General features: G+C 41.9%; 4 protein-coding genes across 8 annotated transcripts in view; 2 read left to right on the forward strand and 2 right to left on the reverse strand.

Moving 5' to 3' along the window:
* Window positions 1-528: 528 nt before the first annotated feature.
* Window positions 529-2685, reverse strand: LOC139420683 (neuronal differentiation 6a). Its single transcript, XM_071170903.1, has one exon. The coding sequence runs from the start codon at window positions 2683-2685 to the stop codon at window positions 1621-1623; it is 1065 nt and encodes a 354-aa protein (XP_071027004.1). The 3' UTR covers window positions 529-1620.
* Window positions 2686-26256: 23571 nt separating this feature from the next.
* On the forward strand, window positions 26257-47421 carry LOC139420684 (ITPR interacting domain containing 1). Of its 3 annotated transcripts, XM_071170905.1 has the most exons (17): window positions 26257-26335; window positions 26431-26604; window positions 31514-31559; window positions 31837-31877; window positions 33989-34042; window positions 35816-35864; window positions 36906-36983; window positions 37248-37450; window positions 37854-38362; window positions 38556-38616; window positions 42157-42269; window positions 42495-44255; window positions 45152-45279; window positions 45563-45674; window positions 45961-46263; window positions 46419-46473; window positions 46778-47421. In XM_071170905.1, the coding sequence occupies exons 2-16, from the start codon at window positions 26484-26486 to the stop codon at window positions 46464-46466; spliced, it is 3627 nt and encodes a 1208-aa protein (XP_071027006.1). In that variant the 5' UTR covers window positions 26257-26335; window positions 26431-26483; the 3' UTR covers window positions 46467-46473; window positions 46778-47421. The 3 variants fall into 3 exon arrangements, with proteins under 3 accessions (XP_071027006.1, XP_071027005.1, XP_071027007.1); XM_071170904.1 differs by having other exon boundaries at window positions 46419-47421; XM_071170906.1 differs by lacking the exon at window positions 26257-26335 and having other exon boundaries at window positions 26359-26604.
* Window positions 47422-61294: 13873 nt separating this feature from the next.
* On the forward strand, window positions 61295-62431 carry LOC139420685 (protein phosphatase 1 regulatory subunit 17). The gene is made up of 3 exons (XM_071170908.1): window positions 61295-61442; window positions 61894-62070; window positions 62333-62431. The coding sequence occupies exons 1-3, from the start codon at window positions 61364-61366 to the stop codon at window positions 62401-62403; spliced, it is 327 nt and encodes a 108-aa protein (XP_071027009.1). The 5' UTR covers window positions 61295-61363; the 3' UTR covers window positions 62404-62431.
* A 3541-nt stretch (window positions 62432-65972) lies between these two features.
* Window positions 65973-72089, reverse strand: part of LOC139420397 (phosphodiesterase 1C, calmodulin-dependent a) — a 120323-nt gene continuing 114206 nt past the window's right edge. For 2 of the 3 annotated variants that reach the window (XM_071170453.1, XM_071170452.1), the window contains exon 18: window positions 65973-66337. In XM_071170453.1, coding sequence (XP_071026554.1) covers window positions 66156-66337 — 182 coding nt within the window. In that variant the 3' untranslated portion in view covers window positions 65973-66155. Of the gene's footprint in view, window positions 66338-69509 lie in introns of those variants that run through there. The other variant, XM_071170454.1, reaches the window with a different exon arrangement.

Here is a 72089-nt window from a genome sequence, read left to right on the forward strand (position 1 = left end):
AAAAAACAGAAGCGCACTATACCCCCACGAACACTTCATTGAATAATACAATAATTAGATAATTGGTGTGTGCCAAATATACATTTCAAATTAAGGCAGCCTGTTCAAATAAACGAAATTATTACGTGAGAATTTTCCATAAAGAGATGTTAATAATTTGCCTAACATTATTGTTACAAAAGTATTCAATTTCTAAAGAGCTAAAATAAGCTTTATGCCAATAGGCCAATATTTCTAAGATGAGAATTTAGGAAATAAAGTAAAATTCTCTCCATAGTTGCATATGAATAGACAAAATATTAACATGTAAACAATAGTCCTCGGTAACAAATCGAATGTGCCCACTATATACAAAAATGTGCATTGATTTGTTGCAAGAAATAAGAAAGATAGCGTGTTCAGTTCCAATATCAGAAATGTGTGTAGGCCTACATTGATTAATTTGTCACAAGGCATAGGCTATAACTTGAACAACGAGATAGGCTATAACCTGAATAACGAGATAGGCTATAACCTGAATAACGAGATAGGCTATAACCTGAATAACGAGATTCATTAACCATGTTATAAATACAAAGGGTTATGTTCCCCCTTTCAAACATCTATTCAGTGACACGTGTATTTCATATTTTATAAATAGGATAACTGTACATTCTTCGATTCATATTTCACTTGATAATTAACACAACGTTTGACACTGTAGAAAACACACAATATGTGAACATTTATTTACATATGTCTACCATCCATAGACAAATGATATCTAGATAAATAAATCCAGATTAAATAACTTACAAATAAATACAAGCCTGGCTTGGAACAATTTCTGCAACACTTGAGGCAATGAAAACGTATAGGAATTGTCTGAAGCGTCTTCTAATAGCTCATTTGTTCCAGCTGACTGGTGCCCTACTGACCTGCACGTTTAGTGGGTAATAATAGAGTTGTCTCAGACTGCATGGAGTTCTTTATTGCATACTGTAGTTCCCTTCGCCTTTTATTGCTGTCTTATTTAAGACGTTGCATCACTAGGCCGAACTCCACCATGTCACATTACCCTTTGGATTAATACAATTAGGAATAGAGTATATTCAGCATAAGTATAGTTTGGTAAACTACTTTAATGTGTAAGGGCATCAACAAATTATTTCCAAAAAGAATGTTCTTGCATAACAATTTGTGAATAAACATAGCCTATCCTACTTCTTGACTCCTACAGGAGATGCAGTGGGCCTATTAACTGAACGCTATTTGACAATCTCCCAGACCTCTGTTTGTTTCCGTTGCCTGCATGGTGTGTTTTCCCTAAAATGATCCCACTACAAAACGTATTTACCCTCAGGACAATTAACATTCAATTACAATGAATAAGTGACTATACATCAGATGGCCCACACCACAACCAACCCTCTGGGCACAGACGTCAATTCAACTTCTAATCCACGTTGGTTCAACGTAATTTCGTTGAAATTACATGGAAACAACGTTGATTCAACCAGTGTGTGCCCAGTGGGAAGTGCCAAAAATGGGCCAAGTTGTCAATAATACATGTGTGGGTTCTGTATTTTAGCCTAATTAGGCTACTCCGCTATAAACTGGTCACATTTGACTTTTCTCTTATCAATTATGAAAAGGCGTGTTTAGTTCCTCCTGCATTGGGTAGAACTGGCTGCGGAGGTGGATGTCATAGGGGACATGGATATCCCGGATGTCAGAGGACCCCCGTGACATTGAGTTCTGACCGAGGGAGTTGCGACCCGCCACCGCCGCGCAGTACCGCATACCGTAATGACAGCTCTTTCCATAGTCCGCTGGCTCCTCGTGCTTTAGGGAGAATATCCCGTTAAAGTTGATTGGAGGGCTCAGAGCACCACTGTCGAATTGAGGGCTCGAACATTCTGGGGACGTGCTCTCGTAGAAGGACTCGTAGGCACTGCAGTAGGAGCTAAATGGTCTGAAAGGTTTGGCGCTGTCCATGGTGCTATTGCCGTGGCCTGAAGACGCCACAGCCTCGGTGGAACTGTGATAAGGCGCAGGGTACATAGCGTCGAATGGGGACCTACCAGTGAAAGATGTCTCTCCGTTGTGGTCCGTGATGACATTTCTGGCATTGAGCTGGAGACAGCCCGCCACTAAGTTGGTGGTTGGCTGAGACAGTCCCTTGCAGAGCGCCTGGACAAATGCCAATAGGTCGGGTCTCTTGCCGGTGCTGAGGATCTCCGACAGCGCCCAGATGTAGTTCTTGGCCAGTCGGAGAGTCTCAATCTTGGACAGCTTCTGCGTCTTGGAGTAGCAGGGCACGACTTTGCGCAGGCAATCCAGCGCGTCGTTCAGCCCGTGCATCCTGCTCCGCTCGCGCGCGTTGGCCTCCTGGCGCCGAATCTTCACCCTGTCCACGCGCCCCTTGGTCATCTTCTTTTTACGTGGGCCTCTCCTCCTTCCTGGTAAACCGTCCACGTCCTCGTCTTCTTGGCCTAGCTCCTCTCTCTCGTCCTCATCCCTCTCCGACTCTAACTCATCCTCCGTGGTTTTGATGTGGGTCTGGGAGATGGTATCGGCTGCTTTTAGGAAAGGTTCTTGTTTACTGACCTTGATCTCGCGCACGCAGTCTAGAGGGAAGTTGGCCCCAAACTGGGTCCCGGTCCCTGGCCTCATTGCTGGCTCATCAAACGGTAAGGTCAACATCGTTCTTCAGCGTGACAGAGGGAAGATACGGCTGATTAGTCCGATGTTATCCGTGATTTTATAATTAGACATTTATTAACATTCTTAGCATTATATTTTACCCATGGCCTTATCTGGACAAATTGACATCCAACCGAATTGAATATTATAGGCTAAAATCATTCAATTTTCTTGAAATATATCTATAAAGGTCTGTCATATAGATGGTATGCATCTGTATGACTTTAGTATACATCTTTACATGATTAGCCTATTACTGATAATAATCCAATGATAAGGACAGTAGCCTAGACACCATACCATTAATTAATTAATTCATTCATTCAACTGAGCATCCTTTTAAACCCTAATTATAAACTATCCTTTTGTTAGATACTTTGATTTCAATTCAATTTCCATCCCACAACATGACACCACTGCATTCTTTTTTTCCCCACACTCAGTCTACATGCATGTTTTCCCTCACCTGGATCCTGTGTCAAACAGTGCACATCTTCTCAATAGCCTTCCAGGTAGCTTTACGCGCCAGCACCTTTTTGTTATCGCGATGGGAGATAGCACCAGAGTGGTCCTACTCTCCTTCTTCTCCTTGTCTTTTTTCTCTCTCTCTGTCTGTCTGTCTCTCTCTCTCTCCCTCTCTCTCTCTCTCTCTCTCTCCCCCCCTCTCTCTCTCTCTCTTTGAGAAATGACACCGATGCCAACTGCCAGAGCTGGTACCCATGCCATCTGCTGATGACGTCACCTGGCAGCGTTGGCCACGTGGTGTGGTCTCGAGGGACTGTTGAATTTCTCCCTGATCATCTGGCATGCTTCTTGCTTCTGGGAAACATCGTAAAGCTTCCCTATAGCTTCTTTAGGAACGGGAGGAAACCAGTAGGGACCTCACACAAAGAACAGATAATACAACAGATGCATGTAAATTCCAAAGAATAGATGTATTCAATGTGAATATCCATGTTCTGTCTCAGGGCATGGTAATGTGTGGATTTTAAATGATAAAAGCAAGGCAATTACGGGGGAATTAAGGATGTAGTTTTAAGCAATTGTATTGAATTCTAAGTTGATGACATGCTATGTTGAAGGTACATAAAACATTACATCAAATGCATGTAATGCATACAAGCCAGAAATACCCACTTCAGAAGTTGCTTAGGTTACACAAATGAGTGACAGCTAGAGTGACATGATTGATAGCTCCTGTCTTTTGGGTCATGTTGTCAAGGGCGTTTGCCAATTGGCTGAGTTTGCACCGATCAGGAGATTCCCAAGGCCTCTCCTAAATGTAGACTTTTTGGGAGAGGAGTGTCATAAAAATAATAACCTGCGATTAGCTAGCATTAATATGCACTAACACCGGTTATGGATGTGTTGAGTAATGCAGCTTCCTACCAATAGGCCCCCAGAGGCCAATCATACTAGTGTGCCTCATTCCATAGTTGCACACAACATCTTTCAATATGAACCGTTTATTGTTACCGTAGAGTAAACTCAATTGTTGTACGATAACTGAGAATGGAGGGTTGATTGAGATCAAAGGTTTTTTGAGTTTAGTTTAGTTTATTAATTTAGACCGTTTAACAAAAACAAGCACACATAACACTTGAAAAAGCCATACATGAATAAAATCATCGAGGATAATCCACAATAACCTCTTGAACTTATTTCCACTGTGGTCCTCGAGACAAGTATTTACATTCACTAGTATTTACATTCACAAGTATTTACATTCACTAGTATTTACATTCTGGATTTAGGGGAAACATTAACATTTGAGTGGTGGCATCTCTGAATCTCTGGTTGGTGGTTGACTAGATGTTTCATGCTTGATTGGTATGTATCAGTCCATGCTTATGTATATGAGTTGACAATATGAATAGCATGTCTTTATTGAACCAGATGACCAAGCATTAACACTTTTGTTCCTTGTCTGGTGATTTGGGGTTAATCTGGGAGGTGGCTTGTATATCTGCCTGTATTCTTCTGTTAATTTGAAGGACATGACTCCCATGCATTCAAATACCATTTAGGGGACTGGGCTGCCTCCATAGCTGCTTTAGTCCTATCAGATATGATGAACAAGCCACTCATTCGCTAATCTCTTGTGAAAGATGAAAACATTAAAATGATACGTCTGTTGGTGGTCTGTGGAAAATGAGGGTTATGAGGACAAATTTCACTGGTGCCAATCAACTCAGAGACACCAAGAAAGCCACATGCTTCTACCTAATAACATTTTTATACTCGTTAAAGAGCATCGTAGATTCACTAGTATTTACATTCGGGATTTAGGGGAAAAAAATAACATTTGAGTGGGTGGCATCTCTGGTTGGTGGTTGACTAGATGTTTCATGCTTGATTGGTATGTATCAGCCCATGCTCATGTTTATGAGTCTGCACGCACGCACGCACGCACGCACAAACACACACACACACACACACACACACACACACACACACACACACACACACACACACACACACACACACACACACACACACACACACACACACACACACACACACACACACACACCTCCATCTCAGCCTGCCCACCTCGCCCCCCTCTATAGATGCCTCAGCTGGCGACAAGCTTTCCGGTCCAGTACACACACCAACATCTGATGAGTCAAACTTCCCATTTCAGACTAATCACTTGACTGCACTAATTGCAAATGCAAATATGCAAATTTATATTAATTAATTACTCTGTTAATTAGTTCTCTGGTCTTTTTGGGCCATAAATCATTGTGCAGTAGAAGGGAGAGAGACTAGACCCATCCCATTTCACATAAAACATTTAATACACACCCCTGCTCCGAAATAGTGCACGTGCTTACTTAAACATTTTTTTAAAATTAAAAATATAAAAAGACGCCTGCTCACTACTGTTGTAAAGAAGAAGAATTAAATGAAGGGGTTGTGATTAAAAAACATTTTATAAAAAGGGAACATATCATCCTTTGTATTTATACCATGCTTGGTGTAGAATGTCATCCAGCGTTTTAATTATTACATATTTCAGACTGACAGGGTGCAAACAAAGAATGTCATTGAGATCTCTAATAGCATCAAAGGTATTCTTGGTGTCTCTCTTACTGACTGTCTGTTTTATGTTGATATCAATACTTTAAATATTTAAACGATCAATTGCAATAGAATACAAAAAGCTTGGATACCAAAAGGCCCAGCCCTGGAAAAGTGAAGACTTTTCACACTTTCATTTCAGAGCTGTAGTTCGCTTAAAGAGTTTGTTTCTATATCCCCTGTGTGAAAATATTAATTTACTTCTGTCTCAGGTTGAAAAGTTGGATAAAAAATAAACAGAAGTGTTGACATACAAAGGTACCCAGGTGTAAGACACATAGCCTGTTAATGGTATGGAAATATGGAGCTGTGAATAATTCATTAATGTTTTAGAAATCAGAATGCTAATTGGTTACCTTGGTGGGAAGCTCTGGTGCAATGGGAACTGTTTCAAAGAAATGAGTGTTTTACTCTATTTGACCAACATTTTTAACATTGTAACCTAATAGTTTGCTGATTATTTGTTGTTAATCTTAATAGTAAGGGGTGGAATTGGTGAAGTACTACGATCATAATCTAACATTCTACTTTGGGCTTTTATAGAATGAGCTAATTTCCTGTCTACTGAGGTATTTTTATAAATTCATACTCTATTTGACCCCATGTCATTTAGTGTGCAAACAACATTTGATGCATATTCTGGCCACAATATAACATTTATTTTTCATCATAACCTTTCCGTGTTATGCCAGATATTAGGAGGGATTCAGAGGTTTGACTTCCAATAATTTATGAAAATGAAGTATTGTTCAGTTCCAGCAGGGTTGATGTGTCAAATTATTTTACATTTTGTTGTTGAATTCAGCCAACGATGTCACCAAGGGATTGAGACCGGGGAGGAGCAGAGGGTGAGTGGATGCCAGCTATGTTGATTTGAGTGTTGTTAATATCTTTGCCGTGCCAGATTTGGAGATCAGGCCAGGGTTTTCTTCGCTCCAGCCCTTTGGCTGTTAGTTCACCTGAGTTCCTGCAGGATGCATGTTGTGTGAACATCCCTGAGCCACCCTACATCTTACCTCTGGTGGTTATTGCTGTGGGGAGACTGGCTGGCAGAGACTGAGTCTGGGGACTCGGGGAGGGGGAGGGGGGTTTGGCAAGGGATCTGGCTACCTCCATTGCCTCCTACAGTCTCCATACCACTTAACTCCCCTGCCTCCCCTGTCTCCTCTTGCCTCCCCTGCCTCCCCTGTCCCCCTCTATTTCCTCCTGTCTCCCCCTGCCTCCAGTACCTTCCCCTTTTATAACTCTATACTGAAATTCTACACTTTTTGCCATGGGGCAGGGATTAATTTTTTGCTGTTTTATAGCTAATTTCCTGAAATTCTACAAATGTTGCTATCTAGAGCCTTCCAGACTTCCAGGCGGGGCCCAACCCTGGAGTTCGGGGGGCCCAGGACACATGCGCTGCGTGCCTGTTCGGTAATCCGGTCCTGCCTACATGCAGCCCCCTGCCACTCCCTGTCTCCCCCTGCCACCCTTCCCATCACCATCTACCCCAGTTTACCTCCCCTTGTCACCCTACCCACCTCCCCCTGTCTCCCCTGCCTCCTCCAGGTCTCTCTTGACTAACCTGGTAAAATGAAGTTTAAATAAATAATCTCCCCACCTGCCTGAGGCAGCTCTCTAGCCAATTGTTCCCTGCAGGCGATGCCCAGTCCAGATTAGGGAACCTTGCCTCCTCGGGCTCTGGCTCTGGAGCTTGGAAGGTTTGTTCTTAGTTAAGCTGCTTGACTATTCATGAAGACAGGACAGCTTCTGAATATGAGTCTATCACTGGCACAGGTATACCAGTGGACTTTCTCACAACAAATAAACAACAATAGATGGATAGACTTGGTTCTTGGTGCCAAGATTAGATAGACTAATACTTTATTGATCCCTAAAGGAAAATCAATATTCATAAGTGGAGGTAAAGACAGGTTTATATTATTGACAGCATCCTCAGAGGTGAGTCACATCACCTGCCATTATTATTCATAATATGAGGTGGGTGGTTGGTTGGTGGAAAGGGCATCACAATGAAGGTTGTTATTTTGTGGCGTGAAACTTGGACTTCTGCCCAGTTTCTCAGATGATGAAAATCACCTTCATGTGTCCCCGCTGGCAGGTGTAAACAAATGAACAAATTGCAACCTTTGAAATAGAAAGTGAATATAGTTTGAGCCTAGTGATTACCTCTCCAACGGAGGTGTTGGCTTCCTCTGTGTAAGACATGTGCCAGGATTCAGGAATGACACTTCTTATTTCACAAATCTGTCACTCACCGTGCAACACCTTTGACATTTGAAATGTAATTTCTATTCATTTAATGAGTGTTAAGTACATGTTCTGTCACTGACAATTAGATACACGTTTGATTGGAGGAGAAGAAGCATTTAAATTGTACTCAAAGTAAGCATAGATATTACCAGATATGAACTATTTCAGCACATTTAGTTTAATAAATCAAATAGAGCGCTGACAGTACTAGGTTGCTTGTACAGTTTCGGGTGGTATCAGGCCAAGTCCAATATTTACTGGATACTATAGTTAAAATACAGTAATATGACTTACATGTTGTTGTGGCATTTCAGTAATGTTAGAGGAAGGTTATGGCTTAGTTAGTGGGGCCCCAGCTGGTTGTGGGAATGTCATTTTTATCACGTGCCATCAAACCTCTGTTCCAAAGCCAATCTAATTGTCTAAACTGGAATGGAACAGCACCCTATTGTACAGTGAGGCACTAAGGCAAATATTGTTTTGGATGCTTTCCTGGAAATCCTTTACAAAAAATTACATCAAGATCACATTAATACATGAATAGATGGATGGACATGATAGTTGATGGATATGGATGGAAATGCATAGGCACATGCATACGAACCACTTCTGCCATTTCTATAACCCGAACAGAAACCATCTCGGTGGCATCTGCATGTGTTCTTCAATGGAAGTGTATCATATCGCTGAACACTTTAACACTAATAGAACTCTTACATTCTAATAGGGGTTGCTAATGACCCGTGTGAAAACAGAGGAGCTTCGGCAGAGAAGAGAGAGATCAGATGCAAATGACACAGCTTGCTACGACGCTAATGGCCGTCGAGACGTTGTACTGAACGCACACATACTGTTTACTCATGTTGCTCTTCCTGTAAAGAAAGATTGGTGTGCCATGGGAAAAGGAAAATGGAGTTGGGTTGTAAAATGTACACATACATACGCGCAGAGATATGTACGTAGCTATGTACAGTATGTCATGAACACAAACAAAGAGTGAAACATGCTCAAACACATAACTCATAATAACACCAACACACCTTTCAACGTTACAGAAAGTTAATGCACATGTCAAATAAAAGCACAAATACCATCTGGTTGGTTTGTACTAATGAGTTGCTTGATTTAACTCATTTCACCTCTGTTGAATGGTACCAGTGCTAGGAGACTTGATGCTTGGAGTGGGGTTGGTTAGAGAGGCGTGCTGGTCTAGTTGGGTCTCTGGACCCTCAGGACATGGTTAAATGTCCTTGGTTTCAACAGACAGCTGTCCCTACTTAGACTCTAATTTCATATTCTCCTCCCTCCCCTCCTCTCCCTCCAGTCTGGTGGATAAGATGCATTCATAGACTGGAAACAAGGGCCTGGCACCACGTCCACTCCCCCGCCTTGTTGACTAAACTAATCTACCCAGCCATAGTGCTGCTACCGAGGGAACTCGGACCACTACTTGACTCTGTGATCTGGGATGGTTGTGGAGATTAATTTCCTGAGCCATTAAAGGATGGGCCGTGTGTTAGAGACTGGGGAGGAGAAATATGTACAGTGCATTCGTAAAATATTCAGACCCCTTGACTTTTTCCACATTTTGTTACATTACAGCCTTATTCTAAAATTGATTACATTTTTTTTTTCCAACCACCAATCCAATCTACACACAATATCCCATAATGACAAAGCAAAACCAGGTTTCTATATATATTTTTTACAAATGTATTACAAATAAAATGAAAATATAACATTTACGTGAGTATTCAGACTGTTTGCTCAGTACTTTGTTGAAGCACCTTAGTCAGCGATTACAACCTTGATTCTTCTTGGGTATGATGCTATAAGTTTGGCACACCTGTATTTGGGGAGTTTCTCCCATTCTTCTCTGCAGATCCTCTCAAGCACTGTCAGGTTGGATGGAGAGCGTTGCTGCAGAGGGCTTTCCAGAGATGTTGATTGTGTTCAAGTCCCGGCTCTGGCTGGGCCACTCAAGGACATTCAGAGACTTGTCCCAAAGGCACTCCTGCATTGTCTTGGCTGTGTGCTTAGGATCGTTGTCCTGTTGGAAGGTGAACCTTCGCCCCCAGACTGAGGTCCTGAGGTCTCTGGAGCAGGTTTTCATCAAGGATCTCTTTGTACTTTGCTCCGTTCATCTTTCCCTCAATCCTGACTAGTCTCCCAGTCTCTGAAAAACATCCCCACAGCATGATGCTGCCACCACCATGCTTCACCGTAGGGATGGTACCAGGTTTCCTCCAGACGTGACGTTTGGCAATCAGACAAAATAGTTCAATCTTGGTTTCATCAGACCAGAGAATCTTGTTTCTCATGGTCTGAGAGTCTTTAGGTGCCTTTCGGCAAACAAGTGGGCTGTCATGTGACTTTTACTGAGGAGTGGCTTCCTTCTGGACACTCTACCAGAAAGCCCTGATTGGTAGAGTGTTGCAGAGATGGTTGTCCTTCTGGAAGGTTCTCCCATCTCCACAGAGGAACTCTGGAGATCTGTCAGATTGTCCACCGGGTTCTTGGTCACCTCCCTGACCGATGCCCTTCTCCCCCAATTGCTCAGTTTGGCCGACAGGTCAGCTCTAGGAAGAGTCTTGGTGGTTGCAAACTTGGGGACCTTCAATGCTGCAGAAATTTTTTTGGTACCTTTCCCCAGTTCTGTGCCTCAACACAATCCTGTCTCACAGCTCTACAGACAATTTCTTCGACCTTATGGCTTGGATTTTGCTCTGACATGCACTGTCAACTATGGGACCTTATATAGACAGGTGTGTGCCTTTTCAAATCATGTCCATTCAAGTGAATTTGCCACAAGTTGACTACAATCAAGTTGTAGAAACATCTCAAGGATGATCAATGGAAACATGATGAACCTGAGCTCAATTTTGAATATCATAGCAAAGGGTCTGAATAATTATGTAAATAAGGTATTTTTTTTATTAGATTTTTTATTAGCAAAAACATCTAAAAACCTGCTTACACTTTGTCATTATGGGGTATTGTGTGTAGATTGGTGCGGGAAATAGTTTTATTTCTCGCATTTTAGAATAAGGCTGTAACTAAACAAAATATGGAAAAAGTCAAGTGTTCTGAACACTTTCTGAATGCACTATTTATCTCAGTGATGGTCTGTGCTGTTTAAGATGAGGAGGACGATACATTTTCTTATGAGCATGGCCTTATTTCTATTACAAGATATTGGATGACTGTCATTCATATTCCATTCACCCAGCTCAATGTAACATTGATAGATTTAGGCTACTACATGATACTCACATTTTCCTATACTCATCATGACGATGCTACAACCTAGCCTAAGAATGAATGTTTACAACGTAGGTGCACAGTTCAAGAATTTTTTTTGTAACCAAGGTGACAGACAGTAACACATTCAATATCGTCTTGCACACTCTTGCCTGCATCTAGCTGATCTAGGGTGTAATCATTAGTCCAGCAGTTGCAAACGAGAGTTTCTATTGGACAAATTCAGGTGAGTTTATCCCCATTTCGCTCCATTTGCTTCCATTTAAGAATATGTTTTTTAACAGAATCGACAGAACTAACACAACCCTGATCATACACAAACACATGTTCATTTTCATAGCAGCCACATACAAACAGCATGATCACTTTTCTCTATGTAATTCCTTCGCACATCTACCAGCTCTCCTCCTCTCTCACCTTTTCCCTTCGCTTATGGTCTTCAGTGCACAACACATCAGCTGTCTATGACCAGCCCAAAAAAACTTTCTAAGCCAAACCTTCATATCATAACCACTAAACGCTACACACAGCCTACGTTATTGTAACCATATTATTGTAACCATACAGTGTACAGTCAGCAAGCAGTTTAGCAGTTGCACCGGCGGGCCCCTCTGGCAATAAATGAATAAAACCAAAAGCTTACCTTGACTTGGAAGAGTTCCAGTGTTGGATACCCACAGCCTGCTAGCTAACATAACAAACAGTCCTCTCTGTTCGAGCCAGGTGTTTGAGTAGGCTAAACTAGCGAGCTAGCTAAGTAAATGAAAGTGAAAAAAATACTACAAAATATAGATAGCTCTCCCTCTCTCTCTTGCTTCTTCCTTTTTGAAGAAATGTATTTGTTTAAGAACTGTTCAACTATTGTCTTTCTCTCTCTTTGAGTCAACTAATCACAACGTTTTATGCACAGCAGTGCTAGCTAGCTGTAGCTTAGGCTTTCAGTACTAGATTCATTCTCTGATCCTTTGATTGGGTGGACAAATTGTCCTCCGGAATTTGCCATAATTAATGTGTAAGTCTATGGAAGGGGATAAGAACCATGAGCCTCCTAGGTTTTGTATTGAAATCAATGTATCCAGAAGAGGAAGGAAACTAACTGTCCTCCTCTAAAACATACTGCAAAACAGTGTGTTTTAATCAATATTTAGTGAGATTTAAATATATTTTAATATAGTTTAATATAACTTTTTTAATGTTTCACTATTTTAATTTTTATGAAATTCACTGAGGAGGATGGTCCTCCCCTTCCTCCTCTGAGGAGCCTCCACTGGTATAACTACACTACGCATCTGAAACAAGCAACAGCATAGTTTTAAAAGTTACAGGTTCATCTACTTGTGTCTACTTATCTACACATTGTCTCAAAATAAAAACACCATGAATTAAAGCTGACTGTATAATTTCAGAGTATCCCTTCATCGTTATCACAGATGCTTCCTGGCAAAATGCTAATATAGTCTCCATTAATCCCCTAATAAATGCTGCTCACTTTGTGAGTAAATACATGATGTAACACTAAGCAGCCAGTGAACTGCATGGGTTTGTTATTGTCGTGCCCATTGGAACGTTATCTCTCTCTCTCTCTTCTCTCTGTTCACAGCCGATCTGATATCTGATAGGCCCATCTGGTCAGCCTGCTCTGGGGCTGCTGCTGCGTTAGTCATGGCCTGGCCTGGCCGTGTCCACTTCTGCCCACTGCCCACCCTCCAGCCTGTCTCTCTGGGGTCTGTCCAGTGGGCAGTGTTCATGCCACCCACAGACAGGCTGCTGTGCCCACTGCCCGGCCTTTTCCAGTTGAGCTAGGCCTGAGCGGCCGGACGGATGGAGGGATGTACTGTGTGGCTGTGAAGGAACACCGTGAACCACCATGGAATATGGAATAACAGCAAGAAGTTGAACAACAATAAGTCACATATGGCCCTTCACTTTTAAAAGCATTCAGTGCCATGAGGCTAATGAATATGGATGGAAGAATGGTGTTGAAGGAGATGAACTACCCTATGAGCTATAGAACGCTGTTTGGGTCTTTGCATGCAAAAAAGGTACAAGTCAAATACACTTTAAATTTGCACAAGCAAGCCAGGTGTCACCACTACGATCAGTAGCACTGTCAAAAATGTACAAAAAAACAAGTCTGCAAACAAGCACACACACCGTCTGTGTGAGCATTTTAAATAAGATCAAGATCAAATGAGCAGGATAAAAAAATTGTGCAAATATCTATGTTATTAGAAACTTTGGGGTAGCTAGCTAGCTTTAGCTTGGTACCATCCTAGCTAGCACCAATGCAACCAGCCTGAAAACAATGACCAGCAGAAACTGCAGTCATTTTCAATATTCTCAGAAATGATTTAGGGATCCATGTGAGTAAGTATTAGCTAGGTAGCCACTTGTTGTACTCCTATTAAACTCGAACTTCAGTTTTTGAAAATACCTAGCTAGCCTGCTACGTAACCCTGTTGCCCAAAGTAACATTATAAGCATCCAGCTAACTTCATCTGGCGAGTGAGTCTTGACTGGACCGGGTTATGTGTTGTGAAGCTAGCCACAATAAGGATTAACCACCATAGTGGAATTAGCGTTTGACCTTCAAAATAAGTCCCTCTTTGAAAGTGATGCAAATGGTTACAATTGGTGGAATCATGCCATATTTAGACTAGATAATGGTCATCTCTACGGGATCGGTGTCCCCCCGCAAGACAGTTGAGTTAACTTGTGCTAATGTGATTAGCATGAGGCAGTAAGTAAGAAGAACATTTCCCAGGACAGAAAGCTTAAATTCTTGTTAATCTAACTGCACTGTCCAATTTACAGTAGCTATTACAGTGAAATAATACCATGCTATTGTTTGAGGAGAGTGCACAGTTATGAACTTGAAAATGTATTAATAAACCAATTAGGCCATTTGGGCAGACTTGATACAATATTTTGAACAGAAATGCAATGGTTCATTGGATCAGTCTAAAACGTTGCACATACACTACTGTCATCTAGTGGCCAAAATATAAATTGTGCTTAATACATTGTGGCCTTTCTCTAGCATTTCAAAGATGATGGAACCAAAAACAAAACAAAAAAAATACATGTATTATTTGTATTATCTTGTACCAGATCTAATGTGTTATATTCTCCTACATTAATTTTGCATTTCCACAAACGTTAAAGTGTTTCCTTTCAAATGGTATCAAGAATATGCATTTCCTTGCTTCAGGTCCTGAGCTACAGGCAGTTCGATTTGGGTATGTAATTTTAGGCGAAAATTGAAAAAAAGGGTCTGATCCTTAAGAGGTACACGGTTGGAGTGTTGGAATGTTGAGCAATGAAATGGGGTATCAGTCTATTCGGTGACACCCACAGAACACAACTGTGAAGAGTTTTTGCAAATATTAGCATAGTAGCTCATTGCAGGACTTTGGCGGTGGGACTTTGCCTCCCCAGTCAGCCTATTGTGCATATATTGACATTCATATTGCACTGTACACTCTTACTTAAGGATTTGTGATCAATGAAATATGGCATCAGTCTACTCAGTACCCAAGTGCTTTTTTTACCAAAGTCCTCCTCGGAGTTATCAGACTCCAAAACACCACGTTGTATTGTTTTTCCTCTAGAAAAGTGTTCAAATCAAATGTTATTTTATTTGTCACAAGTGCCGAATACAATCTTACCGTGAAATGCTTATTTACAAGCCAACAATACAGATTTAAGAAAACAGTTAAGAAAAGTTTTACTGATTAAAATAAAGTAAAAAATAAATAAGTAACACAATAAAATAATGATAGTGAGGCTATATACAGAGGGTGCAGGTACCAAGTGAATGTGCAAGGGTACAGGTTAGTCGAGGTAATTTGCACATGCAGGTAGGAGTAAAGTGACTATGCATAGATAATAAACAGTGAGTAGCAGCAGTGGAAAAACAAAGGGGGGGGGGGTCAATGCAAATTGTCCAGGTGGCCATTTGATTAATTGTTCAGCTCATGGCTTGTGGATGGCAGGAAACTTGGCCCCTGTGATGTACTGGGCCGTACTCACTACCCTCTGTAGCGCCTTACGGTCGGATGCCGAGCAGTTGCCATACCAGGCGGTGATGCAGCTGGTCAGGATGCTCTCGATGGTGCAGCTGTAGAGGATAAATTTTGGAGGATAAATACACATAAACTCAGCAAAAAATGTCCTCTCACTGGCAACTGTTTATTTTCAGCAAACTTAACATGTGTAAATATTTGTATGAACATAACAAGATTCAACAACTGAGACATAAACTGAACAAGTTCCACAGACATGTGGCTAACAGAAATGGAATAATGTGTCCCTGAACAAAGAGGGGGTCAAAATCAAAAATAACAGTCAGTATCTGGTGTGGCCACCAGTTGCATTGAGTACTGCAGTGTTTCTCCTCCTCATGGGCTGCACCAGATTTGCCAGTTCTTGCTGTGAGATGTTACCTCACTCTTCCACCAAGACACCTGCAAGTTCCTGGACATTTCTGGGGGGAATGGCCATAGCCCTCACCCTCCGATTCAACAGGTCTTAGACATGCTCAATGGGATTGAGATCCGGGCCATTGCAGAACACTGACATTCCTGTCTTGCAAGAAATCATGCACAGATCAAGCAGTATGGCTGGTGGCATTGTCATGCTGGAGGGTCATGTCAGGATGAGCCTGCAGGAAGGGTACCACATGAGGGAGGACAGCGTTGAGATTGCCTGCAATGACAACAAGCTCAGTCCGATGATGCTGTGACACACTGTCCCAGACCATGACAGACCCTCCACCTCCAAATTGATCCCGCTCCAGAATACAAGCCTCGGTGTAACGCTCATTCCTTCGATGATAAACGCGAATCCGACCATCACCCCTGGTGAGACAAAACCGCGACTCGTCAATGAAGAGCACTTTTTGCCAGTCCTGTCTGGTCCAGCGACGGTGGATTTGTGCCTAAAGGCAACATTGTTGCCGGTGATGTCTGGTGAGGACCTGCCTTACAACAGGCCTACAAGCCCTCAGTCCAACCTCTCTCAGCCTATTGCGGACAGTCTGAGCACTGATGGAGGGATTGTGCGTTCCTGGTGTAACTCGGCATTTGTTGTTGCCATCCTGTACCTGTCCCGCAGGTGTGATGTTCGGATGTACCGATCCTGTGCAGGTTTTGTTACACCTGGTCTGCCACTGTGAGGATGATCAGCTGTCCATCCTGTCTCCCTGTAGCACTGTCTTAGGCGTCTCACTGTACGTACATTGCAATTTATTGCCCTGGCCACATCTGCAGTCCTCATGCCTCCTTGCAGCATGCCTAAGGCACGTTCACGCAGATGAGCAGGGACCCTGTGCATCTTTCTTTTGGTGTTTTTCAGAGTCAGTAGAAAGGCCTCTTTAGTGTCCTAAGTTTTCATAACTGTGACCTTAATTGCCTACCGTCTTTAAGCTGTTGGTGTCTTAACGACCGTTCCACAGGTGCATGTTCAGTAATTGTTTATGGTTCATTGAACAAGCATGGGAAACAGTGTTTAAACACTTTACAATGAAGATCTGTGAAGTTATTTTGATTTTTACAAATTATTTTTGAATGACAGGGTCCTGAAAAAGGGGCGTTTCTTTTTTTGCTGAGTTTAGTAGGTTGATTGGTACAATACATGTGGCTAATTTCACAGTGGTTTCATAGTCCTGCAATGAGAGCTAATGTTCTGTGGGTGTCACTGAGTAGACTGACACCCCATGTCATTGATCCATAATCCATAGGTAAGGCTGTAGACTTAGATAAGTATGCCCCCAATGCAATTCTAAATTCTAATACATCCACATTGTTATTAACAGATTTTTGTTAAATTAACCAATTATTGTCTTTTGTTGAATTTATATAACATTCCAATCTCGTTTAGAATGAGCTATTCAATTACGGCACTATTTGTGTTAATTTGCAACACTTTCAATGAGAGACTTTTATTTTGAATGCGAACTGCAAATTCCTTTATTGTAACTAATCCTTATTGTATCTAGCTTCACATAGGTGGGTCTGACCGTCATTAATCAAATAACTGTTTTATAAATGAGGGGTATTTTAGATTATGACACCTAGCTATATTGTTAGCTAGCTAACTATAGCTACTGAAACAGATTATGTCGACACAAGTATTGTTTGTCGAGGGCCGTCAAACCGTGCCAATATATCCTTCAAACACCGGCTTCTCGGGCATTATAACTTTTATACAACAGGGTTACCAACATATTCAAATAATGATTGACATATTTTCATTAAAAACGTTATTTTTATAAATGTATTCATACTTTCATCCATCCACAATATATAGTCCCTACACAAATCTAGGGTTGCTACCCAAGCCGGCTAGTTGTTCTTTAATCGGTTCGGTTGCTAGAGAAGCGACCCAGTCCTTCAGTCTTTTTGTTCTGTATCTATGGATGGACCCAGTCGTTAGTTCTAAATGTTCCGTTGCCAGCTCTTATCCCTTGCTTGCTAGCTAGCCAACTACAGCTAGCTTAGTCACATAAAAAAAGTGCAGCCAGGGGCCTCCCAAGTGGTGCAGAGGTCTAAGGCACTGCATCGCAGGGTTAGAGGCGTCACGACAGACCTGGGTTTGATCCTGAGCTGTATCACAACTAGCCGTGATCGGGGGTGTCCTCTGACACATTGGTTGCGGCTGGCTTTCGGGTTAAAATGGTATATGTTAAGAAGCACAGTTTGACTGGTCATGTTTTCGGAGAATGCATGACTCGACCTTTGCCTCCCGAGTCCGTTGTAAAGTTACAGCGATGAGACAAGATCGGGAAAAAAAATATATATATATATTATTTAAGTGCAGCAAAAATTACAGCAAAGTAGCCGCATTTGCGTTTGTTTAAGCTGTATTCTAGTGAAATTTATTTGGAGACATCCATAGCAATGAGATAATGAGGCATGATTTCACCTGGCATAGAAAATGTGCTCACTAACCAACAACACAGCTAACACAATTATTTCAAATTGAAGCTGGAAAGACTGCAAACTAGCTGCACTTAATTTCGTTTAAACTTTTTTCAATTGATATTTCTTTGTATATATTCATAAAATTATGCCATCTGATTCAGTATTTTGACTGGCTGAGAAACGTTGTCTGCCTGTCTGCTGTCTGTCTTGTCCCGACTCCCCACTCTTTCATAACTACGGGACAGCTGTTGATGAAATTTGAACATTGAAACAACGTTGCAAAAGTTGGAGAGACAGACAGGTTTATACAAATCTCCACTGTTGAAAATGAAATGTTAGTCCAAAAGAAATGTGAGATTATGTCTAGATGCTCTTTATAGTGAGATCAAGTGTATAAATTGCCTGGCTGGGCTGATGAGACAGTGGATTGCGCAGTCAGATGGAACCGAGTATATAGGCATTTTAACATCATAGATTTAGCTGGTAGTAACTTCTGGAATAGACACTGACTGGAATGCGGTTTTAGCCAATCAGTATTCAGGATTTGACTCACCCCTTGTATAATGTGTATTATATACAACGTGTGGGTCTAATCCTGAATGCTGATTGGTTAAAACAGCATTCCAGCCGGTGTCTATTCCACAAGTTACCACCAATTAATAAACTTGATCTCCACAAAAAAAGTATGACAAAACATTTATTTTTACTGCTCTAATTACATTGGTAACCAGTTTCCAATAACAATAAGGCACCTAGGGTTTTGTGGTAACAGTCATATTCAAGTCCTGATTGGTCAACAAGCTTATTTGACGCATTAAATAGCGTTATTTGACGTGTATCTTTTTTGACACGCAAAGACCCAAAATGGCATTCCCTAATGAGCCGTTGAGACAAATAACTAGTTGGTATTCGGTTGTTATTACTGGATACCGACTGCAGGTATCATAAAGCGTCTCAGAGTAGGGATGTTGATCAGGGATCAGGTTTCACATGTCCATATTGTTATGATCTAAAAAGCTAAACTGATCCTACTCTGAGACGCTTTATGAATACAGGCCCAGGTCTCAGAGAATTGAGCATTGATGTTTAAAAAGTAAAAGAAAGAAAAGGCCAACTTGGCCTGTAAAAGATACATATTATTTCTCAGCTGTATTATGTCTTCATACAAATAGTTAACTGAACATCCTACACCTATCCTAAGCAAAATCCCTCGTTCTTATAGGCTTACTGCTGATGTAGATTAACAGCTACAGTGGTATGTCTAAAAGGATGTGTTTTTAAGCCCTAACAAACCGCGCCAGATGTTGCGTGATTAGACTGGCAGGTTGCTAGCTGCTTAGATATTCATCGTGGAGAATGTATACCATTAAACGTAAACCTAATATAATGCCGCTTAATTAGGGTATAGGTAATATATGCTGTTTTTATCTGCACATATAGGCCCATTTCAGGGTAACAGCATGCCAGGTATCTGATTGGTCGATAGGTGTTAGTTATTCACAATTAATGTAAGTGTTAATCTAGCTGCTTTTAAGAAACTGTACCATCACCGTTACAAATAGACTTGATACAAACAGGGGATTTTATATACATTCGCACGTCCTCTGCACTACGCCTTTTATGGTTAGCATCTCAGCACTGGGGATATTTCAATGAGATTAGTCTGTCAGTGACACCTAACGGTGTAAAGGGAATGGTGCAACCATATTAATAGAATCGTTCTAGTTCTGTGGGTGCAACTTTGCTCAGTGTGGCGTGGTGTATACAGTTCCTGATAACTGTACGCAATAGTGGTGCGCGGGTCAGCTGTATGTTCACCCGCACCCACCCGCAATCGCTAATAACCCATTCGGAACCGCCCAGCTATATGTGATAAGGTTAAAATCGCCCAAACTATAATCCGTAATTATAGAAAATGCGCTATAGGCTACAGTCAAAGTCAGCAGAATGATTTTTTGTTGTTGCCTGATGTAAATATGTTTCTGCTTAGAATTTCCGACATTTTGGTAGGCTATTTGTTAGTCAATTGTCTATAATTAGATACATGTAGCTTCTCTTTTGACATTATATGTTGCCCTGCAAAACTAAACAAACTCTTGCTCAACAGAATAATGTAATAGATCGATATAATTCATTATTCAATCTAGTTGACATAGGTAAAGTTTTCTCTGTCATCTTTCGGGAGCAAAGAAGTTTAGGGAATAGGGAGAAAATAAGATAACGCAGAAAAAAGAAAGGTGTGAAAACCACCCAACTGTTTCTGTTAAGTGTTCAGTTCGGCTTCGATGCATATTTTATGTTGTTGAAATAGACCTAATATTGGGTTTTATGATGTTTTTATGATAAAGACAGCACATATACAAATGGTATCTAGCTAGCATTCCATTCTCTCAAGATGCAAAAATAAATAAATCATATTTTTCCACTCCTGTTCCCAAGTCCAAATTTTGCCTACATTTGGTGGATAATTTTACTGCAGGAAATGCTTAATTCTGCATGCGTTATTATTAAGGGTATAGCCCTATTCGCACCGGACTAGTATTACCAGAGAACCTTCTCTCTTTTTTTTCTATAATTCGACAGCTATTACGGAAGCCTGGAGTTTGTTTTCTAGACTTGAAGATATTCCAGGCGATAACAAACTACACTGATAACTCGAGTTTGGTTCCCAAGAATTCAAATCCATACCAAAACAACTTTGGTATAATGTCGCCATAATATTTAAATTGAGGAAGTGTGTTGATAATAATTAGGATATGTCAGCGATCTGCAGTAGAAGACGTCCTAAATGCCCCCAGCCTTCAGCTAACTTGCCGATGTTATCCGTTTTTAGGATATGGATGAGAAAGTGAATTTGTTCCAAATGTTTACTACGGTTGTATGCTGCTTTGGGATCTATTAATAAGGGTTGCATTAAATAGGCGCAATGTTTTAATGATGCGTTTGGCGATGTTCAATTCATTCACACAAAACGCATTAAACAAAAGCATTTACTGTGAAAGTTGATACGTGCACTGTAGGCACTTCATATATACAGTTAAAGTCGGAAGTTTGCACACACTTAGGTTGGAGTCATTAAAACTCGTTTTTCAACCACCACAAATGTCCTGTTAACAAACTATAGTTTTGGCAAGTCGGTTAGGACATCTACTTTGTGCATGACACAAGTCATTTTTCCAACGATTGTTTACAGACATATTATTTCACTTATAATTCACACAACTAATTTTTCCAACAATTGTTTACAGACAGATTATTTCACTTATAATTCACTGTATCACAATTCCAGTGGGTCTGAAGTTTACATACACTACATTGACAATGCCTTTAAACAGCTTGGAAAATTCCAGAAAATGATGTCATGGCTTTAGAAGCTTCTGGTCGGCCAATTGACATAATTTGAGTCAATTGGAGGTGTACCTATGGATGTACTTCAAAGCCTACCTTCAAACTCAGTGCCTCTTTGCTTGACATCATGGGAAAATCAAAAGAAATCAGCCAAGACCTCAGAAAAAAAAATCATAGACTTCCACAAGTTTGGTTCATCCTTGGGAGCAATTTTCAAATGCCTGAACGTACCACGTTCATCTGTACAAACAATAGTATACAAATATAAACACCATGGGGCCATGCAGCCATCATACCGCTCATGAAGGAGACGCCTATTTAGGTCCGGAGCTGCTTAGTGTATACACTGAAAACAAAATTGTCCAATCAATGTTGCTAAGAATAAAATCAGTCCATGGTACTGATTTCTTTCTTTCTGTGTGTGTATGTGCGCAGGTATATATATATATATTTTTTAACTCAACCTACTTGTAGGCTAGTTGAATGTCAATGCCATCCTCCTCTCGTTCATGTTGGCAAAACGGTCTATGGCTCTGTCATACAGTACACTTTAAGTTTTGGTTTTCATAGCCCACATAGGTAAAATGCTTGCTAGCTTTCTCTCATGAACCAGTTAAGTTTGCTAGCTAGTTAACATGAGTCTACTAGGCTACATATTGAACTTCAATCATCTCAGGCCAGTGACACAATACAATCATTTAGGGTTAGATCAGAATTGGTGTCATAATCATTGGCCTGTACCACAGGAGGGGAGAATGGCTCATGATACTGGCCGGAGCGGAGCACATGGAATGGCATCAAACACCTGGAAACCATGTGTTTGATGAATTTGATACCATTCCTCTTATTCTACTCCAGTCACTACCATGTTCTCCCCAATTCAGGTGCCACCAACTTCCTGTGGCCTGTGAAGGGAATTAAGTCAAACCACAAGTCCAAATCCACATATCAATCCATGGCTTAGGAAATGGCCGATTTAGCAAGCTAGCTACTGCAGGAAATCAACACTAGCAGACCTGTTATTCTGACAATGATGACGTTTTGCTTAGGATGTGATGTGATTGGTATGAAGCTAAATCCAACCTGGTCTCCTTTGGGGGGCGTTTTGCTGCGCCAGGACAACCCACAGTTGAGCTCAGCTCAATGCTGATTGGCTAATTATTTTTTAAAACATTATCAAGGGAGGCCAAATGCTTACTGGCATCAATGAAATGCTACGGTAGCAACATATCATACTCTTTTGTTCCAGACAGCATCAGAGACATGGGCTACACATACCGAGACAGAGGGGCTGCTGTTTCCCTCGTTCGGAAGACTTCTCCGGTGAGATTCAGCCACTTGCAAATTGACGGAACAAGATGAAAACACAGAGACATTAAATACATTTATTTTTTAATTTTAACATTTTTTTCAAATATTTAGTGAAGCCTGGATTCTCTTGGCATCCATGAACACACACCACTGTTGCATTCATTACTGAAATGGTTGTTCCAGCTTACATAGTTTGAACTTTAAGTAGTTTCATATCTTAATCTTCCCAACCTGGCAGTCATTCTGAATGCAGGATGCAGGTGAATAAATATTCCAAATGATGGATATCCCCACTCTGGCTGGATTCTAATAGGAATTACTCATTGCTTTGCAAGACATCATAATGCGACTTACAAGTCTGACAACCTTGACTTTCAGGCCACTGTATTAGGGTTAAACTAGGCCCTCAAAATAAGGCATTATTTAATACTTGTTGTATTTTGTTAAATCATTTAATTTGAATGATAACATTTTCACTTAGGATCTCACTTTGTGAAGGCCACAGGACTGAAAATCGATGAATGCAACAGCCTGTCACGACAATGTCTCTGTTTCTAACAAATACAGTCATGAGTGGTATCTCTAAAATTCACTCGAAAGGCAAGGCACTCTGGGAAATATGCAAATAAGGCAGGGAGTTCTATTACGCTGGTCCGTGTTGTACAGGACAATGGCCCATCACGTCATCGGGCGAAAGCGGAGTGGGAGAAGAGCCCTCAAATCAAACAGTAATCTGCACCGCTCTGTCATATTGTTAAGAAGGCAACATGATGCATCATCCAGAAATATACAGTATATTTATTTTACATAAAGTAAATGTTTGAATATTCAAACTAGTTTTCATTGGGAAGGCAGATAAAGCATTTTTTAACTTAAAGCAATCACTTTTACATGTGAAAACACATAATCCTACTCATCATTCCCAGTGCTTAATTATGTTCCAAAACAAATATGATCACTTTTAAACCTGGTTCAAACTCCTCCCACCGGGGCAAGGTGGGCTAGATAAACAAACCCCCTCAGTGTGTTAATTCAACACTGAAAAGTGTTGACCTGTTCAGACACTGGACCAGCGTTAAATTTAACACTAGCTAGGTTTCCGTCCAATTGGCAACAGATTTTCATGCCAATATTCTAAAATCTGCATAAAAACAAAACGTGCATTTTCCCATCAGAGATGTTTCCATCAAATTGGCTTGTTGCAGATAAAAGCGAGTGTACCCACTCCAATTTTGGCATGTGCTCTTTAGTCAACAGCGCTCAGATACAGTATATGTATCCAGTTACTGTGTCTGGTTGCTGTTGGCTATCTGGTTGCTGTCTGGTTGCTGTTGGCTATCCAGTTACTGTGTCTGGTTGCTGTTGGCTGGACACTGTGTAGTGTCCAGAATACTGACCCAGTTACAGTAAGACAAACCACCATATGGTATTTGAACCATGCGATAAAAAGGAAATCATTGAAATTGTCATATAAATTGATAACATACATATTTTCTTTCTTCTAAAAAAAATATTATTTTTATTTGTCAAACTGCAGCAAAGCATCGATGATCATGTCACCAGAATAAGACCTTCGATATGTATTGGAAAGGAGCATCAAGCTCATCACCTTGCACTTTCACCACCCTGTGGCGTTTATCATCATTTGTTTAATCTGTAGCCTAATAAACTGCATGCTTTCCTGACCAGTCATAGTGGGAGGACCACACAACATGTCATGGCATGACTCCAAGTTATTATATCAACATTTGCGCATAAAAGCGTTTCCACCTACATTTCTCGGATAATTCATTTTACCGACACAAAAAGATCACACCTTGTCTAGTATATTTTGTTTTATCAACATTTGGAAAGTTTACAGAAAAATGTTGTGTTTCTATCAGGCATGTCATGAAAGTTTTTATCCGACAGATAAAGGTTGGATGGAAACCTGGTTAGTGTCAGTGTTGATTTAACCCTGGATAATATGCTGTGCACACACACTGAATCCAACACACTGAAACCAACAAGGGGTTCACTTTGGTGTTTTATTCTAGGCCTTAGTTTTTCCTTGTCGGGCCAGTATGCAGCAAATATCAATTTCTTCTTTAATGATTTTCAGTGTCACGTAGGTCCTAAGATGTGCCTTGTCAGAAAATGTACCGAGGATTAAATCGAGTTCCTATTTGCATGTGACTTTTATTTGAGAAACCAAATTGAACTGTAGCTTGTAATGTATAGCATACAATTATGCAAAGTACAAACTGCGGACAACAGGGACTGTTGTCATCGGGTGCACTGAGTGCAGCAAATATCAATTTCTTCTTTAATGATTTTCAGTGTCACGTAGGTCCTAAGATGTGCCTTGTCAGAAAATGTACCGAGGATTAAATCGAGTTCCTATTTGCATGTGACTTTTATTTGAGAAACCAAATTGAACTGTAGCTTGTAATGTATAGCATACAATTATGCAAAGTACAAACTGCGGACAACAGGGACTGTTGTCATCGGGTGCACTGAGTTTGAATGCAGTGATGGCCACGGATGCATCATGTAAGTCTTTTCATTCAAAGGTGAGTCCTTTCATTCCAATGAACCACGATGTGCAGTTTTGTTCTTCACCGTTTTACTAATCTATGTTGACTGTCACAGTTTGAATGAAATTGAGCTATCATTTTTATAGGTACTATAAACGTTATGAAGACATAGGGTATATTTAGTATTCTGTTAACCATAGTAGGGACTTAGCCAACACTGTGTCAGCCAATTTATGTGTCTTGGTTGAAGGATGTGAGTCTAGCCTACGTTATGAATGTCAGCTGTGTTTTGGACATTTTTGCAAGTGTTGGATTTCAAATATAATCTCCTCTTAGTAACTAAAATGTTTAAAAAGTGTATTGAAACATGATAATCCACCTGTAGTATAAATTACTTTAAGTGGAAGTGACTGGCATTATAAAAGCCCCAAATCCTCCTGGAATATGTCTTGAAATGAGTCTGTTTCATGTATCAAGTATTTGCCAATGCAGTTTACAGTTCACAGTGTCCAGAATACTGACCCAGTTACAGTAAGACAAACCACCATATGGTATTTGAACCATGCAATAAAAAGGAAATCATTGAAATTGTCATATAAATTGATAACATACATATAATATGATTTTCTTTTTTCTATAGAAGTGACTGAGGCTTTTGACTATCACCTATAGCTTATGCCAGAAAATAGACCATCCAGTTGGACTGATTGACTTCTACTTCCTGCTGGGAATAGAAGGGGGAGGTTGAACTTGAGATAGAGTTCCTGAAAAAGCACATCCCTTTGGCAGGAGCTGCTCGTAACCGATAAACACTGGGACAGGAAACGGTGAAAGCATTTAAATAAGCCAGCAGGAAACAATATTTCTGTGTGTGTCAGAGAAGCAGGGGTGAGCTGTGATGTGTTCGCTGTTGAAGTTTTGACATCATTTGCATCTCTTCCATGACTGGTATGTTTACTAGTGTAGATAGTGTAGCCTGGATGCCTGGGTGCAACCCAATCCTGTGGTGTTTGCTTGAGCCTCATGTTGCAGTGGATTTTCAGGTTGACTGACGGACGGTGTTGTGTGGTTCTGATCTTAAGAGAGAGACACCAGGATGGCAGCTGAAGGGGCCACAGAGAAGAGAGCCAACTTGGTGGCATCTAAAGTCATGTGGAGTAACAGGGATGACGTACCTATGTCAGCACCAGAACGGTCACATGGCAGTGACAGAGCTGGTAAGACCTCTTTCCTATAGTCTATTGTTCTGTAGATTGCAGATTTTCAATTTGAGGAATATGACACTGTTAAGAAAACTGTGCGATATTAGAGACTGTAGATTACATTTTTGGAACTGTCTAGAATCTCTATATCTATGTATTTGACTCAGACCTCGGCAAAAAATACCAGCTTTTTAAATACTAAATGTAGTCGAATATATTTTATATAGAGTTTCAACTAAAATGCAACTATTTTCTTTGATATTCAAATAAATGTCTCAAAAAAACAAATAATATTTGAAGGTAAACAAAAAAAGTATTTATTTGATGGCTGACAAATATTTCAAGAAGAACCAAACAGTACAATAGTTAGTTGAATTAGTCTAAATATATGATCATAACCACATGTTTTGGAGGGCTCTTAGATAGGAATCGTAATATAGCCTATAGTCTAAAGCCTAGAATTAAATTAATGAGGGAGATGGAATCACCTCAACATTAGAGTAGACCATTTTTACAGCTTCAAAATGACAAACAAATATATTTTCATAATGAGTGAGACATAAGGTAATTCAATAACACTTGCCATAAAATTCTTATAAAAGTAAAGTATCTTTGCGATCAGGGCCTGCCACACTGCAGCCTAGGATTGTCCAGGAATGGTTCCACGAACATGACAGTGAATTCAGCTTCCTGCAGTGGCCTGCCCAGTCACCAGATCTCAATCCAATTAGAGCTTGTGCGGGATGAAATGGAATGAGCTATTCTGAGTAGAGATCCACTACCAGCCAACTTGATACAACAGTGGGAAACATTGAAGTCAACATGGGCTAGCATCCCTGTGGAACGCTTTCGACACCTTGTAGAGTCCATGCCCAGACAAATTGAGGCTGTTTTGAGGGCAAAATATTTGGAAGGTGTTCCTAATGTTTTGTACAACCAGTGAAGACAAAGAACCTTGAGGGTTCTATCCCTACCCCAGAGTTGAATGGGAATTTTTGAAAACAATCACTAACAAGAGCTAACCCAGTCACATCAAACTCTGAAATGACAGCTAACATTCACTTTTAATTTGTTTCAGCTATTTCGCATTGATATTTATATCCATATGAATGACGTTGCTGTATGATTTCACCTGGTCAGAACAATGGCTAGCTGACATCCGACACCGCTCTCTTTGGTGGGGGAAGATCAAATTCATATTTTATTAACATTGTTGTTGAGGTCTGAGTGGCAAACAGCAAGGTTCATACAAACCCGTACTGTTGCAAACTAAATGCTGTCTGGAAGAAAGAGGAAATGCTGTGTTTAATAAAAGCATACACTCTTAGATAAAAAGGGGTTCTATATAGAACAGGGGTCTCCAACCTTTTCTAGCATGGGAGCTACTTACAAAAAATGAACCTGGCAAGCTACACATTTTTTTCTAGCTTTCAAAGAGGTACATTCTTCTCTTCTCCTTGTCACACCCTGACCATAGTTTACTTTGTATATTTCTATGTTTTGGTTGGTCAGGGTGTGATCTGAGTGGGCATTCTATGTTACATGTCTAGTTTGTCTAGTTCTATGTTCGGCCTGATATGGTTCTCAATCAGAGGCAGGTGTTCGTCATTGTCTCTGATTGGGAACCATATTTAGGTAGCCTGGGTTTCACTGTGTGTTTGTGGGTGATTGTTCCTGTCTTTGTGTAGTGTTCACCAGATAGGCTGTATTAGGTTTCACGTTCCGTTTGTTGTTTTCGTATTTATTAGTTATTTCATGTATTCATTCATTAAAGAACATGAGTAACCACCACGCTGCATTTCGGTCCTCTCTTTCAACAAACGAAGAACGCCGTTACACTCCTCACCCTTGCAACTCTTCCCTGCTGTCCTTAGTGTACAAGAGAAAGTAGTGCACTATGTTTTCTGTCAATATACCTGGTAAAATAATGGTTCATAAACAACTCTGAGGGCCCTATAAAATCAGAAATTTCCCCCCCAAATAATGTTTTATATTTTCCCAAATTATGTTTTCAGTTACGTTTTTCCAGGTTTTAGATTTTTTTGTTTTTCAATCTTAAAATTGCAATCGTTCATAGAGTAACAACGAAATTGGATGTTCTAAGTCCATGTCAATGCTTAAATCACATAATACATTTTTTTTTAGGTCTGGAAGAAGGTCTGGAACAAATTTGGATTTTGAGAGTAATTCCCCTTTAATTGCGCATCTGGCCCTTTAATTGTGCATCTAGAAAGTGAGGAATGTGCATCTATTGTGCCGGTCTAGTGATGGTTCTGTAATGCTGCCGCTCGTTTCATGGAAAAGTTTGCAAATAACAAATAATAGATACAAATGATATACTTACTCATGATATACTTCTGCCAGGTAAGCCTACTTTGCAGTTAACATTTAATTGAGAAGGTTTTGGGGAAAGTATTTCTGTCGACCCACAAGACCGCTTATCATATAAACTGGCTACACACAGAGTGATAGACAAACGAACGCACCACACAGATGGGCAATATTGCTGGAAATTAACTGGCAGATATTGTGTTAGACTTGGCTATTTAAGCCAATAGTGGCTAACCAGTGGTGGGATATTGTCAATGTTGAGTTGATAGAGCCCAACAGTGGAGATGTCATGATACCCATAAAACCTAGAGGTCAAACAGGGAAATGGTTCCAATCGTTTTTCCACCATTCATTTTTCCCATATGGGATTTTAGAAACACTTAAAATAAGGGCTGTGTTTCTCTAAGGTTTACCCTGGCGGGACGTTTTGATAACTATGTAAATCTCTCTCGGACAAGGTGACTTTCATCAATATATTGAGCTCTATTTACTCTCAGATTCAAAAAGGCTAATTAGCATCAACTTGGATATAATGCAAAACTACAAATCCCTGCAAGCCATCTCGAGCTGACACATTTGCTAACAGGTATTATGTCAAATTAAAGCTTGGCATGGAGAGTTCACAGAATTGTCCATTTAAACAAATGTAGCCAATTTATTTATTACTACATTTAGCTAAAATTAAATAGTTCAACCAGAGATTCTTACCTTTGCCTCTATTTGGCGGTCTTGTCCAGATCATCATGGTATTTGTAGTTCTTTATGATAGCCATATTTTCTTTTGGGGGGGGTAAATACAGGGATTATATTGATAAAAGTCACCTTGTCCTAGAGAGATTTACACAGTCATTTAAACGTCAGGCCAGGGTAAGACTACATGAAACACAGCCCTCATTTTAAGTGTTTCTAAATAACCCTATGGGAAAAATGAATGGTGGAAAAAGAATTGGAACCTTTCCCTGTTTGAACACTAGGTTTTATCAGTATTATGACTCATACTGTGGTACTCCATTACATAGTAGTTGGGAGCTTGTGATGCCTGATACTTGTGAGATTTGTTTATGACTGTTTGCAGTAGAACACGTGAAAGTTGCATGTACTTTAATAGTGGCCCAGCGGATGAGGAGTGGTACCTGTGGCCGAAAAGTGTCCGGTTCAAATCCTGGGCCGGGTTCTGAAAACTGGAGGGCTACTGGGTTCACATCCTCAAAACATTCCCCCGCCATTGGGCCCTTGAGCAAGTCCCTTCAAATAATAAAAACAATTCAAAAAATACACAACATGCTCTCCATCCAAGACACATTGTTGTTTGCTGTAACTAATGGACTGTATTGTACTGGAAAGTCAGTCACTGTTGACATAGGCCATCATTTAAGTAAAGAGATGCCTCCCTGGACACCAAGTTTCAAGTTTTTAATGTCTCAGGCACAAGTATAGTGAAATTCCTTTCTTGCAAGCTTTTATCCCAACAATGTGGCAAACAATATCAATATAGTGCTATAAAGTAGAGTAGAACAAACAATATCAATATAGTGCTATAAAGTAAAGTAGAACAAACTATATTAATATAGCTCTACAAAGTAGAACAAACAATATCAATATAGTGCTATAAAGTAAAGTAGAACAAACAATATCAATATAGTTCTATAAAGTAGAGTAGAACAAACAATATCAATATAGTGCAATTAAGTAAAGTAGAACAAACAATATCAATATAGTGTTATTAAGTAGAGTAGAACAAACAATATCAATATAGTTCTATAAAGTAGAACAAACAATATCAATATAGTGCTATAAAGTAAAGTAGAACAAACAATATCAATATAGTGCTATAAAGTAAAGTAGAACAAACAATATCAATATAGTTCTATAAAGTAGAGTAGAACAAAAATATCAATATAGTGCTATAAAGTAGAACAAACAATATCAATATAGTGCTATAAAGTAAAATAGAACAAACAATATCAATATAGTTCTATAAAGTAGAACGAACAATATCAATATAGTGCTATAAAGTAAAGTAGAACAAAAACACAAGAAATAGAAATAAGAAGAACATGACAAAAGTAAACTATATACCAGTGCATATTTCCAAACTATGTTTGCATATAATGCCAAAGAATTCTAAAAAAGTATGCTGCTATTCTTTTGTCCATTGTTTAACTGTGTATTAAATTATATTCATAGCTAAAAATATGACTATTTTATTAATAGTACTTGCTACATGGCCACAGGAAAATGTTTAGGGATGGGGGTGCTGCATATTTTTTGTCGACCCCCTAATTTATCAGCACCCCTACTTCACGAGGCTATGAATAGCCATAATTCATAAAAGGCACCATGCAGGGTTCTATATGGAACCATTTTGGTTCAGTGAAGAAGAACCTCTAGGATTCTGATCAAAGAACCCTATAAAAGCGTTCCGTATAGAACTTTTAGGGGTTCCATATATGAAGCAAGCGACAGAACCCTTCGATAAGGAACCTTTTTTTCTAAGAGTGTACTCATCTCAGGTATGATTTCACATCCTATAAAAAACTGATGAATGTTTCTTGGATGAGTCTTGATGTGTGTTTCCATGCCTTTTGTACAGGAATCTGTAGACAGAACAACGTCCAGCAGTGGCTTAGAAGTCATGAGTGAGTATTAGGAAGTCTACTTACATGTGACAGATGTTTTGCTTTGTTGATGGAAGATATCTAGAATTCATTTCCACCAATATCTACATAGTGGACTTTGAATGAATAGAGTTGTATTGATAATAGAGTTTATTGAACAGAGTTCATTTGCAGATAACTGATTGGGATTTCATAGCTCACTCCTTGCCTGTTTATTTCCCACATCTTTGTGTGCTGTTTGGGTTGGTGTGAGCCTCCTGACTACCCCTCCTAAATAGCGCTTGACGTTTACTTGCAGGGCGGATGCAAAACCAGACCACACCAGAGAAGCTGCAGCAGGTACGGCACATAGACATTTACTTTGATTTACTGAAGTTTAATACCAAGAAGGTTCATCTAAAAATGTTTGAGTCATTTCTCATGAGTCATTTGTTGTTAGTGCTGGTACAGTAGTAGTTCTATCTACAGTGTAGTTGCTCATTAAGGTTATTTTGGTGACACTTCAGCTTAACACCGTGAAGTACATTCAATATTAGCCATAGACCAGTGGTTACTGAAAGATGTTTGGATTTAAGTCAAGTTTAAACTTGAGCATGACATACTACCAGTTGAGCTAGATTGAAACTGTTGGAAAATGTGAGTGTAAGAAATGTTACACGACAATACACAACAAGTCATTACAAAACCAATCAACTTATCCTGTAATGTAAAGGTTAAAAATCAAGCCTTAGTATAACAGAGATGATATATGGAAATGTATTTGTATACGTAACTTGGAATTGTCATATTCACCATACATGGGTGTTATCTCTGGGTAATGAAGAGGTTGTGTAGCTAGAAAGGCAGAGACTCGGCAAGGCAGATAGATTCAAACGACATGCAAACTAGGACCGTGAAAACCATGGGAACGACATCTTGTTATAACCATAACGACACAAGGTGAGACCCAGATGCAGACACGGGAGGCAGATGGTTTGAGTTCCGATATTTATTATAGTCCAAGGGGTCAGCAAAAGGCAGGTCAAGAGTTCATAACCAGGTCAGAGTCCAAAACAGTACAGGGCTGCAAGCAGAATGGTCAGGCAGATGGGCACAGAGTCAGAACACGAAAACCAGAGACTTGGCAACCCACTGGTTGACTTGGCAAACAAGATGAACTGGCACAGACAGACAGAAAACACAGGTATAAATACACAGGGGATAAGTGGGAAGATGGGTGACACCTGGAGGGGGTGGAGACAAGCACAAGGACAGGTGAAACAGATCAGGGTGTGACAATAACTCTGTGCTGTAACCAACCAGCCCCTAAACATCCACTAAATGTCCTTTACTGTTGGTCTTAGCCATCACTGGTTTATTATGTCACACAAAACAAGACTGCTGTTGTTGATTCCTTTATCACTTTCTTCTTCTGAGGTCATTTGTATCTGTTAGAAGCTGAGTACAGAAATACCAAGTCTGCCTCTTCTGTCAGACTTGGTATTTCAAGAATCAGACGGTGATGTTTGTTATCTCGTTCTGTGTTTGTGCTCTGTCTAATCTCTATTTCACAGTCAGGGTGTCCCCCAAATGGCACCCAATTTCCTAAGGGCCCTAGTCGAAAGTAAACTGAACAAAAATCTAAATGCAACATGCAACAATTTCAACGATTTTACTGAGTTACAGTTCATATAAGGAAACCAGTCAATTGAAATACATTCATTAGGCCCTAATCTATGGATTTCACATGACCGGTCAGGGGCGCAGCCATGGGTGGGTCTGGGAGGCAGCCATAGGCCCACTGACTTGGAAGCCAGGCCCACCCAATGGGGAGCCAGGCCCAGCCACTCAGAACATTTTTTTTCCCCACAAAAGGGCTTTATTACAGACAGAAATACTCCTCAGTTTCCGGGTGGCTGGTCTCAGACGATCCCACAGGTGAAGAAGCCAGATGTGGAGGTCCTGGGCTGGTGCGGTTACACGTGGTCTGCGGTTGTGAGGCCAGTTGGACATACTGCCAAATTCTCTAAAATTACGTTGGAGGAGGCTTGTGGTAGAGAAATGGACATTCCTGTAGTCAGCAGGACAATTGCACACTACCTCAAAACTTGAGACATCTGTGGCATTGTGTTGTGTGACAAAACTGCACATTTTAGAGTGGCCTTTTATTGTCCCCAGCACGAGGTGCACCTGTGTAATCATGCTGTTTAATCAGCTTCTTGATATGCCACACCTGTCAGGTGGATGGATTATCTTGGCAAAGGAGAAATGCTCACTAACAGGGATGTAAACAAATTTGTGCCCAACATTTTAGAAGAATAAGCTTTTTGTGCAATGGAACATTTCTGGGATCTTTTATTTCAGCTCATGGAACCAACACTATATTTTTGTTCAGTGTAATATATAGTATAGTAAAAACACTTTGGTGTTTTCTCTGAATCTCTTCTGTTTTTATGTTTAAAATATTACAGGGCTTTTAAAGAGGAACGCCAGCAGTGAGGATGACTTAGCGTTGGGCGTCGAAGGTAAATAGATCTTTCATCTTGTAGTCGTTGTTTTTAGGGTGACATGAACACCAGGTAGAGCCGAGGACAGAGGAGTAAGTTAAAAACAGGTTATGTGGTTTTAAACCATCACAATGATTTATCCACTGTGTGTTCAGAGGAACATTTGAGCTGTCTGAGAGTGGGTACACAATGAGAAAAATGTTGCTGAGGGCTGGTATATTTAGGCGAGGGGGTAAAATATTGGCAGAGGAGAGGTGGTGTCTGTACTTCTTGCTAATCTCAGGGCTGAGCATCCAGCAGTAGACAGAGGGAGGGACAGTTAAGACCAGGATGAAAGCCTCAGAGAGACAGGGAGAAGACCATACCAGACCTGGGTTCAAATAGTGGTTGAAAACCTTCAAAATACTTTGAGCGTTTGCTCTAGCCTGCCTGGAATGCCTTGTGTTCTGGGTTTGGGACTGTTCTATTGGTTCATTAAGAAAGGCAAGTGCAATTAAGCACGGATAAAGTATTTGAAATTATTAACTAGTATTTGAGCCCAGGTCTGGACTATACACACCTCCCAGGCAGTTCACCCTAAACATGGCTAAGGAAAATCACGCTGCTTAGCTTTGGCAAACACCACAGCATATCTTATACAAACACAGCTAGGATCTGATGCTCACCAGTCCTCACTGACACCTACTGGGGGCTGTGTGTGTATGTGCGCGCGTGTGATTCCCCGTATCCATGTACAGTATCATTACTTCCACAGTATCCTTTCTTAGTCATCACTTAGGCCGGCCTCAGAATCGAATAAAATTGGAGTGAGACAGTAAAGGAAGAGAAGAAAGTGGAGAAGCAGAAGGAGACAGGATGTCTTAGAAGGGACAGCCAAGGACATTTGGCATGAACCACTGTATTCTCCTCAGAGTCAGAGAGCACAGGGAGATCCTGTCCTTGCAGAGAGGACAGGGGGTCAATTCCAGACACTGACCCAAGGAGAGATTGGTCAAGGCTGTCCACTATCTCCTCCCAGGACCGGCTACTCAAGATATTAAAGGGATTGGCTACTTAGAAAGGCCAGTCAACCAAAAGGGACTGCTGCCCCAAACCGTAAGGAAAGATTGACCACCCCACAGACTACTCTATCTCCTCCAAGGAACTGCCAGTGTACTCAACAGAAAGGTAAGTCAACTGAAAAGAATGCTACCCCAAACTCCGATGTTAGATGGGAATATACAGTTCAGTGCCCCTTGGCCTTGAAAAGCACCACCTTAGGAGACCTGGTTACGTAACACCAAATGACATGGCACTTTAGGAAGTCAGCTCGGAACAGAACCCAATGGAATGGCATGCATCATCACCAACTTTCCAAACACTCATTTTAGAACTCCTCTTCAGATGGAAGAACTTTGCGGAACGAGACCTGACAGAAAATAAGAGTTGGATGTTGGAATCTTGGAGACGTTCTTGGACAAAAAAAGGTTCCGTGTAAATGAAATAAAATAAAGCTTCGGCCGGCAGCACAGACCACTTTGTCCCTGTCACCATGCCAGGGTAAAATGGAGTCCCAACCTTGAATAGAGGTAGAGAGGACAGCCAAGAGAAAACACTGACTGAAAGAACACTAATGCCTAATATAGCTACTAAACAGAGCCATCCAAAGACAGGATGTGCTGAATTAGCAGTTGTGACTAGCAGAGACACAGTGGATAACTAGCTCGTTGTCAGTCATAGCAAGATATTCCAAATATTCAGCCTTGTTTGCTTTCAGGTCTAGATGATTTGTTATTTTTTTCTCTTCCTCAGCATCTTTATATGGTAAACAGGGAGTGAGGACCGTCCAGGAATTTCTGAGGTAAGGAACTTTCCCTCTCTACTGTCCTGTCGGCTGGTTGCTGTCAAACTTTTGGCGCTTTGAAATGAATTGCAACCGAGGGTCTATACACGGCGAGATTACACATCCATGTATAAATAATTTGTGTCTCTCACATTTGATGTGATGTTATCCAATATATAACTTGCATATATGATTACTATGGATAACTTACTATGCATAAATGGGTTAAAATGTTTTATTGACCCCATAAAAATACTATCATTTCTCTCAAAGTGAGGTTAGATTGATGTGATCCAAAATAAAATATGTTTAAACTCTGAACACCCTCACCCAGGGCTAATTTTCAGTCACTTGTCATTAACTGACTGGTAGTGAAGGGAGCTGGCTTGATTGACAGATGTTGTCATAAGTTATGGATAATGTTCACATGACACATGCCCACCTGCCAGTGACTCCTATTTACCATGCAAATATAAGAGACTCACCTGACCTTCACAGAAACAGATGGGAATCATCCCGAATGACACCCTATTCCCTATACAGTGCACTGCTTTTGACCAGGGCCCATAGGGCACTATGTCGGGAATAGGGTGCCATTTGGGACGCAGACATGGATGAAGGGATGGTTTGCATGAAACAAGAGTGATGACATAGACATAGATATGACACGACGAGGAGGAGAATAATATGAGATTATTGTTGCGTAGTGCACAGTAGAGACAACTCTAAACAGGGTTTAGATGAAGGAATTTGTGTGTGGAGATGACAGTGCGAGCAGTGTGATTTGGAGACCAGTGTTAATACAGATTATTGTTCCATTCTGTTATGGTGCATTGTAGTATTATGCAGAAAAGCGTTCTATCATGTCTTTGTCTGTAGAAGGATGAGTGGCTAGCTTGTATGGAGACACGAGAATCGGAGACTGTTTGCAGCGGTATTCTATCATGTCTTCACCTTTGGAAGAATAAATGGCTAAAGGAACACATACCTAAGAAATGAGTCTAGATTCAGAGACGGTTGTCCTTCTATGATCATGTCTGTGTCTCCGTCATGGTCCAGGGGTTCCAGGTCCAGCCCAGTTCTCACCAGGTGGAACAGCTTGACCTCAGCCTTCTCAGCACAGTCGGCTCCACTCAGGTTAGTCATGTCGCCAACTCCAGGCGCTCTTTTGTTAACCAGTATTTATCCCAATTGAAGCGGTGAGGATCTGAGGCTGGATTGCAATTGCAACATACGATGCGATAACTGCCGTGAGGTGATGTACGTTTACAGAAAGTGTGCATCCCTCCGTGCGTGCATGCCTGTGTGTGTGTGTGCGTTTGCATGCCTGCCTGCGTGTGTGTTTGTGTCTGCAAGCACATGTGTATTTATATGAGTGTGTGCATTTGTGTGTTATCCCAGTGTAATGGATGTGCTGAATCTGTGGAGTGATGACCCAGAGGAGGTCCTACTAGATCTGGGCTTCGGCTGTGACGAGCCTGACATCTCTGGACGGATCCCAGCCCGCTTCATCAACAACCAGTCCAGCGCCCGGGGAATCAACATCCAGGTGTTCCTGGATGCCCAGAAGAACCGCATGGACATAGAGAACCCTGATGTCAGCAGTAAGTGATGTTACACTGTAAATGTACTACTCAGACATTCTGTCATATGCTCTTAAAACACTGAAAACATACTGTAGTTATGTCTTATACACTTGACAAATACTGTACTGTAGTTATGTCATGTGCTGTCATATGATGTTTAAGCTAGCCACATACATGTTCTACCTCCAGGAACCTTGGCAACTACTGGCATGAACATGTTCATGGGATTCTTTTTGTGCTTTATGTGTTGAAACTGTTGTATTTCCAGTGTCCTCTCTGTCTCTGGTGAGAACACCGTGCATTTATTCCACCTGACGGAGACGGTCCTATAAGAATGATAACATGGTTAGCTGGTTTGCCAACTTTGCATCTGTCAACCACAGATAAATGTTAACAATCTCCTTCACTCACTCACTCACAGATAGGTTCAGGCAGTTGGAGGTGCTGCAGCAGGTTACCACTGCGTTCTCATCCCTGGTCGGTGGTGCGTCTACAGACTCCCTCTCCGAGAGCGGAGTTCCAGCTTTAGCTTCAGCCGAGGCCAGGGAGAAGAGGAAGAGGATGGGCATGCTGCTCCGCCGGGTCTCCAGAAAAACCCTCAGCCAGACCCAAATCCAGACCCAGGACTCCCAGGACACAAACCCAACTCCCCACAGTCCCGTAGCCCACTTACAGCAGCCCCTGGCCGGCCCCCCTGACAGGCGGACCCCGCTGAAACGAGCCAGACAGGGCCTGGCTGAGAGTATATGTCTGACCCCACTGGTAGAGGAGCAAGGCCTAGCCTCGGAAGCACCAGAGCCCCACTCGGTCCCCCAGGAGGGTGCGCTCAGGCTCGAGGTGGGGAAGGAGTATCAACCCCTGATCTCCAGTGGTATTCCAACCAGAAAGAAAAGTCCTGGGGAGGCCAGGGAGTCCTTTGAGATGGAGGAGGTAAATGTCAAAGTGTCACTTCAAGTTAAAAAATACTGGTGGTTCAACGTTTGTGGAAAGGGGTATAATATACTGAAATGTCTTGAATTACCTCTTGCATTATATTGCTTCATCTTCCAGATTAAACGGTGTAACTGTAGTTGTACTACATATGTATATTGAGCTATATTATTTGTGTTTTCTTTCATGTCAGATCCAGAGCTTTGATGAGGGCAGTATTTCTGGGAGCTACATGGGAGCATCTGACACCACAGGTATGGGCACCACTGTTTTAACACTCACATTCCTTCAGTCCCTTTTCCTGGTTTCTATAGTTCTTGTCAGTGGTTTATGCGAGGTTTACAACGAAGATCTTAGACAGTAGCTTGTCTTTCATTAGTGTATATTTCAAAGAGCGCTAATGACATGGAAAGTATTCCCCTGCCTTGCTGTTAAGTGTTAAAAAGTAACCTACTAAAACAGTCCTCTAGCTTTGTAAACACAATTCTCTCTCTCGACCAGATAAAAGCTCTCTTTATCCAATGTCTAGGTTTATTTTTAAACTCTGTTGGCCCTGACTCCGATGCCAGTTTTCTCTACCTTCAGCATGGAACAATCTCCTATGGTGAAGAAATGCAAATATACTGTAGCAATTAGACTGCCATCATTTTCATAAGGGGTTTTAAAACACGAGACCAACCAGCAGTGGCGGCCGTGGCCGTTTAACATCAGGGAGATGTAATTTTTTTCAGCATGGCCTTATTTCTATTACAGGATATTGGATGACTGTCATTCATATTCCATTTACCCAGATCAATGTAACATCAATAGGTTTAGGCTACTACCTGGTACTCCAGGCTGTATCACATCCGGCCGTGATTGGGAGTCCCATCGGGCGGCGCTCAACTGGCCCAGCGTCGTCTGGATTTGGTCGGAGTAGGCCGTCATTTTAAATAAGAATTTGTTCTTAACTGACTTGCCTAGTTAAATAAAGGTTAAATTAAATACTCAAATGTTCCCTATACCCATCATGAGGTTGCAACAACCTAGCCTACAAATGAAAGTTTATAATGTGCACCGGTTGAGAGACAAATTGGAGTAATCAAGGTGACAAGCAGTTACACATTCAATATGGCTTTGCACAATTTTGTCTGCAAATAGCTAAACTGGGGTGTAGTCATTAGTCCAAACAGTTGTAAAACTGTTGTAAAAATTCAGGTAGACCCCCCCCCCCACCCACCCACCCACCCGCCGTTTAAGAAACAGAATCGGAGGAAGGAATACACCCCTGTTCACCCGAGCACACAGTTCACTTTCATAGCAGCCACATACAGCATCATCATCACTTTGCTCATTGCATTATTCCTTCTCGCATCTACCAGCTCCTCTCCGCTCACATTTTTCCCTTCAGTACACAACAGCTGTCTGACCAGGCACAAAAACCTCTCCAAGCCAAACCTTCATACCACAACCACTACACAACCTACATTGTCACCATACTAACGTTATAGTCAGACTAGAACTAACGCGTTAGTTAACCAACAATCCAATTCATGTGTACAATCATGCAGTACAGCCATGCAGTACAGCAAGTAGTTTAGCAGTTACACCGGTGGCCCCCTGGTGGCAATACATTTATAAAAGTGAAAGCTTACCTTGACTTGGAAGAGTTTGTGTTGGATAGCCTTAGCCAGCTAGCTAACATAAACAGCATTCCTCTGAGTCAGGTTGTTGAGTAAGCTAAATTAGCTGCATTAGCTAAGTATGTGGAAGGTAAACAAAGAAGAGAAAAATATACCATGAAATATACAGTGCCTTGCTAAAGTATTCATCCCCATTGGTGTTTTTCCTATTTTGTTGCATTACAACCTGTAATTTAAATAGATGTTTATTTGGATTTAATGTAATGGACATACAAAATAGTCCAAATTGGTGAAGTGAAATAAAAAAAAACAGGAAAGTGGTACGTGCATATGTTTTCACCCCCTTTGCTATGAAGCCCCTAAATGAGATTTGGTGCAACCAATTACCTGCATAAGTCACATAACTAGTTAGATTGCACACAGGTGGACTTTAAGTGTCACGTGATCTGTCACATGATCTCAGTATATAAACACCTGTTCTGAAAGGCCCCAGAGTATGCAACACCACTAAGCAAGCAGCACCATGAAGACCAATGAGCTCTCCAAACAGGTCAGGGACAAAGTTGTGGAGAAGTACAGATCAGGGTTGGGTTATAAAATAAAATATAATCAACTTTGAACATCCCACGGAGCATCATTAAATCCATTATTAAAAAATGTAAAGAATATGGCACCACAACAAACCTGCCAAGAGAGGGCCACCCACAAACTCACGGACCAGGCAAGGAGGGAGTTAATCAGAGGCAACCATGAGATCAAAGATAACCCTGAAGGAGCTGCAAAGCTTCACAGTAGAGATTGGAGTATCTGTCCGAAGGACCACTTTTAAGCCGTACACTCCACAGAGCTGGGCTTTGCGGAAGAGTGGTCAGAAAAAATCCATTCCTTAAAGAAAAAAAAATAAGTGAACACATTTGGTGTTCGCTAAAAGGCATGTGGGAGACTCTCCAACCATATAGAAGAAGTTACTCTGGTCAGATGAGACTAAAATGTAGCTTTTTGGCCATCAAGGAAAATGCTGTGTCTGGCGCAAACCCAACACCTCACATCAACCCGAGAACACCATCCCCACAGTGAATCATGGTGGTGGCAGCATCATGCTGAGGGGATGTTTTTCATCGGCAGGGACTGGAATGATGGATTGCACTAAATACAGGGAAATTCTTGAGGGAAACCTATTTGTCTTCCAGAGATTTGAGATGGACGGAGGTTCACCTTTCAGCAGGACAATTACCCTAAGCATACTGCTAAAGCAACACTTGAGTGGTTTTAGGGGAAGCATTTATTTTTGCCTTGAAGAATAGGAAAAAATCCCAGTGTCTAGATGTGCCAAGCTTATACAGACATAACCCAAGAGACTTGCAGCTGTAATTGCTGCACACGGTGGCTCTACAAAGTATTGACTTTGATACAACCCCCCCCAAAACATTTATTTTAATTCCAGGTTGTAAGTCTACAAAATAGAAAAAGGGCCAAGCTGGGTGAATACTTTCGCAAGCCACTGTAGTTCTCTCTCTCTCTGTGCTGCTTCTCCTTAATTTGAAGAAATTAGCTATGGTCTTTCTCTCTCTTTGAGTCACCTACTCACCACACTTAGCTGTAGCTTATGCTTTCAGTACTAGACTCACTATCTGATCCTTTGATTGAATGGACAAGATGTTAGTTCATACTACAAGAGCTCTCATAGGCTGGAGGACGTCCTCCGGAAGTCGTTATAATTACTGTGTAAGTATTTGGAAGGGTGTGAGAACCATGAGCCTCCTAGGTTTTGTATTGAAGTCAATGTGCCCAGAGGAGGATGAAAAATAGCTGTCCTCCGGCTACACCAGGGTGCTGTTGAGGCTACCTATTTATTGCAAAACCGCATGTTTTAATCAGTTATTTGGTGACGTGAATATATTTAGTATAGTTTTATCTAAAAAGGATAACCTTTTTAAAAAAAAATCTGAAATTCAGTGAGTAGCTAACTGAATAAGCAAATTGTCATACCTTTTAGTTGATTCACCAGGCAAAGGTGAAGTTCTGTTTATTGCCCTGAGTCTTAGTTCTCCTTTATACTTCAGATGATGAGTCTGATTGAAGGATATGATTAAAGTGATGTCATTTTCCATGAACTCTTTCTTTCTGTCCCTCTCTCCCCTCTCTCTACTCCCTTCCCCCTTCTCTCTGTAGCAGTGTGTGTGATGAGGACTAACAGCTGCCAGTCTGACAGCAGTGGTTTCCTGGAAGAGCCCTTCATCCCGTCCATTACCCAGCATCCCTCACCTGGACCCGAGCTCATGAAGGTTACACAGAGAACATTCTAGAAGTGCAACAATCTAGGCGTGTTACTTTTAGTTAGTTCTACTGACTTACTTAAACTTACTTTAAGTTATTGCTACTAACCTATATACTTCACCAGCCCAAAATATTAAAATATATTATTGAATTGATATTCTGTCTATTTCATGGTGCACAATTTAAGAGGTCATTCATTAATTTAAACTGACAGTGTTTGGTTGTTGTTTAAGGCTTTGTCGGGAATATCTGGAGGCAGCACTGACAGCCAGATCACTGTAAAAGGAGCTTCACCCCCCTCGTCCCCCCCATCCACTTCCCTGGACCCTTCCCCTCCTACCCTCTCCACGTGCCACCCAAGACCCGAGTCTCCTCTATACAGACCAGAGACAACAAGCCCTACAGAGGAGACACCCAGACACCAGGATTTCCCCACACCCCACTCCCTCCTCTCTGATGCCTTGGAGATGACTAACTCTGCGTTTGGAGCCCGGCCAAGCCTAATGGAAAACACTGTCGCTGAGGAAGATGGATTCTCTTCGGCCTGCTGTGCACCTTGTCATAAGCCAGACTCTCCGTTACGGCACGTTATTATTATCATGAAAACAGATAGAGAAACAGAACACTTTACTCTGGAATCAGAGGAAGCTGTTCCAATAGAAGGAGAGGAAAAGGCCATAGCGGAACAAAGTGGTAATGTTCAGACAGGAACAGAGGCTGTTGGTGATCAGGACACCGATTGTTATGGGTCACATGAAGGCTCTCTGATGAACTCGGTGGCTCTGGTGCAGATGAAGGAAGAGATGGAGATGAAGATGGAAGTACAGATTAGTTCTGGTTTGGAAGGTCCAGTGTTGGGTCCTATCGCTGTTACTGAGGTGGTGGATCAAGGCTCTGAGACTGGATCTGTTTGTCATGACCGGTCCTCTGAAGATCCTCTATTGGGATCTGACCCTAACCTCTCAGCAGTGCTAAGCCCTGCCTCCTCTCTCCCCCCAGCAGAACCTCTCTCTGCCTCCTCTCTCCCCCCAGCAGAGCCTCTCTCTGCCTCCTCTCCCCCCCCAGTGCACTGGGAAACAGGTGGCTCAGAGATTTCAGAGGGATCCTCAAGCTTGGTCCCACCACTAAATCAACCAACAAACCCATCAACAGACCTACCTCCAGGCCCAGCTTTAACCTCACCTTCAGAGCAAGTGTCACTTCCATCCCCAGCTTCTTCCCCACCACCATCTCTGTCCCCAGCCTCATGCCCACACCAACCTCCAGCCTCAGCTTTTCTGGCAGCATCCAGCTCATCTCCAACACAATCCCATTCCCCAATCCCAAACCATTCTCTATCAGCCCTAACCACAACACCAATCCCATCCTCAATTCCAAACTCACCATCAGCCCATTCCTTAACCGTAGCTCCATCTCAAGCCCCAACCCCACTCGTCCCCCACAGTGGTGCTTTCAGGTCAGGTCGATCTGTGTCTGTCCAGATGCCCTCCTCCCTGCCCTCTGTCTCCCACTCTGCCCTCCGGAGAGGTGCTGTCCCCCACACCCCCTCCCCGCTCGGCCCTTCCTTCGAGCCCCTCCCCCTGACTGACCTGACGCTCCGGCAGAGGCGGAACTCCTTCTCCAGGAAGGCGTGGTCAGATGCTGATGTCTCCCACTTTGCAGAACACAGAAACACTGCGGTTGCCATGGAAAAGGCAGACATGACACCTGAGACAATATCCCTCCCGTCCCCCTGCCCCTCCCCCTCCATGTCATCGTCCAATCGGTGGCTGTCTCGCGACGGTTCACGAAGATCCGGAAGTTTCCAGATGAAGTCCACCTCCTTGGACACTGGGCTGTGGCAGGAGGAAGTGGGGGAAGAAGTGGGGGATGAGGATAGACGGTGGGAACGAGCCCTGTTCTCTGGGCTTTCCTGCTGCTGCTCCTGTGATAACCGCTGTCGCTGCTGTTCTCAGAACAATCGCCTCAAACCGTCCTCCGTTTCAGCTTTCCCTGTAAGTAACACACACAATTCAGTTACTCACTCTTGGCAAACCTTAAATTGATTCACACAGGATGATATCTGGGAAAAAAAGACTAAATGATAATGCAGCCTCACTCATCAAAATGTCTGCAACAAAAGTGCCCTTTTCTATGGTTACATCCGATCATTAAAATAGTTATTTAATTCCTTATCTGTATATTTATAGAATATTAGATAAGGAGGCATTGAGGCACATCACATGTGTTTTTCCTGTTGACATGATGAACAAATCCTCTTTGCATGTTAGAATCTTTATTGGCCCTTCTAAAGACGGTGGTTTGGTTTCATATGCAGCAGTGGTCATTTGCATGTGAATGCCTGTTTTGCGTGATGAGCAGCAGTAGAGGAGGAAGTTCACCACTCTCTCTCGCTCTGGCTCTTTAGTGGCCTCAAGCACAGCTCACTTCTAATAAAAGAACACTATATGAAAGGTCCTATTCACCAAGAATGGTCAATAGGATTGGGGTTGCTACTTGAGTCTTTAGTGGACCCCTTTCTGTCTCTCACGTAATGCCGGTTTTATGAAGGTGACCACCATTGTGCTCTGATGGAAATGATGTGTTGAGTAGGCTACTGTAATCTATCTTTGTGAACAGCTGAATTTGATACTTCTGAGAACAGAACATCTACACTATGGCGTTCATCTGAGTTAAACATCTATGGCCTTCATATTTGTATTGAGTCCATTTGGTTGTTCTAATTGGCTTAATAATCAACCTCTTCGAGCTAACCACTGCCACTGCAATTTCGCTGATAGGCAAAAACAGACCTTTCCTCCCTTGTGCGCTGATTCACTGTACAGTATTCCTGACGTTGTGTTGTCTCTATCCTCTCTCATGATATTATTCTGTATAATCCTCTGTGCAGTATTCACTGGATGAGCTGGAGGGGATGATGCACTGTATGAGGAAGTTCCGCTGCGTCCTGACAGACATCGAGGAACAGCTGTCAGAAGACCAGGCCTCGGTGTACAGCTCACTCTCTGACACTGACAGGTAGAATATACCCCCTCTAGCGGACGCTTTAGGCTACTTCACCTCACCCACATCATCTCATTTAGAGTGAGCATTGAGCAGGCTTGGGTATAACGAGGACAGTTTGAGACGGATGTTTTTAGTGTCATGTTTATGCTGCAGGGTTGGAGTCAGTTCCATGTCATGACTTAATTGAAATGTGACTGAACTCAACCCTGTTTTGTTGGCTAATGATTTCGATTTGACATACTATGGTGTCACCTTTTTGTGTCCTCTGTGTCCCTACTCCTGTGTCCTGTCTCAGAGAGGAAGTGCGAGACATCTTGGAGCTGAGGAAAGCTGTGAAACAGGAAGCAGGAGAGTTGGAACTGCAGCTCACTGACCTGGTTCATCGCTATGACGACAGCTTCAAAATGGTAGGTTACACAGACACACCCCTGACTGTGGATTATATTGATGAGAAATGAAGACATTGGCTACGTTTTTCTACTTTGCCTCAGAACTATAACTCCCTTTACACTTTCCTTCTATTACAGCAGTTAGTAAAAATGTGTTATTGTGTACTACATTTGATAGAAACTAGATATCGGGATCAATATCCAAAGGAATAAGCATTTCAAAGCCATGGACAACCGCATAAATGGGCATCAAAACAAATATCTGAGAACTGATAGTGAATTGTGATGTTGTTCGGTTCCATAGAAGATGCACAGACTACTCGATGAACAATCTCACCTCTACACCCAGCTAAGGCTCCTGCCCCTGATCCCCACGACCACATCCACCCCTGGTTCTGCCTCCTCCAGGAGCATGGCCACTCAGTGCTGCCTGCTGCCCTGGCTGCCTTTGACGGACATGTCCAGGCCACGCCCCTCATCGCAGGCCACCTGGGATTTGGAGTCCAGATCAGCTCTGCCAGATTCCAGTTCTATGGGCCAGAGGCTAAAACATGGTTCTACAGGCACCAAGCCAGACAAACTGGACATTGTGGGTTTCATCCAGAGAGTAAGGGACCTTTGACCCCTGGTACATACACAACCACATATCAAAATGTAGTTTCAGGTTTACTGGATGAAAATACAAAAATGTTTTGCCTGCGTATTGCTTTACATTTTTGACTTGATATTGACATGTTGTCACATCTCTTTACTGTTTTTCAGCTGAAGGAGTCCATACGCCACTCTGTCAATACTGACTCACTGGAGTAAAAGAGAGGTGGGGTAGCCCTGACTGACAGATCTAGGCCAGGATTCAATCCTAAGCGTTTCATAGGGCAGCGTACAATACAGGCGACAATTTGCCTTTCAAAGGCATTTTCCCTGACGTTCGCAGAGATTGCGTTCATGGTAAACGCTGTGCATGTCGGCTCCAGACGTAAATTCCTTTGAAAAGTCTTATAATAGTGCTCTGCTCTGTAACACGCCTTCGCGTGAATACCAGACCTATACCCTCTAAACTTGACTGAAAAAAACACTGCCTGTGTCCTCACCCACCCGTGGATTGTTTTTCTGTCTTACAGATGCTGCTTCTGCTGTAGCTAACTGAAGATAATCTGCTGTCTAAGTTATAGTGTGTCCAATCAACCTGGACTCGGGTAGATGTAACATGATAAATGTAAATCTGTCTCCCTCCATTTAGTATGATATGTTAGGTGTGGTAAGGTATGTATTTCTTTGTGGATGTCCATCATCCATTATGTTATGAATAACAATTCATATGATATGTTACGAATTGCAATTTGTACAATATGTCACAAATTCCAGTTTGATGTGGCTAACCCTAACATTAGTTAAGTAGCTTACGTTAACTAGGCAAAGGGTTAGCTAACATGCTAAGTAGTTGCAAAAAGTAGTACGTTTCAAAATAGCTAATTAGCCTAAATGCTCAAGTTGTCCGTGATGAGATCGGAAGACGCAACCTTAGGGATGCTAGAAGTTTGCATTATATTCCCACCTATCCACCCCGACCCACCACCCTCCCTTCGTTTTTCGTTTTTGCCTCATGTAACCTTACCAAACATACCATATCATATTAATTTGAGTGTCCTGGATTTACGTTGACTATGTCTAGTCTATGAAACCAGGCTGGTGTAATCAATGGATTCCATTACTACTAAAGTAGTCCAGTGTCCACATGATGAATAAAAAGCATGAATGCATGAAATCATGTGTGCTTGTTCTATATCTATAACGTGCCAATGCATAACATACTGTACAAAGAGTTTGTGTGTGTATTGTCATTCCCTACGTATCAACATGACATGAAGTCTCCTACTCTCCTACCTACCTGCATCAATGCTCTGGGTAAGACAGACCCCCATCCACATGAGATCCATGCAGTATGTGTATGCTATAGAGAGGAGCTCCTCGCTCTGGGTTATGTCCTTATTAGCACAAGAGGTGGTCTAGCTCATGTCTCCTGTCTCTTCAGACCCCAATTAGCAGCTGTGTAGTACAAGCCTGTGAGCCTGATGCATTTCATGACCCCCTCCACTGGTGCTCCCAACTTAAATGTACGAGCACCACATGCCATTTAGGAACACCAGAAAATAAGATATAAAAAGACAAATGTTTTATTGCGATACAGCCTACTGTATATAGAGCCCCACAGTGGAAGTGTCATAATACCCATAAACCTAACGGTCAAACAGGGAGTCACCTTGTCCTAGAGAGATTTAGATGGTTATCAAAATGCCACGCCAGGGTAAGCCTACACAACACAGCTCTTATTTTAAGTGTTTGTAAAATCCCCTACAGGAAAAAGGAATGGTGGAAAAACGATTACAACCATTTCCTTGTTTGACTGCTAGATTTTATGGGTATTATGACTCATACTGTGGTACTCTATTGGGCCTAAGAATTCTTGTTACTTTTGAAGCAAATGTTGTGCCCTAGAAAGTAATATGTACATTAGTTTATAATAAAATGTTGCTAAAGTCATTTGTGGAATATTATGTTTCCACATTGTGTAAAAGCACTATTCTATTGAGATGGATTCCATAGAAAATTGCACACTTTCTCTTTAAAAAGGTCAGGTTTGTGAGATTCAAGAGATTTGTCATTCAACATGGTGCTTTCAAGACAACTGGGAGAAAAACTAAGTCTAATCATGACGTCAGAGCTCTGGAAAGTAAGTATGGTAGCTGCAGCCCAATAGAACCCCATAGTGGAGGTGTCAAAATACCCATAAAACATAGTGGTCAAACAGGTAAATGGTTTCAATAATTTTTCCACCATTCATTATTTAAGTTTAATTTCTCTACCATAAGCCGCCAATGTCGTTTTAGAGAATTTGTCAGTATGTCCAAAGGGCCTCACAACCACAGTCCACATGTACCCATGCCAGCTCAGGACTTCCACATCCGGCTTCTTCAACTGCGGGATCGTCTGAGACCAGCCACCTAGACAGCTGATGAAATTGTGGGTTTGCTCAACCAAATAATTTCTGCACAAACTGTCAGAAACCATCTCAGGGAAGCTCATCTGTGTGCTCGTCATCCTCACTAGGGTCTTGACTTGACTGCAGTTTGGCGTCATAACCGACTTCAGTGGGCAAATGCTCACTTTTGATGGCCACTGGCACGCTGGAGAAGTGTGTTCTTCACGGATGAATGCCGGTGTCAACTGTACCAGGCAGATGGCAGACAGTGTGTATGGCGATGTGAGCGGTTTGCTGACGTCAACGCTGTGAACAGAGTGCCCCATGGTGGCGGTGTGGTTATGGTATGGGCAGGCATAAGGTACGGACAATGAACACAATTGCATTTTATTGATGGCAATTTGAATGCACAGCGACACAGTGACGAGATCCAGAGGCCAATTCTTGCGCCATTCATCCGCCGCCATCACATGTTTCAGCATGATAATGCACAGCCTCATGTCGCAAGAATGCTGTTCATTGACTACAGCTCAGCATTCAACACCATAGTACCCTCTAAGCTCATCATCAAGCTGGAGGCCATGGGTCTCAACCCCATCCTGTGCAATTGGGTCCTGGACTTTCTGACGGACCGCCCCCAGGTGGTGAAGGTAGGAAACAACCTACCCTTTGCTGACACCTCAAGGGTGCATGCTCAGCCACCTCCTGTACTCCCTGTTAACCCACTACTGCTTGGCCATGCATGCCTCCAACTCAATCATCAAGTTTGCAGAACAACAACAACGAAACAGCCTACAGGGAGAAGGTGAGGGCACTGAGTGTGGTGTCAGGAAAACAACTTCTCACTCAACGTCAGCAAAACAAAGGAGATGATCGTGGACTTCAGGAAACAGCAGAGGGAGCACCCCCCTATCCACATCGAAGGGACAGCAGTAAAGACGGAAAGTTTTAAGTTACCCGGCGTACACATCACTGACAAACTGAAATGGTCCACTCACACAGACAGTGTTGTGAAGAAACCTCAAGAGGCTGAAGAAATTGGGCTTGTCACCCAAAACCATGACAAACTTTTACAGTTACACAATCAAAGCATCCTGTCGGACTGTATCACGCCTTCAACCGCAAGGCTCTGCAGAGAATGGTGCGGCCTGCACAACGCATCACCAGGGGCAAACTTTCTGCCCTACATGACAGCTACAGCACCCGATGTCACAGGAAGGCCAAAAATATCATCATGGACATCAACCACCTGAGCCACTGCCTGTTCACACAGCTACCATCCAGAAGGCGAGGTCAGTACAGGTGCATTAAAGCTGAGACCGAGAGACTGAAAAACAGCTTCTATCTCAAGGCCATCAGACTGCTTAACAGCAATCACTGACTCAGAGAGTCTGTTTCCTACATTAAACCCAATCACTGGCCACTTTAATGAATGGATCACTAGTCACTTTATACAATGTACTCTAAATAATGCCACTTTAATAATGTTTACATATCTTACATTACTCATCATGTGTATATACTGTATTTTATACCATCTATTGCCTATGCCGCTTGGCCATATACTTATATGTGCATATTCTCATTCACCCCTTTAGATTTGTGTGTGTTAGGTAGTTGTTGGGGAATTGTTAGATTACTTGTTAGATATTACTGCACTGTCGGAACTAGAAGCACAAGCATTTCGCTACACTCACATTAACATCTGCTAACCATGTGTATGTGACAAATAAAATGTGATTTGTACACACTTCCTGGAAGCTGAAATACGACTCAAACTCACCCTCTGGCTTAAACATAAGTCTAAACTCTAGTGGTACTGTACCTCAATGTATATTAGTTGTGTGGTAAGAAACGGAAGGAAAAAAAACAAGGCGCTTTCGACAAACCCACTCATTTTCACACTTGCACTTTTTTCCATTCGATGCACCCACACTCCGGTAACCATATTGGTGTATATGGTGTTAATTCAGATTCAAAAGTCGAACAGCCGCGATATGGCGCCCGTGACCAAAATAAAACATAATTTTGGGAGGAAACAATTGAGTCGAGAACTGTGGTCGAGTGAGCAGAGGACGGGTGACGCGAGTGCAGGCTAGCATGGTGCGAGCAAATTAAACTTGAGAGCTTGCGAGTGTGACTGAGCGAACAGAACTGCATTTCTGCATGCAGTAAATATTTTTTGTTGGAGCAGAGATTTTTGTTCACCTGAAGAAATACTTAGTACATGTCAAGACTTAGAAATGACTGCGCTCACAAATATGCCGCGTTCCCACATGGATGTATTTTGGCCCTCTCACACCATATCCATGTTGCTCAAGCAACTGCTTACTATACTTTTATAACAAGGGGGAATTCTAGACACTAAACATAGCATGTAGCAGTCTACTGAATTTTTTGGGACCAATCGGGGCTTGACTGCTCTCTAACATGTTTGACCATACAGTGAAAGGTGAACGATGTCTGACAAAAAGAGATGAGTTCGATTAGTTTTTCAGTAGAGAAACTATGCCTATCACACACATTCAGTATTGAATCATCTTTCTAACTAATCTAACTAATAGCTTTGGCTTCAGTTAAAACACATGGCTAAACGTTAGTTAGCTAGCTAACATTAGCTAGTTAGCTTCCTTGATAGACCAAATAACTACCTATTTCAATATTGAAATCATAGTTGATTAGCTAGCTAGTTGGAGAGCTAGTTTCTCTCTTGAAAAACTATCGAACGTACCTCTATTTTTGTCAGCCATCGTTCACCTTTCACCATCCCCTCATCTCTATGTTCCAAAATTTGGTTAGAAACCAGTCAAGCCCTGATTTGTCCAAAAACATGGCAAGTTGTGTTTCAGTAGACTGCTACAGGCTATATTCATTGGCTAGAATTACCCCATTATGGAATTATTATTGTAATCAGTTGCTCTCCAAAATGGATTTTGGAGAGCAACTGGAAAATTGGTGTCAGATGGAGAAAAGATGCCTGTGTGGTGACCCGGTGTATTTGTGAGTGCAGTCATTTCTGAGTCTTGACATGTATTTTAGGCGAACGAAAATCTCTGCTCTCAAATGAATTTACTGGATGCGAAAATGCAGTTCTGCTAGCTCAAAATCACACTTGCAATCTCTCAAGTTTAATTTGCACACACCACGCTGGCCTGCACTCGCGCCATCCGTCCTCTGCTAGATCGACCACAGTTTCTCTCCTGACTTAAGTGTTTTCTCTTGCAAAAATGTTTTTTTTTTTCATGTTACGCTTAACTTTTTAGTCGGACTTGATAGGGATGGGATGCTGCTACCCCCTTCTCCCAGAAAGATGCCCGAATTTAAGACTTGGAATTCTGAGTTGGACGACTGTTCAAAACAAATTTTCCTAGTCGGAGATTTCCTGGTTGTCTTGAATGCACTGAAGTTGGAAATTTCCTAGTTCCCAGTTTTTTTTTGAATGTGACATTCATTCATTGCCATGATCATTGATCTCCTGAAGAAACTAGCTATCACTTTTTCTTTCTTTCTGTGCTCCAAATGTTTTGATATACTGATAGTTACCAAGTGATTAGCTAGCTAGCCATTCCTATGTGAAGTATGCTTCTCCAATAGAAATCCCGATCACGCTTGTAGGTGATGTCATGGCAACGTTGGCTAGCTAAGCTTATGCGCAGAAAAATATTCTGGTCTAACGGTCTCTCGTGCAGAACTGTGCATGTGCAAGCCGTGAAATCAAATGCACACCCTTGATATGAAGTTGTTTTTGACGAAAATGAAAATTTGTCATTTTATCACTTTCACAAGGTTGGAGTAATAACATGCTTAACTACTTTAAGACATTGACTCGAATCTAGGTTGTGCCTTTAGATTGAGAAGAATGAACAACTAAGGAAGAACATTTCACCTCTCCAACCCCAAACCCCGGCTTGGTCTGCTTCGCAAGCTGTCAAGTCTACTCCCGCTACCCCACTCGACATCGCTGGTTTACTAACCACCGGTCTTGGCAACCCATCATGATGCACACCTGGTAACCCTCATTGCACTCACCTGCGCCTCATCATGAAGCAGACCTGAACTTCATCAGTACCCTGATTACTTCCCCTTTATCTCGCACTCCCTAGCATCACTCTTCAGGCAGTATTGGTTCAGTTTTCATGTCCAGACGCTTCTCTTGTTTTGTATCACGCCATGTTTGTTATTATTAAACTCACCATCTGCACCTGCTTCCTGACTCCCTGCGTCTACATTTACAGAATACTGCCTCAGAAATGATGGAAGCAGGAGATGATTACACCATTTTCCAGATGGTCGAGGAACTGAGTAATCTACTCCATCAATACCACGACCAGCTGGCTCTACTATGTACGACCATGAAGGAGGTCCTCCGCATTCTCCACCACCAGTGAGGTTCTCCATACTTCTGACGGAAAGCCTCCTACCATGGGTTGTCACAGTGAGCCAGTCCCCCAGCCTACCCAGCCTTCCAACCAAGTCAGCGATGCCTGACTTTCCCTTCCGGAGAAGTATGACGGTACTCCATTGAAATGCTGTGGCTTCCTACTCCAGTGCTCCCTCTATTTTGCCTATCAGACGGGAGCTCCCACCCACCACCGAGAGGTCCAAGCTTGCCACGGTAATTTCCCTGCTGACCGGACGGGCGTTGGAGTGGGCTACGGCCGTCTGGGAGAGAGGAGAGGATGAGTTGGATTCCAATGAGAGGTTCATGGCTCTGTTCAGGGCAGTCTTCGACCATCCTCCAGACGGCAGAGAGGGAGGTGGGCAACTTTTTCAACTACAGCAGGGTGCCCAGACCACTGCGGAGTATGCCCTTACCTTTCGGACTGTGGCAGCCTCCAACGGATGAAATGAGCCAGAGCTCCGCACTCTATTCCGCAGTGGACTGCGCAAAAAGGTCCAGATGGAGTTGGCATGTCGAGATGACAACCTAGTCTTGGACGGTCTCATCTCTATGGCCATTCCTCCTTTGGCTGTCCTGAAGCAGAGGCCATGCACAGCTGGGGCTCTGTTCCTATTGCGGCCAGGAGGGGCTTCAGCGGTGCCGGTGCGTCCTAACCCGGGGTCCACTAAAGCAGAGGGGTGGCCCCGTGACCTTCCATCTCCCAGGGTAGGAGTGAGTATTCCATCATCACTTTCCGCCAAACCCTTTCTGGTGTCAATTTCACTGGCTGGCTGTCCCTTATCAGTTGTCTCTATAGCTCTAGTGGACTCTGGTGCTGCTAGGAACTTCATCAACCCGGCCCTCTCCACCTCACTGAACATAACTTCATTCTGGTCTCCTTTTCCTGTCCAAGCTCTGGATATGCGATGTGGTAAACCGGGGGCTGTTGGGTTAAGTGCACAGAGATTAATACAGAGACAGGGAGGCTCTAGTCAGAAAACACGACTTCACTAGACAACAAAATAAACGTAGCATGTAGGTTTGGCTCAGCCCTTCATCTCAGATTCTGCTCCGTGTCTGTCTATCCTCGCGGTGTGACACGGTGCTCCCTATATGTGGCCTGCATGGCTGGTTGGCACTCTCCCCTAATTGCCTCTAATTGGAGCCATCAGCGTCGGGGTGCCCAGCCTGTGTACTCCCAGCAGAGGGAGCCAACGTCGCAGCACGTTCCTCTCCTTTATCACCAACCCCCGGGGCAGACCTCCCGGGATACCGCAGCGACCATTAGGATCCGGCACAATTACTCACATCACAGCACCCCTCACAGTGGGACCCAAGCACCAGGACACCCTTCCCGTCTTCATCATTGCCGCACTCATACACAAAGTCATCCTCGGCCTCCCATGGCTCCAACTCAATAATCCCACCATCTCCTGGTCAAAGATGAGAATCACTGCCTGGGGACCAGGATGCCGGATGAACTGCTTTCCCACACCCTGTAGTTCAACATTGGTGGAGGGTCCTGTGAGTGTCCTCCAGCCCATCAAGCAATCCTCACATATCATTGGCCCCGTGTTTAGGGATGTTGACATCCGCCAGACTCTGGAGAGGGAACCCGCTCCGGCCCTCTAGAGCGCATCTACATCCCCACGGGGTGAGCGATTGGCTGTTGACCTGGGTGCACACATCCCTTGCCGTTGACCTGGGCACACCCAGGTATCACCTGCACCATCTAATCCCTATCCGATAAACACTGGTAACCCACCTTGGCGCAGGACGTTGCCCACTATGTCAACTCATGTTCGGTATGTACTCAATCCAAATCTCACCGACTTGCTCCAGCAGGTAAACTTCTCCCCCTTCCCCTCCATCAGTGGCCTTGGTCACATCTGTCCATAGACTTTGTAACAGTTCTCCCCCTTTCTGATGGTTTTACCACTATTCTGGATGTTGACAGATTCTCCAAATCTTGTCGTTTTATCCCTCTCTGGTCTACCTACTGCTCTCCATGTCGCTGAGGCACTATTCTAGCACTATTTTTCTGGTATTATGGCCTTCCGGAGGACATTGTTTCCAACTGCGGTCCCCAATTCATGTCAAGGGTCTGGAAAGCCTTTATGGAGAAGCTGGGGGCCACGGTCAGCCTCACATTCGGGTACCGGCCTCAGTCTAACGGGCAGGTGGAGAATACCAACCAGAAGTTGGGGAGGGTTCCTAAGGAGTCAACACCAGGACCGACAGGCTGAGTGGGAACTTACTTTGTCACTCCTCCGCCGGGCTGACTCCCTTCCAGTGCGTCCTGGGATATCCGCTGGCCCGGGCTCCGTGGACTCCGAGCCAGACCGAGGCCCCTGCAGTTGACGAGTGGTACCAGAGGAGGTATGAACGCCACCTACCTGAGGCTCCAGCATGCCTTCTGCCATCAGAATGATCAGGAAGAACGCCACCCCTCCCCTCCTGGACTCCCAACGTCATGGGGGTTGCCTCCAGTACCTGGTGGACTGGGAGAGGTACGGTCCAGAGGAGCGGTGTTGGGTTCCAGTGGACAACTTTCTAGATCCCAACATCATCCGAGATATTTCCCGTCGTTGTCCGGACCGGCCCGCTCCTCGCCCTTGTGGACTTCTCCCTGGCCTGCGTTGTCATGCGGCTGGAGCTGCACACTGGTGGGAAAGGGGGTGGGGGAGAAGTCACGTCTAATCCCACTCCGGCGCTTGACTTCGCCGGTTTAATAACCACCAGTACTGGCAACCCATCAAGACGCACACCTGGCGACCCTCATTACGCACACCTTCGCCTCATTTCGCACACGTGGACTTCATCATTACCCTTAATTACTTCCCCTTTATCTAGCACTCCGTAGAGTCAGGCAGTATTGGTTCCGTTTTCATGTCCAGACGCTTCTCTCGTTTTGTAACTCTCCATGTCCGTTATTATTAAACTCACCATATGCACCTGCTTCCTGACTCCCTGGGTCTACGGTACACAAGTGTTCCCGGAGGTCTTGCGATGTTGCGCCTCAGGGTTTAAAAACTCTATTATAGGGTTTAGAGAGAAACACAGAAAATATGAAATGGCATTTTTGTAGGGTTTTTGGATAAATGCCAAAAATACGGTCTGTGGTTAACACCAATCTTAGGAGATCTTATGTTTTGTTCCATGAGAGAATATCAGTCAATTAGCCTGACCTTTATGAATTATGAAGCCTTCATGTGCTTTTTTTATTATTACATTAATGGTTAAAAATTCACAAAGTGGCGTTCACTGACAATGATTATCTGATTGAACAAACCATATAAAATCTCCTAAGCTCGTGTTAACCACAGACCGTATTTTTGGCATTTATCCAAAAACCCTACAAAAATGCCATTTCATTTCTACATAGGCTTTGTTCAACGAACAATGGTGGAGTTCGTGCCTACAAAAAGATGCAATTACTCTGTCTCTATAGGATGATATTTTTTTTATTTTCACCTTGTTGGGCTAGACAAAATCTATTTTTGCTGTAGTAATGGTGCAAGAATAGCGTTAACAAATCTGTGTTTTTCTAGGGAACTCAGAAACAGTGGTACAGCGTAGCCTCATTAATTTTATCTGGGGGATTTTTTTTCCATAGTTGCACAGTGCTTTGAGGAGAAAATGCCATGTGACAAGAACACATCAACAACCCAGTCTCCCATCAGACTTCAAAGGGCCCGCCTGATTGAAACATGAGTGGTTTATTTGTGATAAGCAGACAACACAGGTTATGTAATTAATTTATTACAAATAGAATAGGCTTCTATGCTCTCAGCAACTTGGTAATGTAGTCATTGGTCTCCCCTATAGAAGGATTATGCAGGGTCATGTTGAACAACCTACCATTTACATTTGTTTTTCATAACTGGGCAACTATGTCAGATAAATGTAAATTGCTTTTTTAGATTTAGTTACAAATAAGCAGAAGTTCAATCAACCAATGATATTTTACAGAGAAATAATTAAGACTTTCAGCATGCTTATAGCGAAGGGCACTCAACATGCTCGTCACTGACACAAATTACTGATGATTGGCTGAAAGACATTGAGTATTAGAAGATTTTAGGAGCTGTTTCGTTATATTTCATTGCAGCTATTGATATCATTGATTACTGAAAAAACGTAGGTGTTATGGATTTACATCTTTATCATGGATTGAGAGTTCCCTATCTAATTGAACACAGTGTATTTTTTTATGAAAGCCTCTCTAAAGCAAATTCAGTTGAGTGTGGTGTACCACAGGGCAGCTGACTTGGGCCATTATTGTTTTCTGTGTTTACTAATGACCTTCCACCGACCTTAACCTCTCTGGTAGAAGTGGGCGTCCCACCTCGACAACAGCCAGTGAAATTGCAGGGTGACAAATTCAAAACAGAAATCCCATAATTACATTTTCTCAAACATACAAGTATTATCCACCATTTTAAAGATAAACTTCTTGTAAATCCAACCACAGTGTCCGATTTCAAAAAGGCTTTACTGCGAAAGCAAACCATGCGATTATGTTAGGTCAGCACCTAGTCACAGAAAACCATACAGTAATTTTTCCAGCCAAAGAGGAGTCACAAACAGCAGAAATAGAGAGAAAATGAATCACTAACCGTTGATGATCTTCATCAGATAGCACTCATAGGACTTCATGTTACACAATACATATGTTTTGTTCGATAAAGTTCATATGTATATCCAAAAATCTCAGTTTACATTGGCCCGTTATGGTCAGAAATGCATTGTCTCAAACAAACATCCGGTGAAAGTGCAGAGAGCCACATCAAATTACAGAAATACTCATCATAAACATTGATAAATGATACAAGTGTTATACATGGAAATATAGATAAACTTCTCCTTAATGCAGCTGCTGGCAGATATCAAAAAGGCTTTACGGAGAAAGCACACTTTGCGATTATGTTAGGTCTGCACCTAGCCACAGACAGCCATTTTCCAGCCAAGGAGAGTGTCACAATCGTCAGAAATAGCATTAAAATGAATCACTTACCTTTGATGATCTTCATCTGGTGGCACTCCCAGGTCTCCATGTTAGACAATAAATGTTTGTTGTGTTCAATAATGTCCCTCTTTATGACCAAATACCTCCTTTTTGTTCGCGTTTTGTCCAGTAATCCAAATGCTTAAGGCGCGTGCAAGTCCAGATGAAAAGGTTTTAAAAAGTACAATAAAAGTTAGTAGAAACATGCCAAACGATGTTTAAAATCAATCGTCCGGTTGTTTTTTGTCATAAATAATAAATAATATTTCAACGGGACAAAAGCTTCGTCAATAGGAAAGGAGAAACAAGAAAGGCTCGTTTCCGATCAGGCGCATGGCTGATGATTGAACTGGCCACTGATTGAACTGGCCACTGATTGAAAGTGCTGTATCTCCCTCATTTTTCAGAGTAAAAGCCTGAAACAATGCCTAAAGACTGGCCACATGTAGAGGAAGCCATAGAGACCGTGAACTGGGTCCTAAGTCTTTGTATGGTGGATAGGCTTTCAATGGAAAAACAGCCTTTCAAAATAATAGTACTTCCTGGTTGGATTTTCCTCGATTTTTGCCTGCCATATCAGTTCTGTGATACTCACAGAATACCAATTATATAATCTACTAATTATATGCATATCCTATCTTCTGGGCCTGAGTAGCAAGCAGTTTAATTTGGGCACACTTTTCATCCAAAATTCAGAATGCTGCCCCCTACCCTAGTGAAGTGAAGTAAAGCTTGTGAGTCTATGTGCGCTGACAACTCAACTGTATACATGTCAGCTACAACAGTAATATAAATCACTGACACCCTTAACATAGAGATCCAGACAGTTTTAGAATGGGTAACTATCAGTGGGCTGGTGTTATCTAAAAAACTAAAAGCATTGTTTTTGGGACAAATCACTCACACAACCCTAAACCTCCTTTAGATGTATTATTGCATGTGGCAATTCAGCAAGTTGAGGGGACTAAACTACTGGGTGTAACCCTAGATAGCAAGCTGTCATGGTCAAAAATGTAGACTCAATGGTTGCTAAAATGGGAAAAGGTCTGTCCATGATAAGGCATTTCTCTGCTTTCTTGATCTAAATCCTACAAGCCCTAGTTTTGTCGCACCTGGACTACTGCCCAGGTGTGTGGCAAAGTACATGTGAATGTAACAATTGGTCCAGAACAGAGCAGCACGTATTGCATTTTAGATGTCAGTAGTATGCATGTAAACCTCTCCTGGCTCAAAGTTGAGGAGAGATTGACTGCATCACTATTGGTCGTTGTGCGAGGTGTTGATGTGTTAAAGGTACTGAACTGTCTGTTCAAGCAGTTGGCACACAGTTCAGACACTCATCTGTACCACACAAGACATGCAGCCAGATGTTTCTTTACAGTTCCCAGGTCCAGAGCAGAGGCTGGGAAACACACAGTATTAAATAGAGCCATGAATAGATGGAATTCTCTGTCACCCCAGGTAACTCAAATTAGCAATAGAACAAGATTCAAAAACCAGATAACATAACACCTTAAGGCACGACGGGGACTGTGAAGAGACAGACATTTATATATATATATATACTGAACAAAAAATATTAACGCAGTAGTTCTGGTCCCATGCACACAAAAAACAAACATTTGTGTGCACATTTGTTTACATCCCTGTTAGTGAGCATTTCTCCTTTGCCAGGACAACCCATCCACCTGCTAGATGTGCATAGATTGCATGTATTTTTTGGTGTGAATTTTGTATTTAGCATTGAATTATGTAGTTGTATGTATTTTATTTGTTGTGTTTTGGCAGCGGCAAATTGGGGATCCAAATAAAACACAAAATACAAAACATTGAAGCACTGTTGCAGATATTTAGTTGAAACCTGGATGAAATTGAGAACTGTTATGTACATTTAATCAAAAAAGCCACCAAGCTATTGTAAAATAAAGTTGACTAAAACAATCAAATTGAATAGTTTAGCGCTGTGAAATTAGACACGGGATATTAGTCATATCACATGTAGTATTGTGCCCAGGGGAAATATCACTGATCTCATATCGAAAGATAATATCATGGGATGACAGGGGAGATACAGCGGATATCAATAACCAAAAGCAGGGGTTGGTTGAACGGGTAGCGTAAGCTTACTCCATGACATCTGGGATCTTCCTTTAACCGATCTGCTCTCCATTGGGGTGGCAGGTAGCCTAGTGGTTAAAGCGCTGAGCCAGTAACCGAAAGGTTGGTGGATCGAATTCCTGAGCTGACAAGGTAAAACTGAGTCATTCTGCCCCTGAACAAGGCAGTTAACTGTTCCTAGGCTGTCATTGTAAATAAGAATTTGTTCTTCACTGACTTGCCTGGTTAAATAAAACATCTGCTCTTCATTTAACTTATCTGCCCTTCCACCTATCCATGTCACCCTTTTTTATTCTCCTAATTTTCCCTTTCCTCCAATTTTGTCTCATTCTTTCCTCTGCCACTGTCCCGTCTCCTATTCCTCTCTCCGTTTCTTCTGCTCTCTGTCTTCTTCCCCTCTCTTCCTTCCACCTTCCTCCTCCTCCCTTGCTTTCCTACATAAAGCCCCCCCCCCCCCCCCCCCCCCCTCCCCACACGGGCCCTGCTGCTGTCATTGAACCTGTTGAAGTTTGCTAATTAAGATCCCATTAAAATTCATCATACCATTTGGACAGCGGTCCAGCAGACACAGGATAAGAGGGCTCCCGTCACCGTGACAACGGGCACTAATGGAGACGGTGGACTGGGCGGATGGGTGGTGATGATGCTCCTCCTCCGAGCTACTTAACACCATGGCTTTGATCTGGCCCGGCACTCACTCCTTCTGTCCTGTCTGCTCACTGCACAGCTGAGGTGAGATATACACTCTACATCTCTATCTGTCTCTCTCTATAGCTCCTGTCTGTCTCTGTCTATTCTGTGTTTATTACTCTCTCTTCCGAATGGCATTATCATTGCTTTGTAGCGCTTGTGAAAAGTTTTAGTGAGTCTTTTATAACATTACAGATGTATTTATGCAATTGTAATTTATATTCATGTTTCTAATTGGCAAGGAGATTTACGCCAGTTTACCAATTTATCCACTTGCAACAGTCAGTTGAACTAGAGCAAACTAGAGCACAGCATTAACAGAAAGGGGTTTTATCAGTCAAAATCTACTTTTAACTGAATCATTCAAAGCTAGACAATCTCAGACTACAGTTTCCCTGATGTGTTGAAGTCCCTTATTGACATGAGCATAAATAATGGATCTATGTGTGTCCAGACTGAGACTGGGCTGTGTTATCTGATCTGGGTCCAGACTGGGAGAAAGAGGATAAGAGAGAGAAGAGGAGGAGAAGATGTCTACAGGCTGTGGCTGTGTGAGGTCGCCCCCGGAGACAGCGGAACACAGACTGACGGGTGGACAGGAGCACCACTGTGAGTATCTGAGAGACAGAGGGGAGGGGGAGGGAAACAGAAAGAGAAAGGAGAGAAAAGGAGAGAGAGAGAGAGCAGATCTCCACTGGGACCAACCAACACAGTGACAGATGGTAAGACAGCAGCCAGGTCTGCTTACTGTCACACAATGCCTCTGTGTATTCGTGATGGGGATTACGTATGTGTAGATTCACACACGCACGCACGCATGCACACACACACACACACACACACACACACACACACACACACACACTATGAAATACCACCACTTTACACAACCACGTACTGCATTATATCTGTATGGAATCGAATACGCAATACTATTCTTTGAAACCACAAGTTTCCGTGCCATTTTTGTGACTAACTCATCAATAGCAACAAAACAACACATATCTCATAGTTACTGTATAAATATAAATAACATGTATGTTATATTTCTGTGTAACAGATCAGATGGTGGAGCCTGTGAGGACCCTGCTAGAGGAGGGGGCAGGGATGACCAGAGCTGTGCAGGGGAAATACTGTCCTGAGGCAGTGCACCCCAAGGAGCAGCCAGATGAGCAGGAACTGAAGAAACCACGCAGGAAAGACACGCCCGTCCTCAACACTCCTCCACTCATACCAGGTCAGTCTCACTCTCTTGTGTTACTGTTAGAGACTAAATGAGACTTGAAGTAAACTGTAAAATAGTGGTTTGGCTTAATATGTTGACGTAATGTACAAGATGTGTAAGTAACCTCTATGCTTAAATTATGGACAGTAATGTATTTATACGGGTGACATTCTGTACATTGTGACCTTATAAATTGATGTTGGTGTCGTAACAGATTCTCAGTATGAATCTTTTACCATTCTTTTTTATGTGTTGAGTCACTTGCCTTCATCAGGTGTGAGGATGGTGAAAGGAGAGAAGAGAATGATTCACATGGAGGATGAAGAGAAGGATGGAAAGAACTAGAAGTCATTGGAGGAGAGATTCTTGCCTACAATTTTTTTGTTGTTGACATCGTTGTTTCCTGTTGTCACATTACTAATATGTAGCTTATACATGTTTATTAAAAGTAGCTCTACTATGTGTGGCTGTTATCTTTCATAAACAAGGTATAAAGATGTTGTCAATGCATGCATTCAATGTAATATACTGTCTCTAGCCAAAGGTTGCACCGTGGCCATTACAATGTAAAAAATAGCATATATCTTATGGAAGATGCCAAAACGTTGGAGAAAACAATAGAATGCAAAGTCAAAGTTACTGGTTTCCATATGTGGCAAAGTTTTCCCTAAATGGTTATGTCAAATCCAGCTCCAGAACCAGCCTAGCCAGCTGGCTATTCTTTTGAATATGGTGTAGTTTAAAAAAAAAACAGCAACTACAGCTGATACTAGCTAGCTAAGGTTAGCATGCTAGCTATCTACACTGACAGCTGTCAGTTCCCTATTTCTTGATGTTTCTCCAGTCCACGTCGAAATCACCATGACGTTCTTTCCCACCCCCAATTCTAAAACATGTATAAGTAGCCTGCCTCATTCATCAGAGGTGCAACCTAAACAAGCATTCTTGCTCTAGGGCAGAGAGGAAGAGGCAAAGCGAGAGGTTTTAATCTGCCCAAATCTGTTTGTGTAAATAAGTCCACGAACTGAATAACTTTTGTATGGAAGTCAATAAGAGTATCAAATTTGGACAACAATAAATGTCATCGCTAATTTGCTACAAGAGGCTTATTTGATTTAATAGAAGTTTCATAATGGTTAGGTTGTTACGAATGCACTGATGTAAGTGAGATTTAGGCCACTTTGAATTTTGTTAATATCAGAGTTGTGCTTGTTGTCATAGAGATACAGTATATAGAGGACTCATTATGGATCTAGCCGTTTTAGCATGGACATTGCCATTGAGGACTTCCACAATTTTAAAATAGTCAACTGGGTCGCTATTCCGAGCCAGAGAAATCAGCCAATGAAGAAGAAAATGTACTACTTTAAAATAGAGAGAGCCTCAATGGTGCTGCCCATGCTGTCCCAGATGCTATAAAGGCACAGATGCAAAGACGAGTCCTCTACAGCCTATTGTTCATGCGCTTATCTGTCCTCTCATGGGCTAGAATGGTCCCATCTGATCTCTCCTCATCCCACGTGTTCCATCTTTGACATATATTTCCATTGTTAGAGCGATCACTTAACTATCTTGTCAATATAATAGACAATATCTAGGGCAGGAATTACATCTGGTGGGTGCCTTTAAAGCTAGACTAACGGGGGGGGGGGGGGGGGGGTTTCTTCCATACAGACCAGTAGAGGGCTGGTGGGAGGAGCTACCGGATGACAGGCTCATTGCAATGGCTGGAATGGAATAAATGGAACGAAGTCAAACGTGGTTTCCATATGGTTGATGTGTTATACCATTCCATTGATTCCGTTCCCGCTATTACAATGAGCCCGTCCTCCTCTAGCTCCTCCCACCAGCCGTCACTGATACAGGCACAGAGACAGCAACATAATTGGACAATAGAACTCACAGGGCAGCACTTGCTTTATTCAGATTTGCATTGCGTAGGCTTGCACTATTCAATTGTAGGCCCAATAAAAAAGTTACTCACAGTCTATGTCAGCTATTATGTTTATTGCTTTATTCCAGTTAATATTTCTTTGGGGAAAAAGTCTAGGTAGCCTAGTCAGCCCAAGTTTGAATATTTACCAAATTTGATCTCATTAACATTTATTTGTAACACAAACAAATTAGCTATAAATAGAAAAAATTCCCACATAGTTTACCCTGGTCAGAGGGACAGGGCATAGTAGACGGTATGCAGTTGGTGTTGTTAGTAGCCTACATTTGATCAGACTGCAACACAGCATGCATGCAACACAGCATGTCAGATCGCTAATGTTTAGGTGTAGGCAGCTACAACATTTTTGTAAAGAGTTTTTGCTTGTGTCTGACTGGAGTGATGCGTTATCCCCTTTGCTAAATAAATACCGGAGGAAAGTGGAGAGTGCCTTAAGCTTTGTGCCTGGCCCGCGCGACCTTGCAATTTTCTTGAATCTGATTGGTCAAGACAGGCACGCAGCACTCCGATGTGAAGGACAAATTGTGCATGAGTAGACAAACCATGAAGCAAAAATCTGTAAAAAATAAAATAAAATAAAAAACAGCACTTTGTGCCTATTTTGTCAATATTAAATGAAATGAAAAGTGGTGGGGCGCTGCCCTACCTGATTTAAAAGTGCTGGGGCAAATGCCAGCTCACCACATGTTTGGTAGCAACCCTGGTCCTTATTGCTATTAGCCCATAGAGACGCATTGACAGATAAATGAAAAGGAAATATGTTTTGAAGTGTCTGTCTTATATCTGAGAGATATAAGAAAGCTCAGGATTCATTTTTTAAATGTGGAAATGCCCTATTGACTTCCATTCATTTTTTTGGGCTCTGAACTGGGTTCCCTTAAGTCGTGTCTTGTGAGGCTTGTACGTGTTTGCGATAGTCTTAGCTTTCAATGGTGGGGTAGCCCAAACAGTTCGGACACTACAGACAGAAGTTGGCACATTGTGGTAACCCTAACCCTAAGTCCCGTGAAGCTTGTCTTAGAGCAAAACAGAGAACACAGGTCTAGTTTGATTTACAAATAACCTTAATTCAATGCGAAATCCACAAAGAATTTCACCATGTCGTTGGATTTAGGTTCAAAGTTGGGTGAAAAAAAGCCATAATTTCCTTATGTTGATTTACTTTTTTTCAAATCCAATCAGTCTTCCACATTGATTCAACGTCAACACATTGCATTTTTGTTGCTGAAATAACATGGAAACAACATTGATTCAGCAAGTTTTTGCCCAGTGGGCACCATCATTTTTCGTGAGTGTCTCAGCTTTCCATAGTGGTGTACATTCGTTTCTAGCCTAAACCGTTTGTACTCTGCAGACGTTTCCGTGAAAAGACAGATTTCCGGGATGTCTCCTGGTCTGATAAACACTACTGTAGCTCTGCCACCCTCCACCGCAGTAGCGGAAGGCCAACATCAGTGGATGTGGTGGATTGAGCCACGCCCATGCTAAAAAAAAGATTTATCTAGCTTAAACAGACAGATTGCGACGGGGATTGTTTTATTATGCTAATTAGATTTTTTGTGCGGGCCACGACTCTAGTTAACCTATGTCACTTTTGTTTTCACATGGCTCATGCCCGGGAGGCAGCCCGGTTCCAAATAGATTGCAATCAATGCTAACCAGGTTCACCCAGGGGGGCGGGGCATGCCCGTGGCATTAACCGAATCCCCTCATATGGCAATGGTTTATTTGCATATAGGCCGACTGTAGCTCAGATTGGTTATGGTTCACAGGTCTGTGTAGAGTCTGGGCCTGGACAAGACTGACACGTTTTTATTATTTTTTATTTACAGGGGAGTCTATTAATTGCCCACATTTTCACAAATACCTGACTCAACGTCATTCCCAAACATGAAAACGTCTTCCAGGGGGGGTGTAGATAAACATATTTTAACAAGATTGAATGGGTCTAAAACACTGTCACTTCCTCTTTAACTACTATATATAAAATCAGAATTGAATAATCTATTGTCTAGGTACAGCTTTGCCTTGTCACCAGTATAAGTTTAAGTGAGAACAACGTGGGTTGCAACGTCTACAGATGTCATTTCCCGTGAGGTCGCTTCCTGTGAGGTCTCTTCCTGTGAGGTCACTTCTTGTGATGTCACTTACTCCAGCGCAGGGAGATGCTTTGAAGCTTCCTGACTCTGCTCCTGGGGTCGATGGGCCTGCCCTCGGTTCTCTCCCTCTCTTTCTCTCTGGAGGGTAGTGCCAGGTGAGAGTTGGCACAGTAGCTGGGTCTCTTGTAGTAGCGAATCAGGTCATAGCCCTCCGAGCCTGACAAGTCTGCAAGAGAAAAGGTCACCATGTCAGTTGTCAGGGAAAAACCATCGTCAAGGTTTTTATTTTGTTTATTTTTATTTGTTATTTTTTATACATGGTCACATCTCTATCCTCATATGCAGATACAGTATATGCGTATGTGGTGCAAACCTGAGTTAAAATACTATTTAAGGTATTTCAATTACTTTCAAGTATTTATTTTTGAAAGACAAGTAGTTGAATACTGGAATGTATTTGGAAATACACCTGGAAAGTATTTGAAAATACTTAAAAACACTGACTCAAATACACTCCTATTTTCAAATCCAGACATTTGAAAATAGTATTTGAAATAAGTCATTGAAAATACTTTCAAATAGGAGGCTATTTATAGGAAATTATTTGAAAATACTTTCAAATATTTCCAATATAAGCAGTTGATTCAGTCCACATTATTTGAAAATACTAAAAAAACACAGCAAATAATTTGTTAAATAACAAATAACGAAATACAAATGTATTTGAACCCAGATCTGATGTGGTGCTATCTATTGTTTATTCTATTATTTTGTAAACCATTGTAGGGTACTTTTATGGGTTATTCTGTTATAGGTAGTCTGGTGTTAGACCTCACACATACAGTACTGACAATACAAACATCTTGTGTGCTTACTACATAATAGGTTTTACAAAAAGTTTTGAACTGGACACAATGAAGACACTGAGTCATGATCTGAGCCCTTTGAGTTCAGATTTATTGTCACAACAGTGCACTAACGTAGCGTTGGAACAAACACCACCACATGGCCTGCTGCACAGTTTGTTCTTGGTGTGTGATCAATAAAATCTTCAATTCAAACAAAATAAGACAAAAAAAGTGGGAAAAAACACGAGGACAACCGGTTTGATGATTACCAAATGAAACCCCTTTAAGCAATACTCACAGAAAAAAAGTCAACATTGTTATGGCTTCAAATACATAAAGTAAGTGCTGTGAAAAAGTATTTTCCCCGTCAGATTTTCTGTATTTTTGCATATTTTTTACACTGAAAGTTATCAAATCTTCAACCAAAACCTAATTTTATATAAAAGGGACCATGAGTGAACAAATAATAAACCATTTAGACATATTTATTTATTAAAGAACGTTTCAACACCCAATGCCCCCGTGCGAAACAGTAATTGCCCCCTTATACTCAATAACTGGTCATGCCACCTTTATCTACAATAACTGCAACCAAATGTTTTCTGTAGTTATCAATTAGTCTCCCACAGTGAGCGGAGGAATTTCGTCCCACTCCTCCATGCAGAACTGCTTCAACTCAGTGACATTTGTGGGTTTTTAAGCATAAACGGCTAATTTCAGGTCCTGCCACATCTCAATGGGTTTGGCCGGCAGGGATGTTCTTGTCCCATCGCGCACTAGCGACTCCTGTGGCGGGCCGGGCACAATGCACGCTGACATGGTCGCCAAGTATACGGTGTGTCCTCCAACTCATTGGTGTGGCTGGCTGCTGGGTTAAGCGGGCGTTGTGTCAAGAAGCAGGGCGGCTTGGCAGGGTCGTGTTTCAGAGGACACACGGCTCTCGACCTTCGCCTCTCCCGAGTCCATACGGGAGTTGCAGCGATGGGACAAGACAGTAACTACCAATTGGATACCACAAAGTTGGGGAGAAAAAAGGGGTAGAAAAATATAAAATAAATATAACAGAATTAATGGTTTCTTCAATGATAGCAATGCATCCAGGTCATGATGTAGCAAAGCATCCCCAAAGCATCACACTACCACCACCATGCTTGACCGTTGGTATGAGGTTCTTAATGTGGAATGCTGTGTTTGATTTTCGCCAGATATAACAGGGCCCATGTCAGCCAAAAAGTTATACTTTTGACTCATCTGTTCATAGGACATTGTTCCAGAACTCTTGAGGATCATCCAGGCGATTTTTTGGCAAACTTGAGATGAGCATTCATGTTCTTCTTAGTGAGCAACGGTTTCCACCATGCTACTCTGCCATGAATCCCATTTTTGCCCAGTGTATTTCTGATGGTGGAATCACAAACACTGACCTTAGCCGAGGCGAGAGAGACCTAGATATCCCTGGATGTTTTTCTAGAGTTCTTTGGAGAGATTTTGGCAGGACGGGCACTCCTGGGAAATTCACTACTGTCCCAAACATTGTCCCGTTGGACAATATGGCTCTGATTGTGGTTCGGTGGAGCCGCAGAGCCTTAGAAATGGCTTTGTAACCCTTTCCAGACTGATAAGCATCAACAACGTTTTTCTGGAGGTCTTCAGGAATTTGTTTTGATCGTGGCATGATGTGCCTCTAAAACCTGTGCTCTGACAAATTCAATCTGATGGTAAGGACCAAAGTTAGTCAGATTTATATTAGGCAGTGCTGGCCCAAATCAGGGCTGGTTGTTAACCAAAGGACTCAAACAGCTGACTGTAATTATCCCTTTAATTGGGTGAAATTAACTGGGGGGCGGCAATAACTTTTTCACACCTGAAGAGTGCATGTTTGGTTACTTCATTTTTTCTCTCAGACTCCCTCTATATACCACTACAACCAGCGGAGGCTGGTGAGGGTAGGACGGCTCATAATAATGGCTAGAACGGAGCAAAAGGAATGGAATCAAACACATGTTTAATGTATTTGATACAATTCCACTTATTCAGCTCCAGCCATTACCACGAGACCATCCTCCCCAATTGAGGTGTCACCAACCTCCTGTGACTACAACCCACAAAAAGATCTGACCAAATTCATTGTGAAAATGTGCAATACTGCAGAAAATCAGACAGGGCAAATAGTATTTCACGGCACAGTAAAAAAAACTGAAATAAGGGGATATATGTCGGAAACAAAACAAAACAAGATGAACATGGTTTCGTCTGTAGTGATTTCATCCCAGGGTTTGCTGATGAGTTGGTCATAGAGAAAGTGGGGGTCACAGAAATGACTATACATACTGGCACTACTAAACCGTGTGCCTCGAATTTACTGTACTGGCAATAGGTTGTTATCAATAACGCCATACTTCGATATCAACCTATACTAACCCCTAGCAATAGAACATAGAAGCATACTGCACTTCATATACCCACTCACACACCAATTCACAAAAAACTATGATCTATAGATTCTATACTCACCTATCACCTATCAGCTTATCCTCATTTACACATTTAAACCCTTCACACACAGTATGTTGACCGATCAAAATGTAAATATCTGACAATATATGACGCTGTTTCAGGAAGGCATGAGATTGCTGGTTTTGAGTTGAAGTAAAGGGAGCGCAAATTCACAAAGATTGCATGTCATAAAATAGTAAACGAAGGCGTGAGAATGGGGCCATAAAAATGGGTCTGTGCATGTTTTTACGTTCTCCAGGGATTCTTCACTATGACATTGTTCCACAGTCCAGATAACAGGCATGACTAAGTACGATTTCGAATGACAGAACTAGTACCACAGGGTAGCGGTCAGATACAAATATATGTAATGGTAAAAAAAAAAAAAAAAAAGGTAACACAGACCCTATCCCTTTGTATCACAAGAAACAACATGGAGAAATCATGGAAAGGGATAGCTGCCACAGAGTATTTACAATCACTCAACACTGACAAGATCTTGTGCTGAAATATGTCACAAAAGCTTGCAAGCTAGCTAGATTGAGACATATAGACTGTTCTACAGGGCAACACTGAAGTGAGTAGTAAAGACATATCTATTTTAAGGCAAAGATTCTTCCTTCTGGAGCAAAATAAATCATTTTGAGGAGCTTAAAACAGAAGTATTTACCCTTTTGTAGATTGAGTTTTATTTGAACTCTAGCATATCTATAATATCTGTTGTTTTTCTATCTTTGGTCAAGGCAACAGGAATTTCTACACAGTGAACCTGGAGGCCATTTTGGAAAACCCCAAAGATGACCCAGTCAATACTGTACATGTACTATAAGTCTGCTTCTTGAACACAACATTAAATATTTTGATTCTTTACTTTCTACATTTCATTACGTGTAGTAACCTAGAGTTTGTTCTGTTTGTTTTGTTTTCTGTGTTTTACTTTGTTTTTGACATATAATAATTCTGTTAATGCTAAATTAATTTATTAACACAAAAAAACTGAAATTATATTTACATGCTGTGAATGATTTGTAGAAAACGTATGTATTGGTAAATCAAGATGGATCAATCGGATTCCACGTTTGTTCAACAAAGTTTTCACATCACAGTTGAACGTTGAGTGGGAATTAACTGACTCTCTCAACCCAATTCTTATCCACATGCTGGAAAACTCTCATGCTTTGTATACACCAATGCATTTGATAAAGAAAGACTTGAGGATATGAGGATATTGTGTTGAGCTGCAGTCTCTTAAAGTAAAGTCAGAAGAAGTCCTGGAGTTGAAGTGCAAAGCGCAAATAACCAACTCATAATGACAAATTCACACTACTTTGAAATAATGAAACATTAACCCACTCATCCATGTCATTGAGTAGCAGAGATTCAGCAGAGACACTGTACATCAGAAGTCTTAGAAACGTTACTTCTCTCTGTCGACCACATTAAGACATTCAAAATGAGAACTATACACAATAATTCATAAATAACATAGAAATGTTATGTACAATAAATACATATTATACTCTGGCAACCAGGGAACTCCCCTAGCTAGAAATACCACGAACTAGAGAAAAAAGTAAGCAACGAAACCTAAGCACACATATGCAGTATATTTTGGCATTGTAACATGTTATAAACGGTTTATATCCCCCGCCCCGTAAAATGAATATGGTTGTTGTGCCTGGCTTAATAACAGTCGAATGATGTCATCACAATAACGTTTTGATGGTTGGAAATCAATCAAACCTGCACTGTGGAAAACATAAATCACCTACAGTACATTGTAAAAAATAATAACATGACATACTATTTAGAGACAACTTATGAATCAATCATGGTTCTCTGGACATAGTTACTTTTTTCTTTAGATTTACAATAAACATATGGGAATTCTAATGCTAGAGAATCATAGGTCAACACAATACATCATTATATTTATATACATTACCGTACACAATATTGTTTCTTAGTATTACTAAATATGTGTTATTTCTCTCTAAGAAGACGTTTCAATGATGAAGCCAATACGTTTCAGATTTCATATTTAGATTGTATGTTAACGGGTAACCATGACTTCATTTCACTTTATGTGATGTGTGCTAGTTAGAAAGTGCATTCTAGTTGCAAAATTAAATGGAAAAGCGAAACAAATCTAACAATCATTTATCTTATATATTTTACGTATGCAATATAAACAAGACAAATGTCGTTGTACTTTACTCATGTACATTTCTCATTGGGGCGGCAGGGTAGCCTAGTGGTTAGAGCATTGGACTAGTAACTGAATGGTTGCAAGTTCAAATCCCCAAGATACAAGTCTATCATTTTGCCCCTGAACAGGCAGTTAACCCACTGTTCCTAGGCTGTCATTGAAAATAAGAATTTGTTCTTAACTGACTTGCCTAGTTAAATAACAATTTATTACACTGGTGGAAATAATAAAAACAGTTCTATGTCACCAATCTTTCAACACCCTTCTTAAATTCGCCGTTGTTTACATTTTGCTCGACACACACAGATGCACATCATGTACAAACACAGAGAGGTCTGAAGGTCCAAATGCAAACCAGGCCAATCTTCTATCCCCCAGAACTTTGCTGTGATGAGTAGGAGCAGAGGAAGATACACAGATCAAAC

The sequence above is a fragment of the Oncorhynchus clarkii genome, chromosome 11 (assembly GCF_045791955.1).
Source record: "Oncorhynchus clarkii lewisi isolate Uvic-CL-2024 chromosome 11, UVic_Ocla_1.0, whole genome shotgun sequence".
Classification (NCBI taxonomy): Eukaryota; Metazoa; Chordata; class Actinopteri; order Salmoniformes; family Salmonidae; genus Oncorhynchus; species Oncorhynchus clarkii.

Bases quoted from the DNA above. Each gene is read 5' to 3' on its own strand.
- LOC139420683 (XM_071170903.1), bottom strand. From the start codon at position 2,685: ATGTTGACCTTACCGTTTGATGAGCCAGCAATGAGGCCAGGGACCGGG.
- LOC139420684 (XM_071170904.1), top strand. From the start codon at position 26,484: ATGGCAGCTGAAGGGGCCACAGAGAAGAGAGCCAACTTGGTGGCATCT. The intron at 36,984-37,247 runs GTTAGTCATGTC...GTGTTATCCCAG, and splicing joins GCACAGTCGGCTCCACTCAG to TGTAATGGATGTGCTGAATC. The intron at 37,451-37,853 runs GTAAGTGATGTT...ACTCACTCACAG, and splicing joins AGAGAACCCTGATGTCAGCA to ATAGGTTCAGGCAGTTGGAG.
- LOC139420685 (XM_071170908.1), top strand. From the start codon at position 61,364: ATGTCTACAGGCTGTGGCTGTGTGAGGTCGCCCCCGGAGACAGCGGAA. The intron at 61,443-61,893 runs GTGAGTATCTGA...TCTGTGTAACAG, and splicing joins GGGTGGACAGGAGCACCACT to ATCAGATGGTGGAGCCTGTG. The intron at 62,071-62,332 runs GTCAGTCTCACT...TGCCTTCATCAG, and splicing joins CACTCCTCCACTCATACCAG to GTGTGAGGATGGTGAAAGGA.